This window comes from Bufo gargarizans, chromosome 5 (genome assembly GCF_014858855.1).
Source record: "Bufo gargarizans isolate SCDJY-AF-19 chromosome 5, ASM1485885v1, whole genome shotgun sequence".
NCBI lineage: Eukaryota > Metazoa > Chordata > Amphibia > Anura > Bufonidae > Bufo > Bufo gargarizans.
This window is the reverse complement of record NC_058084.1, coordinates 176,284,317-176,356,405: the sequence shown is the minus strand read 5'-3', so window position 1 is coordinate 176,356,405 and position 72,089 is coordinate 176,284,317.

The window sequence follows — 72,089 nt, the reverse complement described above, 5'->3', positions numbered from 1 at the left end:
GAAAAAGAAAAACATTTAGGTAAAAAAACTTAATTTTGCTGCCTTTGCTGCATATGTCATTGTGAGATACACCCTTTAGATACTGTGGTTCTATTCTGCTATTAATAAAACACACATTTTGGGCAAAAATCTTTAATTGCAGCCTAGTCTGCATCTGGTCGTGTGAGATACACCTTTTAGATACTGTGGTTCTATTCTGCTATTAGAAAAACACCAATTTTGGGCAAAAAACTTGATTTTGGAGTCTTTGCTGCATATGTCAGTGTGAGCTACACCCTTTAAATACTGTATGTAAAAGAGAGAATATTAATGACCAATATTTATGCAAATATCAATAATATATTCATAAATAGGAGGAACCGTCTACCGATGACACCGCCTATTTATACCTTTATTAAAGAATAATACTATTCCTTTGCTTTACGCTAATCGCTAAACTAGCTGCATGCGTCTTACTGAAATAACTACCGCTAGTAACCACACGTTACACAGTAGGTACAAATAACACACAGTATTTATTAACACCTACAGTACACAACGCACGCAATGCACTAACAATACAGTACCATAAATACAGCACTAAATACACTATTCAATCTCAAGTTCCACCCACCAAACTATCTATACAATACACTTACACACACACATTAGCAGCCCACCCAACCTGGCTTTAAACTATCCCTATGAATGAAGGATATAGGGGTAATAGGACAAGTAGGGGTGTGTTGGAGGGATAGGGGTATGGTTGATCGGTTAGGGCAAGTAGGGATAATGGTTGGTATAGGGAAGGTTAAATCGTTGGTGGTATATGGAGGTGGTGGTATATGGAGGTGGTGGTATATGGAGGTGGTGGTATAGGGAGGGTTAATGCAGAGGGGTCTGTTGGTGGGACAGGGTAGGTGAGGGTTAATATATATATGGCAATTAGGGATAAAGGTAGGTAAACCATTGGTGGTATAGGGAGGTGGTGGTATAGAAAGGGTTAATGATTGGGGGGGTCCGTCGGTGGGATAGGGTAGGCAGGGGTTATCGTTGGTGGGATAGCGGGGATGATACTCAGCCCTTCCAGGGATGCTCGTTTCCAGGGGGTCTTCTATGGGGGGGCAGCTCGGCTCCTCCGTCCAGTGCAGGGGCCGCCGGATATTTATGTCCGGCGGCCCGCACTGCTGCACCGCGCGGGCGTGCGCCACCATCAGGGACACGTGGGCTGGCGCAGTGAGATGACATCACTGTGCCAGCCCGCGCATCCCTGCACGAGCGAGTCGGGGCCACGCCACTTCCTGACAGGCGGGAGAAGCCTTTGATCTCCCGCCTGTAATACTTGGCATTCCGGACAGCTTGATAGTAATCGCACTGCCAGAATGCACAAAATAGAAGTATTCCTATTAGGCATAATTATCTCCAGTGGCGCTGGAGATAATTAATACAAAGGACTCCAATTCTATTGAATCGGAGTTCTTTGAAGCATACAGGATAACCGGACTCTTGTTCGGTCATTCTGATGCAATTAACCAGATGGCATCAGTGTGAATGCTTGGGGCACATTCACACTGATACCTCTGGTTTTGGAATACAGATATTATAAGTGGACACATATATAATATACATGTATATGGATGCTTGGGGCACATCCATACAAATGTATACACCACATATTTTGGGATATATATCTATGAGGGGACACATAGGGGGTTATATATACATATAAGGGGGCACATATATTCCCACCAGGGGCCAACAATGATCCTCCGTGGAATAGTAAGGATAGATGGGCGCAGATGTTTGGCACATCTGCGCACATCATCCTATAATGTTTATGCATATATATTATACATGCACACACGTTCGCATGTATATATGTACAGTACAGACCAAAAGTTTGGACACACCTTATCATTCAAAAAGTTTTCTTTATTATCATGACTATGAAAATTGTAGATTCACACTGAAGGCATCAAAACTATGAATTAACACATGTGGAATTATATACAGGTCCTTCTAAAAAAATTAGCATATTGTGATAAAGTTCATTATTTTCTGTAATGTACTGATAAACATTAGACTTTCATATATTTTAGATTCATTACACACCAACTGAAGTAGTTCAAGCCTTTTATTGTTTTAATATTGATGATTTTGGCATACAGCTCATGAAAACCCAAAATTCCTATCTCAAAAAATTTGCATATCATGAAAAGTTTCTCTAAACGAGCTATTAAACTAATCATCTGAATCAACTAATTAACTCTAAACACCTGCAAAAGATTCCTGAGGCTTTTAAAAACTCCCAGCCTGGTTCATTACTCAAAACCGCAATCATGGGTAAGACTGCCGACCTGACTGCTGTCCAGAAGGCCATCATTGACACCCTCAAGCAAGAGGGTAAGACACAGAAAGAAATTTCTGAACGAATAGGCTGTTCCCAGAGTGCTGTATCAAGGCACCTCAGTGGGAAGTCTGTGGGAAGGAAAAAGTGTGGCAGAAAACGCTGCACAACGAGAAGAGGTGACCGGACCCTGAGGAAGATTGTGGAGAAGGACCGATTCCAGACCTTGGGGGACCTGCGGAAGCAGTGGACTGAGTCTGGAGTAGAAACATCCACAGGCGTGTGCAGGAAATGGGCTACAGGTGCCGCATACCCCAGGTCAAGCCACTTTTGAACCAGAAACAGCGGCAGAAGCGCCTGACCTGGGCTACAGAGAAGCAGCACTGGACTGTTGCTCAGTGGTCCAAAGTACTTTTTTCGGATGAAAGCAAATTTTGCATGTCATTCGGAAATCAAGGTGCCAGAGTCTGGAGGAAGACTGGGGAGAGGGAAATGCCAAAATGCCTGAAGTCCAGTGTCAAGTAACCACAGTCAGTGATGGTCTGGGGTGCCATGTCAGCTGCTGGTGTCGGTCCACTGTGTTTTATCAAGGGCAGGGTCAATGCAGCTAGCTATCAGGAGATTTTGGAGCACTTCCTGCTGCCATCTGCTGAAAAGCTTTATGGAGATGAAGATTTCATTTTTCAGCACGACCTGGCACCTGCTCACAGTGCCAAAACCACTGGTAAATGGTTTACTGACCATGGTATCACTGTGCTCTATTGGCCTGCCAACTCTCCTGACCTGAACCCCATAGAGAATCTGTGGGATATTGGGAAGAGAAAGTTGAGAGACGCAAGACCCAACACTCTGGATGAGTTTAAGGCCGCTATCGAAGCATCCTGGGCCTCCATAACACCTCAGCAGTGCCACAGGCTGATTGCCTCCATGCCACGCCGCATTGAAGCAGTCATTTCTGCAAAAGGATTCCCGACCAAGTATTGAGTGCATAACTGAACATAATTATTTGAAGGTTGACTTTTTTTGTATTAAAAACACTTTTCTTTTATTGGTCAGATGAAATATGCTAATTTTTTTATATAGGAAATTTGGGTTTTCATGAGCTGTATGCCAAAATCATCAATATTAAAACAATAAAAGGCTTGAACTACTTCAGTTGGTGTGTAATGAATCTAAAATATATGAAAGTCTAATGTTTATCAGTACATTACAGAAAATAATGAACTTTATCACAATATGCTAATTATTTGAGAAGGACCTGTACATAACAAAAAAGTGTGAAACAACAGAAAATATGTCATATTCTAGGTTCTTCAAAGTAGCCACCTTTTGCTTTGATTACTGCTTTGCACACTCTTGGCATTCTCTTGATGAGCTTCAAGAGGTAGTCACCTGAAAAAGTTTTCACTTCACATGTGTGCCCTGTCAGGTTTAATAAGTGGGATTTCTTGCCTTATAAATGGGGTTGGGACCATCAGTTGCGTTGTGGAGAAGTTAAGTGGATACACAGCTGATAGTCCTACTGAATAGACTGTTAGAATTTGTATTATGGCAAGAAAAAAGTAGCTAAGTAAAGAAAAACGAGTGGCCATCATTACTTTAAGAAAAGAAGGTCAGTCAGTCCGAAAAAAATGGAGAAAACTTTGAAAGTGTCCCCAAGTGCAGTCACAAAAACCATCAAGCGCTACAAAGAAACTGGCTCACATGCGGACCGCCCCAGGGAAGGAAGACCAAGAGTCACCTCTGCTGCGGAGGATAAGTTCATCCGAGTCACCAGCCTCAGAAATCGCAGGTTAACAGCAGCTCAGATTAGAGACCAGGTCAATGCCACACAGAGTTCTAGCAGCAGACACATCTCTAGAACAACTGTTAAGAGGAGACTGTGTGAATCAGGCCTTCATGGTAGAATATCTGCTAGGAAACCACTGCTAAGGACAGGCAACAAGCAGAAGAGACTTATTTGGGCTAAAGAACACAAGGAATCGACATTAGACCAGTGGAAATCTGTGCTTTGGTCTGATGAGTCCAAATGTGAGATCTTTGGTTCCAACCACCGTGTCTTTGTGCGACGCAGAAAAGGTGAACGGATGGACTCTACATGCATGGTTCCCACCGTGAAGCATGGAGGAGGAGGTGTGATGGTGTGGAGGTGATTTGCTGGTGACACTGTTGGGGATTTATTCAAAATTGAAGGCATACTGAACCAGCATGGCTAACACAGCATCTTGCAGCGGCATGCTATTCCATCCGGTTTGCGTTTAGTTGCACCATCAATTTTTTTTCAACAGGACAATGACCCCAAACACACCTCCAGGCTGTGTAAGGGCTATTTGACCATGAAGGAGAGTGATGGGGTGCTGCGCCAGATGACCTGGCCTCCACAGTCACCAGGCCTGAACCCAATCGAGATGGTTTGGAGTGAGCTGGACCGCAGAATGAAGGCAAAAGGTCCAACATGTGCTAAGCATCTCTGGGAACTCCTTCAAGACTGTTGGAAGACCATTTCAGGTGACTACCTCTTGAAGCTCATCAAGAGAATGCCAAGAATGTGTAAAGCAGTAATCAAAGTAAAAGGTGGCTACTTTGAAGAACCTAGAATATGACATATTTTCAGTTGTTTCATACTTTTTTGATAAGTATATCATTTCACATGTGTTAATTCATAGTTTTGATGTCATCAGTGTGAATCTACAATTTTCATAGTCATGAAAATAAAGAAAACTCTTTGAATGAGAAGGTGTGTCCAAACTTTTGGTCTGTACTGCATATATATATATATATATATATATATAAATGAAGAAAAATGGCGGCACTGGCTCCCAAATGAGAAAACGGGTGCACGTCCCAAAGGGAATGGACTGACTTCCCCAATGAATATTCTAGGAAAAATGAGCGGCACTCCAGAAAGGAGTGCCGCTCATTTTTCCTAGTATATATATATATATATATATATATATATATATATATATTTCAACTCTTCCTCAACAATCCCCCTGTTGTCGGTAATACGACAATATTTTTGGGGAACTGGTTGAAATATATTTGCCCCCCCCAACCCCATCCTTGGTGATAGTTCAGGAAGAACTGTAGTGCAGACTGATCCTTACTCACCTAGACATAACCCATCCAGACCTACCTTCGGCGATCTGCCGTTCACCGAAACCTACTCCTCCATCCACAGGATACACCGTCTTCTTCTTTAGAACTTTCTTGACCTCTTTTGCTTTGATCGTTTCGGTATCAGCCCCTCCTACTATCATTTTTATTTATTTATTTGACTTCCGGAGCGGCTTGACCCTCGCAGTCTTCGACTGGACTTCGACTGGCCTTCCTTACAGGTAACCGTCTTCCTGTGTTAGCCACCCCTGTTGAGTTTGGGGTGACCACTATCTCTCTGTATTGCTGCCGATCTTCAGGTATTTTTTTATTTTTTTTATTTTTTTCAAAGATCCAAACTGCTAATCTAGGGATCCCTAAAAAGTTAGCCCCTGACAATTCTTGTCACCCACAATCATTGATCCAGTATGGGGGGGTATGGTGGGTTTCCTTTCAAATCACTTAAACAGTCAGGTATTTTTGTCAGAAGCCAGTATTGTATTCTCAAGTGATAACCTTCCTCTAAATAGCCTGGATATATCTCAGGCATTCAAAGAGATAAACAAGACATATAAAACATATGTAAGATCCTTATGGGAGATTACAAGTCTAGAGACGTATCTTCAACAGAAAATAGTGTATAGGGGGATGCGGATCCGCATTACCCTGAATGCACATCAAGAAGATACGGAGTTCATTAAGGGTTGGGAGGATCTAATCACAGAGAATTCTTTACGTATGCAGGCATAAATATGCGAATATGAAAAAAAGATACTTACCAAATTGGCTTCACAGCTTGAGAAAGAGATAGCTGGCATCCAGATTTTTTTTAACCCAAACATAGTAACGGAACAAAAAATAAGAATTGATATTACAGAGGGGCCTATCAACAGAGGCAATACTTGCAGAATCCAGTGGCCTCTAAAGGACAAAATCAAAGTTTGCAATGGCAGGGTCACCCACAGATGAATCAAATACCCAACACTCAGGGAATAAATGCACAATCTATTATACCCTCCACTTCTTCTATATCTGTGCAATCATTGGTCCATGGAACACAAGGAGTTACTTCCATAGAATGTGACACAAGGGATTTCCACAATGTCTCCATCCTTTTTAGTGCCAGGTGTTCAATTGAGAGACAGGGACAAATGGGGATACAACCAACAACAAAGAATATAGAGGAGATTACCAGCCTACAGATCATCAATTTAGCTGGAACAGATTTAGACCCTCAGTATGTATCCCTTTTAAGCAAAGGTCTCTCATTTACTCCTACACCGGGTTTTGACTGTTTTACCTGGGTCAAAGATGTCAACCTATTTGCCAGAAAACTGGTCCTACACAAAGAATTCAATTCAGCTCTAGCTGAATCATACAGGGGGAAACATCTTCCTATTAAAACAAGAATATTATATGGATATGGTGAAGAGACTCCTGAAGGATGGAAAAACATACAAAAAATTAGAGTCCAATCCCACACCCAAGTTCAAAAAAGAACTAGAAATCCTTCTAAAGAAGGCAAAAGATGAGAATCTGATCTCCAAGGATGAATATAAAATCCTATTCAATCCCTGTCCAACATTGGCTACCTTCTATGCTCTGCCTAAGGTGCACAAAAAGCGAGACCCCTTACCTGGTAGGCCCATCGTACCCGGAATGACAACTTGTGTGAAGGCATCAGCACATACGTGGATGTAGTTATTAGACCCTTCGTTGAAACCCTTCCATCCTATATAAAAGATACATTAGATATGGTGAAGAAACTCAAGGATATCCAAGTAGGTCCAAACACCCTCATAGCAAGCCTCGATGTAGAGGCCTTATACACTAGTATAGAACACGAAGCAGGAATACAAGCGGTAAAGCAATACCTATATACTAAGGAAACACAATTTCACAATCACAATTATTTCGTAATACTACTCTTACGTTTTCTTCTCACTCACAATTATTTTATTTTTGATGGCACTTTTTATTTGCAGACACATGGGACTGCAATGGGTACGGTTTGTGCACCAAGTTTTGCTAATTTGTGTTTAGGGTGGTGGGAAGATCAACACGTTTTCACAGAGGCCAATACACGATTCACAGATTTAATATTATTTTGGGGTAGGTTTATAGACGATATCCTAATTTTCTGGGATGGGACAAGAACAGAGTTCACCCAATTTACTGAGAGACTAAATATTAACAGTCTAGATCTCAAGTTCACCACTGAGATTCAACAACATAGCATCAGTTTTCTAGATCTAAAGATTATATTGTATGGAAGGGGGGGGGGGGTCCAAACTTAAATATATATAGAAAGCCAACATCCACCAATAGTTTTTTACATTGGCAGAGCTTTCATCCACAATCCCTAAAGAAAGGGATCCCTATAGGCCAGTACCTTAGGGCAAGATAAAATTGTACGGATGATGAGGCCTTTAATAGAGAAAGTAATATACTGTATTCGAGTTTCCGGATGAGGGACTACCCAAAAAAAGTATTGCACCGAGCATATAATAGGGCTAAGAATATGGATAGGAAAGACCTTCTAACAAAAACACAAACAGATGGAGAGAAAGTGATCAGATGCATAGGAACATTTGATGTCCAGAATAAACAGGTACATAACATCCTTAAGAAACACTGGCATGTCCTAAAGGCTGACAAAGATCTGGGACAGATCCTTCCAAAGAGTCCTATTGTCACATATAGGCGAGGAACGAATCTGAAGGAAATGATGGTGCGGAGCCATTTTCAAAGATCTTTTAGAAAAAAAGAAACATGGCTTAAAACAACAGGCTTGTATCCATGTGGAGCATGTAGCTTCTGCAAGTACATGATCCCCAAGAAAGAATTTGTTAATTCAGTAGATGGGAAAATTTACAAGATTAGGGAGTACATGAACTGTAGGAGCACTGGCCTTGTGTATGGATTACAATGCGAATGCAAAAAATTATACATAGGTAAGACGATCCAAGAATTAAGAAGAAGGATTTCCAAACATTTTAGCATCCTAAATACAAACGAGGAAACACCTCTGTCAAGACATCTGCAGAGGTATCACAATGGCCAAACCACAGGCCTGAAGATCTGGGGGATACAAAAAATACAGGCAAGCCCTAGACAAGGCCTTTGGACAAGGTTTTACCTTCGCTCCCTTTTTATAAATTTGGAGTAAATGGCAGTATACAAGCTTAGAAAAATGAAAAATAACGTGGAGAATTATGATATAAGGAAAAAGGGGAACTCTAAAGAGGTGTAAGGGAGGGCCTCCTAATAAGATGATAATATGTATTTTTAATAAATAACTCACCCAAAAATGTGGGCAATATCCAGTAGAGAGTCCATCTGTAAGATGAGGCACCTGTAAAGAAAAAAGAAAATAAGAAAAAGAAATAAAGGCTAAAGCCAAAGATAAAATAGCCAATAACAACAAAAGCTGGAAAAATAAAATAAAAAGAGAAATCTATAGGACATCCAATATCAAGTGCAAGTAAAATAACTAATAAAAACAGGATAATATCTAATAATAGATAAAAAAGAGAAGTACCAACAAAAGAGACATACTAAAGAATAAAAGAATAAAGAATAAAGAAATAGAAAAGAAAAGAAAGAAAGAAAACATAAAAATTGAATGATAATGATAAGAAGAAGTGAGGGACATAAAGACCAAAGAACAATGTATAGCACTCTATATGGAGTATGAAGATGAACTAAATAGAACAGCATGATGAGGCTATCATGGTTGAATTCAAATATGAATGCAAATACAGGGGCTCTATTAGGTGCTGCTAACCGAAAGGGAAAGTCTCGGTACCGGACAGTATTACAGAAGAAAAGAACAAAGTCCCCAAGTAAGAATTCATGCATTCTATCGATATACCCGGAATAAGCACAGGAAAAAAACAATCCTCTAAGTGGGGACGGATGTGCACCGAAAGGAATTCGGAGCCAGGTAAAAGAAAAGAATGGCGCAGGCGCAGTACCTGGAGAGGCGCCTTTAATGTTCTAAGTCCTAGCGCAGGCGCGGCATACCGACAAGGTGACATCATCAGTCTGAGTCGGAAGATGCAGGAGGGACGCTTCAGAGTAGTGAGACACTACGTCATCAGCGCGGGACAAGTGACGTCTCCAGAGGGTGCCGATACTCACAATTGATTGGTCGCTAAACTGTCCTTCAGGCTATGGCACTTGATGATTGGATGGAAGGATCCCGCCCACTAAAACAGAGGGTTTAAAGACCAGAGACCGCCCCCTCATCTCAAACCTGCACGCCATCCCCTGAAGACGCCAAATTAAACGGCGAAACATGTAGGGATGCAGGCATACATTTTTAGTTCAGGATAGAGAGGCAGGGACCCCAGAGTGGAAGAATTTATCTAGACAGAGACAGATAGAATAAATTAGTGAGGGTGAGAGACCTGAGAAAGAATCAGGCATCCCACCTAGGTATGGTTATATGAATACGTGATATAAACCAATACACAAATACATAAACTCCCTCCTGTCCTTCCTGAGGAATTTTAAATTAGTCCCCAAAGAGTTCTATGTGATTTTAAGGAGTACACAATAAAGAAATATGTTTTATAGTACACTAGTCAGAGAGGTATGCAAATGCTACGCTTAGGTCCTAGAGACCTTTGAACCCTATATGAACCTTCAGATATAGCCCACCCCCACGGAATCTGGAGCGGGTTCACCCTCACAACTTCAGTCTCTGACTGCGCCAACTTTCTTAAAGCACGACTTTTGTCCAACATCTCTTGTTCCATCTTGATGGGTGCGGTTCTCCCATGGACAGATTAATAGGTCTTTACAAGGCAGGTCAGATTTTTCATTGAGGGAGGTGATGTCATGGTACCTAAATTCTAACTGAAGGGACACCACCGCCACACTACATATCCAGCCCTTCCCTACTGAACTTCACCGTTCCAGGGTTCAAGGTGGCAAATGGCAAACAGAGGGGCCTGTCTTTATTTTGCCCTAATCTTATCCCCATTTACACAAAATACATCCAAGGACATTTATGACACAATACTATGAAGTCTCAGAAAGGCATAGGATGTACCTCCAAAAACCTCATATGAACCAGTTCAATATCCATTTCATGGGGTCTCAGGATAATTAGATTTTTCATCCTGAACCCCCACACGAACTGACATGTCCCTTGGATCTTAGGCTTCAGGAATTTGGTGAGATTAAGTCCTGAGCCTCCGGCGGTTGAGTTCGTAAGGTGCCGTCTGGTTCTGGTTCAGTTGGTCAACCAGTCTCTAGACCCTCCTATGCATAGTCCCATGTGGATAACGATGACCAGAACCAGGAGATGGATCCAGACAGGTTCTTCCACCCGAACATCTCTAAGTATTAAAATGTGGATCCGGACAGTTTCTTCCACCCGAACACCTCTACCTCAGGAACCTCACAAGTGTCGGGTCGGATGACTGTATCTACTGTGGCATCTGGGTTTTTCCTCTGCTCCATAGTAAATATATCTATGACAGAAGAAAATACCAGGCGCTCCTGGGGGATCTCTCCCCTCCGGTGCAGTTAGTTACACTACCCCAGCCCCTATACCTTTGACCCATGAAGAGAAAGGCATTGGGCTGACCTCCATCTCACAGGATCCCTTGTTATACCAACACTGGTGTGAGAACACACTACCGCGTCTCCCCATCCCTCTGCACCAACAGATCAGGATGGGTACCTTACTAAGTTAGGACATCCGAGGGGAGCTGCGGATGAAGCACCATCTAGTAATTGATGGCACTGTATCCCTGTCCACTCATGTGTACTCAAGCTGATTTCCCCCTGACATCCGGTTCTGTGGAGGCCGGCAGAATCCATGGCATAAGTCCTGCCTAGACTCTTCAGGACTCCACAACACAAGAACACAGTCCACACTCTGCTGCCAATCACCCTGCGCCCAATCAGAGCTGTGCCACCTGGTCGGAACAGAATTAAGTGTGCAGCGCAACATTACACCAATGTTGCCTGTCCGCCTTAGTCCCCAGTATAACACAGCCCCACCAACAACCTTGAGCACAACCGTGCTATCTGTATCGATCTGAGACCCTGGTTGCCCAGAATAATATCACACCATCCTTTGTGTGCTGCATGGAGAAGGTCCTTTAATCTGGAACGCCTTCTCCTGACCAGCAGGAATTCCCGTGTGAAATTATCTGCTCGCGAACCTATACTTTCCCGATCCACAGTATAACACTGTCCCACTCCAAGGGGACACAAGAATGAAACAAAACAGCAGTGACTGGACTCACAGCAGGGAATGTAAACTGCAATAATCAGCAGGGTGAGACATTCATAGGACCTCTGCCGTACACATAAAAAACATAGAAACAGGTGACAAACACACAACATGGACATACACGGGGAAGAGACAGTGTAACAAATTGTACAGGGGTTTCAAATGTTGCCCAGCCTAGATTGGCCATTCTGACCCCTCTATGCCTGGTGAGGCATGTGCCGCTGAAAGGTAACCCCTTTATGGCCAGTCTGACTAGACCCCACTGCACGATTTGTTACCTGACAAACACTATCGGACACATTGCAATTACTTGCACAAGGGCAATTCTTTGCAATGTGTCCCTTGTTCCCACACCTGAAGCACCTGACCTGGCTTCCTATCCTTCGTGTTTTTTTCTTACCTGTTTTGCAGTGCTTCGCTATTTGACCTAAGCCACCACATGCAAAGCATCTGATGTTTGCTCGGCATGGCTAAGGTCTGTCCACACTGCAACTGTGCTCCCTCAATTGTTCCATCCTCAGGGAGGCACTTTTCACGATATTTCTTTTTCCCAAAGTCAGGGAAAAATCTCTGTTAGTCTGGACAGGCTTGGTCTGGTGATTTGGCCTGTCACAGACTACTCTCCCCCCTTTTTGCCCTAGACAGGGCAAAGTTTTGGGAGATTCCAGCCCTGACTTTACAGAAAAAGAAAGGGCCGGCACCAAATTGGTGATGACCTGTTGCATGCCAGTCATTATCTGGGAGCTTACAGCAACCCGAGCCTTCAATTTGGCTGCCATCACATTAGTAGAGGCAGTCCGCTCCTTGAAGGCCTTGACCTCAGTATAAGACTGAGTCAACTTAGCCTCAATTTCCTCCTTCTGCCTCTGCAGCTCTACTAACTGTGACTCTAACCTAGCCACCTGCGCATCTCAGTCTACAGTAGACTGTACATTCTCTGCCAGCTATGCCTGCAATGCCGAAACCTGGTCCGAATTACTGGCACAGCACTGGCAGTGAATGGTTGGAGGAATTGTCTCCGTTGATCGAGACACCAGCGCAACTTCCTTTGGCTTGCAGATGCTAACCTCAAATGTATGCACAAGTTTGGCTAGCATCTGAAGCTGTTTGGTTGATTTATTTAACACTGTCCATTTGTTAACACATAGCTTGTCATAGCTACAAGCCTGCGCTAAAAAATCGGACCACAGCATTTCTGCTGACTTGTATGTGGTGGGGAGGTTGGGATTGAAAGTGCTGTGTCTGCTCAAATGTTGCAGTGTGGAGAAGCCCATACTCACTTTTTGCTGAGCGTCCATTTTCTCATTTGTGCCGTACCTCTTCGTCCTACGCAGCAGCTTGGAGGAGGTCGTTTGTTTCCTGGATCGCCTCTTTCTGACCAGCCGGACTTGTACGCAGCTCCAACGAAGATGGATCTCGTCCAGTGACGTGTCCTCTTCCCACTTGCAACACTCGAGCGATGCAGTGACCGTGTAAAGCAAACAGCAAAATATTAGTACACAGATTATAGATTCTCTGCTAGAGATTTTGATCTGCGTTTGGTACTATAAGAAAGAATCATGTTACCTGTCCAAATTATCAGGTACTAGACGCTCAGACCGCTGACCGCGTCTCTCTTGCCTGACAATTCACAGTATAAGCAATCTCTAGCCTCAAGACTAAATACAGATTTCAAAATCTAAGCAGTGGGCCTGGCTCGCCAATGTAAAGGGAGAATATTAATTACCAATATTTATGCAAATACCAATAATTAATATTCATAAATAGGAGGAGCCGTCTACCAACGACTCCGCCTATTTATACCTTTATTAAGGAAAAATACTATTCCTTTGCTTTACGCTAATCACTAAACAAGCTGCATGCGCCTTACTGAACTAACTACCGCTAGTAACCACACATTACACAGTAGGTACAAATAACACACAGTATTTATTAACACCTACAGTACACAACGCACGCAATGCACTAACAATACAGTACCATAAATACAGCACTAAATACACTATTCAATCCCAAGTTCCACCCACCAAACTATCTATACAATACACTTACACACACACACACATTAGTAGCCAACACAACCTGGCTCTAAACTATCCCTATGAATGAAGGGTTAACGGTGGTGCTGCAAGGGTAAATGCAGGCCACAGACACAGGGTTGCAGGGGTACCGCAGGGGTTAATAGGGAGCAGGGATGCTCCTACAGGGTTAGGGTAGGGTATTGGTGGTAATTGTTGGGGATAAATGGGATAGGGTATAGGGGTAATAGGACAAGTAGGGGTGTGTTGGAGGGATATGGGTATGGTTGATGGGCTAGGGTAAGTAGGGATAAGGGTTGTAATAGGGAGGGTTAAATCGTTATCGGTATATGGAGGTGGTGGTATAGGGAGGGTTAATGTAGAGGGGTCCGTTGGTGGGACAGGGTAGGTAAGGGTTAATATATATGGCAAGTAGGGATAAGGGTAGGTAAACCGTTGGTGGTATAGGGAGGTGGTGGTATAGAGAGGGTTAATGATCAGGGGGGTCCGTCGGTGGGATAGGTTAGGTAGGGGTTATCATTGGTGGGATAGCGGGGATGATAGCCCTTCCAGGGATGCTCGTTTCCAGGGGGTCTTCTATGGGGGGGTGGCTCGGCTCTTCCGTCCAGTGCAGGTGCCGCCGGATATTTATGTCTGGCGTCCCGCACTGCCGCACCGCCCACACTGTGGCGCGCTGGCACGCACCACATCAGGGACAAGTGGGCCGGCGCAGTAGGATGACATCACTGCGCCAGCCCGCGTGTCCCTGCACGAGCGAGTCAGGGCCGCACCACTTCCTGACAGGCGGGAGAAGCCTTCCCACCTGTAACACTTGGCATTCCGGACAGCGCAATAGTAATCGCGCTGCCGGAATGCACATAATAGAAGGAGGGGGGGTTTCTCCCCTCTTCCTATTATGCATAATTATCTCTAGCGGCGCTGGAGATAATTAATACAAAGGACTCCAATTCTATTGAATCGGAGTTCGTTGAAGCATACAGGATAACCGGAACATTCTGATGCAATTAACCAGATGGCATCAGTGTGAATGCTTGGGGCACATTCACACTGATACCTCTGGTTTTATAATACAGATATTATAAGGGGACACATATATATATATATATATATATATATATAATATACATGTATATGGATGCTTGGGGCACATCCATACACATGTATACACCACATATTTTGGGATATACTGTATATCTATGAGGGGACACATAGGGGGATATATATACATATTAGGGGGCACATATTCCCCACAGGGGCCAACAATGATCCCCCGTGGAATAGTAAGGATAGATGGGCGCAGATGTTGGGCACATCTGCACACATCATCCTATAATGTGTATGCATATATATTATACATGCACGCACGTTCGCATGTGTATATATATATATATATATATATATATACATATATATATTTCAACCCTTCCTCAACACTGTGTTTCTATTAATAAAACACCCGTTTTTGGCACACATTTTTAAGTGCAGCCTAGTCTACATCTGTACATGTGAGAAACACCCTTTAGATACTGTGGTTCTATTCTGCTATTAGAAACACACCAATTTAGGCCAAGATCTTAAATTTGAGAAATAGGAGAGCGTTGAATAAGGAATGTGGCCCCGGTTGTGGTGCTGCTGGTGGAGTTCCTATTGCAGGGAGAGGACGGGGTCGATCTGTGCCAGCTACACGCACAAGTGAAACACCCTCCTCAGGTGTGAGTAGGCGACAGAACCTGCAGCGGTATTTGGTCGGGCTTAATGCTGCTCTACGAATAGTGAGGCCAGAACAAGTACAGGCCATAGTAGATTGGGTTGCTGATAGTGCTTCCAGTTCCTTTACATTGTCTCCCACCCAGTCTACTGCTGAAAGATCAGAGTTGGCACTTGCAGCCAATGTCCATCAGTCTTTCACCTCACCCCCTTGCAAATCAGCCAAGCAGCCTGAGCCCCAAGTCATGCAGCAGTCTCTTCTGATTTTTGATTACTCTGTTAGCAGGGTTTCCCAGGGCCATCCACTTAGCCCTGCGACAAAAGTGGTAGAGATTGAGTGCACCGATGCCCAACCACTTGTTTCAAGATGAGTACTTGGGAGGACCATCGCAGCACATCTCAGATGATGATGAAACACAGGCGCCAACTGCTGGGGCTTTTGACAGTGTGCAGACCGACAAGGAGGGCAGAGGTGAAGACTAGGTTGAAGATGATGTGGAGACGATGAGGTCCTCGACCCCACATGGAATCAAGGTCATGCGAGTGACCTGTGTAGTTCAGAGGAAGAGGCGGTGGTCGCACAGAGGCACTAGCACAGCAAAAGTGGGAGCAGGGTGCAAAAGCATCTGTTACATTGTCAGATGACATTTTACCAATTTTGCCGTGAATAAACCCCTGCTCTGCATAGGTGACAGGGACCTAATTTTTGTAAAATCGTCTGTTCAATTGGTGGATGACATGAACACAGTTTTGGCGTGAATAAACCCCTGCTCTGCATAGTTGACAGGGCCCGAAAATTGTAAAAATCATCTGTGCCATTGATGGGTGACATTAACCCATTTTTGCCAATGATAAACCCCTGCTCTGCATAGGTGACAGGGACTTACATTTCTAAAATTCATCTTTAATTGACGCGCACTACCTCCTTTAATTTGATCCTTCCACTTGTCCCACATTTCCGCTCGATCACATTTCAGCCACTGCCCTCCCTTGGATGTGGTATCCCTTTCTCACGCTCCCTTTCCGGTTTGTAACCCTGATTCACCTCTAACAGTGATCAACATGGTAGGCGCAGAAAAGAACATTGAAAGTTGATAGAGCATTGGATCATGGACATCACGGGGACGTGCGACACGGTGGAGCAGTATGTGTGCACACGCCTACACTTACTGACTGATGGGTCTGCCCCCTTCAACTTCTGGGTCTCCAAATTCGGCACATGCCCTGAGCTTGCTTTTACGCCTTAGAGGTGTTGGCCTGCATTGCAGCCAGTGTATTGTCTGAACGTTTGCTTAGTACGGTTGGAGGGGGTTATTACAGGGTATATTTCCTAATGTTTTGGGGTGTACCCTAATTTAAACAAAAAAATTAAAATTAAAACAAATAACCAGTGTTAGCTACCTCCTCCTCCTCCACCGCCGCTGCCACCTACACCGCTACATCCACCGCCTCCTCAACCTCCTACTCCATATGGACCTCGTCCTCCTAAATCAAGATTATTATTTTTTATTTTTATGTATTTTATGTTATTTAAAGTCATTTACCTATCCACATTTGTTTTTCTGAGCACTTGTCATGCTCTTCACCACATGTTAATGCCATTTGCAGCTCTCTAGCCCTTTCCATGACTTTTTTAGAGCCATTTTAGAGCTGCAAAATTCGGGTCCCCATTGACTTCAAGTTCGGGTCCCGAACTCAAACTTTTTTGTGAAGTTCGGCCGAACCCGAACATCCAGGTGTCCGCTCAACTCTACCAATGACCATCTAATATACCTCCAGCCACATACTCACTTGATGTTTTCTGTCCGGTGAATGAATATTTTTTGGGGCCTGTACTCCACTGGTCTGCAATAAAATTGATATCCAATGACCGTCTACTATACCTCCAGCCACATAATGACTTGATCTTTTCTGTACGTTGAATGCATAATTTTTGGGGCCTTTAATGTAACTGGCAAACAGTAACATTGGTATACGGTGACCGCCTAATGTACCTCCAGTCACATAATCACTTGATGTTTTCTGTCTGGTGAATGTCTAATGTTTGGGGCCTGTACTCCCGTGGTCTAAAATAAAAATGTTCTAGGCTCCAGCAGGGCACATTTTTGAGAGTTTCCCTTTCAGATGCATTAAAATAGCCCCTGATTAAAATACACATTTTTTGTGGGAATTTTTGCCAAGGATCCCTCTCTGGTATGTCACTGTCCATGTTGTGAAACTATTTGTGCACTTTTGGTAAGTATTTGGTGGCTGCAAATATGACCTGGAGGTTTTTCATGTTCTCCTGCCATTAAAGTCAATGGTTCCCACCGCAAACGCGTGGTATTTTGTATTTTAGACCTGTGATTACACAACAATAACTACGATCTTTTGCTGAAGCGGTCAGTGCGGTATTTTGCTTCTTAAACCAGTACACTAGAGAATTTATTCCTATTGTGTTTGACAGAAAAAATTGTGTTATCTGGGAAACCTCCACATGTTATTGTATATCTATGTAACTGTAGTTTGTTTTGGCGGAGAGGTTAATAAATTATATCAGGGTTCCTGTGATCTAATATGAATGAAACAGCAGGTTGATGTGCTCCGCCTCTTCATTCATTCTCTATGGGGCTCTCAAAGATGATTCCTTAAAGTATCATATAAATTATGACATGCCAGGGTACTTTTGGACAGGACTTTCTCATTCTTTAGATCATACACTTAAGGCTACTCTCACACCCACGTTCATGGATGGATCCGTTCAGATAATACAAACGTCTGCATCCGTTCAGAACAGATCCGTTTGTATTATCTTTAACATAGCCAAGACGGATCCGTCTTGAACACCATTGAAAGTCAATGGAGGACGGATCCGTTTTCTATTGCGCCAGATTGTGTCAGTGAAAACGGATCCGTCCCCATTGACTTACATTGTGTGCCGTTTGGCTCAGTTTCATCAGACGGACACCAAAATGCTGTAAGCAGCGTTTTGGTGTCCGTCTCCAAAGCGGAATGGAGACTGAACTTATGCAAACTGATGCATTCTAAGAGGATCCTTTTCTATTCAGAATGTATTAAGGCAGGCATGCTCAACCTGCTGCCCTCCAGCTGTTGTAAAACTACAACTCCCACAGCTGTAGGCTGTTCAGGCATGCTGGGAGTTGTAGTTTTGCAACAGCTGGAGGGCCGCAGGTTGAGCATGCCTGCATTAGGGCAAAAACTGATCCGTTTTGGACCACCTGTGAGTAGTGATGGACGAACATCTGCCAGGACGGTTCACAAACACGATCCCATTCCCATTCATTTTAATGGCAGGCGAACCTGAAAAACCTTCAGCTCATATTTGCAGCAAAGAAATAATTACTAAAAGTGCACAAATAGTCCCACAACATGGACAGTGAGATACCAGATGTATTATTCGAATTTGCGATCTCCATTCATAATTTTTTTTAAATGCAAAATATCAGCAATTTTATTTTCGCGTACGCGCATGCACACACCAGTTTTAATTATTTTTTCTAATACCGTTTGTCACTGCGATTTTCCTGTGTTCCCTCTGCTACACACAAACAAATGCTGCTGTGCCCAAATGCACTATATAGAAAGTATATTATTGGTATATAACACCCCTGCTTCAATCAGTTTTTGGGGGGCGACTGGTATATCACACCAGTTATAATTATTTTTTCCAATACCGTTTGTCACTGTGTGTAGCAGAGGGAACGCAGCAAAAACTGCAAACAAATGCTGCAGTACCCAAATGCACTATAAAGAAAGTGTATTATTGGTATATAACACCCCACTTATATCAGTTTTTTTTTTTTGGGGGGGGGGGCGACTGGTATATCACACCAGTTATAATTATTTTTATTCTAATTGTGTTTGTCACTCTGTGTAGCTGCAGTATCGCCATTGCTGCACAATACAAATCCACTATAATATGCTTCCTATGTTAGAAAGTATATTATAAGTGTATTACACCCCTCTGTACAGCACACCTATCAATAGTACACCTATGCCAGTCTTTAAAAGGACTTTTGTGGACCTATTTTATAGCGTTTTTGTCCCTAACAGTCTGTCCCTGCTCCACACAGCAACCTTTCCCTACACTGACAAAAGACTGAATGTAAAATGGGGTGTTTCTGTAAACTACAGAATCAGGGCCATAAATATTGAGTTTTGTTTGGCTGTTAACCCTTGCTTTGTAACTGGATTCAAATAGAAAATTAAAAAAAGTGGAATTTTGAAACTGTATCTCTATTTTCCATTAATTATTGTGGAACACCTAACCTAAGGGTTAACAAAGTTTGTAAAATCAGTTTTGAATACCTTGAGGGGTGTAGTTTGTAAAATAGAATAATTTTTGGGTGGTATCTATTATGTAAGCCTCACAAATTGACTTCAGACCTGAACTGGTCCTGAAAAAGTGGGTTCTAGAAATTTTTTGATAAAAATTCAAGATTTGCTTCTAAATTTCCAAGCCTTGTAACGTTCCCCCCCCCCCAAAAAAAAAATGGCATTCACAAAATTATCAAAACATGAAGTAGACATATGGGGAATGTAAAGTAATAACTATTTTTGTAGGTATTACTATCTATTATAAAAGTAGAGAAATTGACATTTGGAAATTTGCACATTTTTCAAAATTTTAGGTAAATTTGGAATTTTTTGTGTGATTTTTATTTTTTTTACTCAATTTTACCACTGTCATAATGTACAATATGTGACGAGAAAACAATCTCAGAATGGCCTGAATAGGTAGAAGCGTTTTAAAGTTATCACCACATAAAGTGACACATGTCAGATTTGCAAAAAATTGCCTGGTCCTTAAAGTGAAAAATGGTCCGGTCCTTAAGGGGTTAAGGGTTTGATATACCTGCTTCCACCAAATATTTATTGAGGCTTACAATAAACTGCTTCCACAAATTACTGATTAACGGGAATTATATACCTGCTTCTACCAAATATTGATTGAGGCCTGCGATATACCTGCTTCCACAAAATTCTGATTAAGGGGTTTGATATACCTGTTTCCACCAAAATTTTATTGAGGGCTGCGATATATCTGCTTGCACAAAATATTGATTAAGGCCTCTTGCACACGACCGTATGACTTTTTCTGTATTTTGCGGTCCAGCCGGCCCCTGATAGAACAGTGCTATCCTTGTCCGTTATGCGGACAATATTAGGACATGTTCTATCTTTGAACGGAACGGAAAAACGGAAATAGAGAATAGAGATGTCGCGAACATAAAATTTTCCGTACGCGAACGGCGAATGCAAATTTCTGCAAATGTTCGTGAACGGGCGAACCGGGCGACCGCCATTGACTTCAATAGGCAGGCGAATTTTAAAACCCACAGGGACTCTTTCTAGCCACAGTAGTGATGGAAAAGTTGTTTCAAGGGGACTAACACCTGGACTGTGGCATGCCGGAGGGGGAGCCATGGCAAAACTCCCATGGAAAATTACATAATTGACGCAGAGTTGGATTTTAATCCATAAAGGGCATAAATCACCTAACAATCCTAAATTTTTTGGAACAACGTGGTTTAAAACATCCAGAATGTGTATACGATCAGGTATGATGTTGTATCGATCAGGTAGTGTAAGGGTTATGTCCGCTTCACAGACATTGACAGACCAAACTCCCCTTTTAATGCACCCCAAACAACCACAAACAGTCCATTTGCCCAACCGCAAACTTCCCCTTTGCACAAGGTTGGATACCAAGCTAGCCATGTCCCGTTGATGTAATTGAAGGTTTCTTCCTCCACCCAGCCACGTTCAACACAAAGGGTCCCCGAAAGGTGAATTGAATTGATTTTTCGAACGGGGAGATGGTTAAAAAAACGCTTGCTCCCTCCCCTTTGTTTGAATCCACGCCACGGTCACTGCGTCTGCGCCGTGCAATTTACTGTCACACCCGATATGAGTGGTATTTTCTGTAGTACTATTCTCATCAGTTTAATCCCTGTTACGTCCCCTATCTGGGGACGTGTGTCGAATTGATTAATCATTGTCGAATTAACGACATCCTGAAATAATTTTGTTCTGAGCTCTGTACTTGCTTTGTATTGGAATTGATGGAAATTTTTTTGTCTGCATTATTTCTAATAAAAAAAACATAATAAAGTCTCTTAATAGTTTATTTTATGTATTAAAGACCCATACAACTTAAAAAAATAAAAAATAAAAAAAAATCTTTTTTCTATGAAAAATTATCCAGCCGATCACTTTTAGTCTGATCATAATGAAGCAATGGCCTTATCTGGGGTGTGGCAACATTGCCAACACACTCATAGAGGTGATATTCGCTTCATTGTGCTACGCAAGCCCCTTCACTACAACAAGGTACCGATCACGAAGGGGAATTGACACATGTATGTGCCTTTTTTTTGTTTTGTTTTTGCAGCCACAGTGCAGCACTAGAGGCCAGAAAAATTAGGCATGTACACATGCCTGAAAAATTAGGTATTGTTGCAGCCGCTGCTGTAGCAGGGGCCGGAAAATTTGATTTTTTCCAGGCAGAAAGGTGACTAAAACATTGCGGCTTGAACCCTAGTTGGTGGCGGAGAATTCACGAAAGTCATCCAGTATGCAGACATTAAATACAGCAGCGTGGGGACCATTTTGAGGCTAAGGCATGTCATTAGGCCTTTTGTTAGTCAAACGTATCCCCCACTGTCAGTCCCTTCAGGATCCATGCATCATTCATCTTAATGAAGGTGAGGTAATCAACACTTTTTTGGCCGAGGCGACTTCTTTTGTCAGTGACAATACCTCCTGCTGCACTGAAGGTCCTTTCTGACAGGACACTTGAAGCGGGGCAGGCCAGAAGTTCTATCGCAAACTAGGATAGTTCTGGCCACAGGTCAAGCCTGCACACCCAGTAGTCAAGGGGTTCATGGCTCCTCAGAGTGTCGATTAGTGTTGATCACGAATATTCGAATTGCGAATTTTAATCGCGAATATCGTCACTTCGAGAATTCGCGAATATTTCGAATTTCGCAAAATATATTCGTAATTGTGAATATTCGATTTTTGTGAAAATACCAGTTCATGCGAATTTTATGCGAATTTTCGCAATCAAGAAAATAATGCCTGGAGATCATGAATTCGCGAATTCTCGAATATATGGCGAATATTCACCCAAATATTCACGAAATATCGCGAATTCGAATATTGCCCCTGCCGCTCATCACTAGTGTCGATATCTGCAGTTAAGGTGAGGTAGTCTGCTACCTGTCAGTCGAGTCGTTCTCTAAGGCTGTATCTAGGGCTTTTATCCAGTGACCGCCTAATGTACCTCCAGCAACATCATCAGAAGTTCTTTTCTGTCAGGTGAATGTCTAATTTTAGGGGCCTGTACTCCCGTGGCCTAAAATAAAAAAAAATTCTAGGCTCCAGCAGGACACATTTTTGAGAGTTTCCGTTTAAGATGCATAAAAATGGCCCTTGATTAAAATACATTTTTTGGGGTTAATTTATGCCAATGATCCCCCTCTGGTATGTAACTGTCAATGTTGTGGCACTATTTGTGCACTTCTAGTAAGTATTTGGTGGCTGCAAATACTACTGAAGAGGATGAAAGTCTCAGAGAGGAGAGCAAAGAACACCCCTCGGGAGGAATGGCTGCGAGACCAGCTATATTATTGGGGCCAGGGTGCCACCTCAGGTACCTGTGGATGAGAGCCATTCCATGAAGATCAAGTGAACCAGTACGGAGATGCTGATAAGGAGGGTCCAGGGGAGTGAGGGGATGAGAAAAGGGGGTCTTGTGCAGTAGGAGAGGAGGGCACATGGTGAGCAGGTAAATTGGCGGACCGCTGCTGGTGGTCCAGTGGCAACTTCTAAGGAGGGGGACCAGAGCCTTGCAGGGTGCTGATTGCAGAAAAGCCCAGGGCAGGTATCTGGGGGGTCGAGCACTGTAGGTGAGTGTCCTCTGGGCCAGAAAGGGTGGGCTAAGGGCCTTATGGCGAAGTCCACATGGCTGGCAAGGCCTTAGGGTACAGCCACACAGAGCAGTCATGCTGTAGGCAGGTTGGGGCCATGCTGCAGTGAAGAACCACACGCCCAATTAGCCCGCAGCTACCATTCATTTAATAATGAAGACAGCACTTTATAGTTGGTCTTCCTTGTTAATAGCCTTTAATGTATCTATAAACAGGGAATGTACCCACTTCTGCAATCACAGTGCTCTCTTGCCTACAGATGGGAGCCCTTCTTTTGCCATCTGCATTTCCTCCTTTTCCTAATGGTGATGAGAATATGTCATCATGAACATCCAGCTTCTGCTCTCTCTGCATTTTGTTGACTTTTCTAGGACATGGAGAGTTTGAAGGATGATTTGGAAGAAGTAAAGCCAGCAAAACATCAGAATGGTCATTATTAAGACCTGGTCCTCTAAGGGGTGCAGACTGGATGGTATTGGTTGGCACGCTGGCACTGGAATAATAAAGGCTTCCATCTTACTGGTATTGAATTACATTAAAATGGGTCCTTAAAAAGGGTATTCTGGTTTCGTGAACTTATCTCCTGTGGTGTTGGTCCTACTGCTGTGATCCCTACAGAGTACCTTTAGGCAACGTTTCGTGCCCTTCTGGTAGGTAGTCCTTTATCAAGCAGGTCTGACGGGCCTAGTAGGTCCAGGTCGGCTGACATGGGAACTATTCACCCCCTATAGGGGTTATCTAATATCATAAACAGCCCCCCCATATGCTTGGCCCCTCACAGGGAATATACTTACCTGCTCCCCGATCCCTGCACCGCTCCTAGCAGCGTCACCTGCGAAGCTAGGGAGGCTTGTCCCCGTACCCGCCTGCCATTGGCTGCTCACCCCGACACCGAATAAATAAAGCTGCTACACTCATGCCTGAACTGGCCACTCCAGTCATTTTGGAGGGCTCCACACAGTATAAGGTCCTTATTCTTGTCCCAGTGGTAGGATTTCAACCAATGTAATAGTTATCCCCTATCCTGTGGATTAGAGATAACTTCACTAGAATTCCTTTTTAAGTACTAACCTAGGTTGTGTACTTAATGGGTGGCCTTTTTTGGATACAGAATTCTGCAAAAGGCTCACTATACTATGGACATAGATCATCAGGACTGATTGGTGTATCTTTTCTCCTTGCTGCAAATAAGCATTTTGACAAGTAAAATATTTCTCCTAAACGTAGTATCATTACATAACATCCAGGTGTACAAGAGGAGCTATACATGAGGGACACTGACATTTTAAGGTTACACTGACAAAATGAAGACTTAATTTATGATGTGGTTTCTTGGAAATAATTACCCCTGCAAACTAGACAATCAGTATGTAGTTTCTTAAGACTTCCTCAGTGCGATGGAGAAAGCTTACCTGTCATACGGGAATAACATATCAAAAATTTGCCCGACAATGGCAGCTGGGGATGTATAAATATTGTTTTTCACCTTTTCTATCACACATGGAGCTAGTTAGTTTTGTGTGGGTCATAGGAAGTTTGAACTATCTAATCTCACTGGTCAAGTGCATCATCAGAGGATACAATGAACAAAAACATGGATGTACACAGATGTACAAACTTCCATGTCAGCAACAGAAAACTGGTATTACTAATTCTCTGTAAGCTTCATTTTTATAGCCTTGTCAGGTTTGAATAATTTGTGCTTAATACAATCTTGTTGCTTTTACAAACTGTGAAATTGTGGATGGTTGGTAATCCTAAATCACAGATTCCTAAACAGCTTCTCATCTTTGTGCCAGTGTTTACCTGGCCTAGTTAGAAGTGGTAGGCATGCATTGTATAAAACCATGCAAGTGTCAAATAGGCAAGGCTATCCACCACTAGCAGTTGTTTCTGGTGTCTCTAAAATTTCATGCTAGCAATTAGTCTCTTGTGATGTGGTGAGCTACGCCAGATGCACTCAATCATCTCACTCCACACCATTCCAAGCATATCCACCATCAATTGAAAACTTACATTGTGTCTGCTTGAGAAGTCAGTTCTGATGACAAAGCAGAAACATTTAAGCTTAGATTTATTTTAAACTGGTTGTAAAAAAGCACATGACTTTTCAAGTGCATTCAATCTAGTGAAATTATGTTTAAATGATTTTACCTTTTCCACTTCTGTGTTTTTGTTTTTTTTCACTCTTTTCCATGAGTCACACTGAAGGACCGTGATTTCTCAGGCTAAAAATCCCATACGTCAATGGTGTCTTGATCACCAAAATATATAACTTTGCATTTAGTCACTGTAAATCACGTATATAAAAAATAAAGCAATATCCTTCCTTACTCAATATGGATTTGATGACAGAACGTTTGGATACTTTAAACATATGTGTTTTTCCTTTTACTCTGTCAGCTTATCAAGACACAACTACTTCCAAGCTCATTTTATAAAATGAGTGATAAATATGGCTGGATGAGACTTGCATATTGATTTAATGGGAACAGTCCTTTCCGATATGCTTGGCTTAGGTAACAAGCAATGTTTTTGCACCTGGCTATCCCAGCTAATATATCTATCCTAAACAGGCCAGTGATGGCTAAGATTGTAATCATTATGACTGATCACAAATCATTGCTACGTCAACTTCAATTGTGATCAGCTCTAGAATTGTGAACTGCAAACCACCCACAAGTTTAATACATTTCAAAAACATAGATCTAACATTGGAAGGATTAAACAAAACCCTTTCACCACAGTACCAGATGTGTAAAAACAGAAAGTGTTCTTGCAGAGTATGTTAGGCTCCAGGACTATTAAAATAAAAATTGTGGCCAGGTCATTGTGGCAGTGCTATACATATGTGTAGAAAGAGTATGCATATGGAGAAAATTGTTGAGAAAGTAAATAAAAGATAAAAATAATGTAATACTAAATACTGTATGTTGTAGATTCTTCACACTATAGATAAGCCAGTTCTAACATTTTGTCTAGGGCTATGATTTGTCAAAAGGCAACTTATACTTTTTTCCATTATGTATCAACCTGTACTTAAATAGGACAAACATGTTTTCATCATGTTTCTACGGTGAGGTCCCAGATTTGAAAGGTTATCAGTAGGGATGAGCAATTTTAGAAAATTCACTTCAGGTCGAAAATCATCCAAATTGGGCATCTGATTTGATTTGGAGCCAAATCACTTGGGCTTCGATCTTCCTGAAAAACTAGTCTCTCACTTTTTCTGGCATAGAAGGGAAATGTACTCTCAGGACTAAAAACTAAAATCAAGACAAAAAATAATGGTGGTTAATAGAACATAAATAGAACTAATGTATAACTTCTACATATGAACTAATCAATTATAAATGAATCAAAGTCATTATAAATTAAAAGAAGTCTGGATTCCATCAAAACCAAAACTTTTGTGATTCCTTTTGAACAAATCTCTTAAATGACAGCCACCATTTTATAGATCAGAAGACAGGTAGGAAGACATTTCCCACCAAAATGGTATAATTTTTGAACCCTTTGGCCTATAAGTATGTTTTTAGAGGCCAAAGGTGGGGTGGCTATCTGCCAAGTCTGGCAAATGCCCAATGAGTCAGTGTCAGTGTGGGCCGGCTACTCCTATGGCATTGCTATGCCAGAACTTCTGGGGCTTGAGACCTGGATGTTTTGCCTAGGGCCCTGAAAGTAGTGTCTGCTACAAATGCAACTTTGTTTCTGTCCTTAGAATGGCAATACAGCTGAATAGTGTAGTGAGACATAGGAATAAGTGGTTCTGACTGTGTCATTCACTCTCATAGGCCACAGGTCCCTAGATCTGGAACCTATACAGCAGTGCTGGAAGCAGAAACACAGGCCACTGCAAGCTGCCTGCTTCCAAGACTGCTTCACAAATTTAAGCATGGGATGCCCCAAAGGGAATACAAACATGCACAATTTCCATCACTGCATGGCCCATGGGAGCACATTATATCTCTATTATTGCTACAATGACTCTTATTCTTTCCCTTTCTTTGGGCTCATTGCACTGTGGATGTGCATTATTATTATTGCTACAAGAAAATTTAGACTGGCACATTCTTATTCATAGTCATAGGTGCGTATCCATAAAGCAAACATGGTTGATAAAAAAAATAATGGCTGCACGCACATCTAAGCAATAAAGCTGAGAAATGGGGATAATTCTAAATTCAAGTGGTGTTATACCTACTATAAATGGATCAATGGAAGCTCTTAGCGCACATTTTGATCAAACTTGTGTCGGGCCCATCTACCGAATGTCAAGGTGGCTTCTACAGACGGGTCCCTATCACTAATATACCACCTCTCTTGGACCTTATCCAAGTTAAAATTTTCAGGGCAGTGTAGGAACTAGCTACATTTGTACTTTGCCCTAGAAGCCCCCAGCAGATGAGCGCTTGCTCAGTCTAAAAGAGGCCCTACCCTCAATAAATACTACAAGAAAATTTAGACTGGCACATTCTTATTCATAGTCATACTGTAGGTCCATATCCATAAAGCAAACATGGTTGATTAAAAAAAAATAATGACAGCACACACATATAAGCAGTAAAGCGGAGAAATTGGGATCATTCTAAATTCAAGTGGTGTTATACCTACTATAAATGGATCAATGCTTAGTAGATGGGCCCAACACAAGTTTGATCAAAATGTGCACTAAGAGCTTCCATTGATCCATTTATAGTAGGTATAACACCACTTGAATTTAGAATGATCCCCATTTCTCAGCTTTACTGCTTTTATGTGTGTGCAGCCATTATTTTTTTATTAACCATTATTATTATTGGGCAGAATATGGCTGGCACTATTACTAACAGAGGTATTCTCAGGGAACTGTAGGGAACACTATCATTAGGATGGGCACTCTGGGAGAGAATTATAATTGGGGAACATTTATTAAGACCGGCATTTTAGAAGCCGCCTTTAGTAAAGGCTCTGTGCTAGCACAGGATCCGTCAAAATTATGAAGAGGCGCCGGCCTCTCCATAACTTTGGCGCATCCAGTGCCAGTTCAAATTTAAGACAGCTTCCGAGCAGTCTTACATTTAGACCATTTTCTTCACCTAAAACAGGCGTCGTCCCCTTCCCCACCCATGCCACGCACGCAATTTTAGACCTGACGTGAGAAGGGCGAAGTCGCAAATAGCAGTATTACTAACAGCAGCGCTGCCATTTGTGCTTGAAATATGCAGAAGTTAGGCTTATTTCAGTATAGTAAATGACTCCCATAGTGTTGTACATTCCTGTATGTTTGGTAGTGTTTAATGTAATGCCCATCTAGCTCTGAGGCGGAAGGAAAGTTTGGATCTGGGGAGGGTTTAGCACACAAACATATTTCACCACACATCAAGTGTGTCTGTCTGTTTTAAGTTGCAAGGCCTGAATTTCAGTCCTAGTCCAACCCTGAAAGAATATGTTTGTTACTGCATCTGTTTACCCATAGCCATAAATATCATTGCCACTTTGACATTCTTATTGCTTTTTTTACGTTAAAGAGTCTGAATGGGATTGCATACAGTCATAGGAGACCTCAGAGTGTCATACATGAATTTTCAGGGCAATTGGGGCACTTTTAATTAGGATTGAATTTATTTGGAACCAAATCAAATCTGAGAATATGTAAAATAGACGGCTCTACCGCTCAGGATAATGATCGAGGTGCAGAGCTGCTAAAACTGACTCACCCAGTCAGGAGTAGATAATATAAAAAAAGAGAGTAAGCAGGCACACTCTGATTTGGGTCAATAAATTAATTAATTTATATATAATGGCTGTAAGGTATATTAAAAATATTCAATAAAATATGGAGATGGGTGGATTATCATTCAATGGTTGCCAGCTGGTAGGGAAGAAGGTGTGGGAATTTGTAGGTATGGATATGAAATATGCGCTATGAAGATGATGCGCTGGGAGATGTAATTATATGGATAAAATTATATGAATAAAATTGTGTGCGCTAGAAAAAATGATGTGCTAGGAAAACAAAATAATGATGGTAATAGCAATGTCCTTATGGGTAGATAAGACTATCCATAAAAAAATAAAAAATAAAATAAAGAAATAGTCCGTAGTTTTGGAATAGTCTGTATTGCTCCTTGATCTAAGGTAGTCTTACTGTTTTATAATATTATTCTCTAGATGAATAAAAGATTGGATAATACGCCTTAGGATCCGTGTTATTCCATAGAGGGTACGTGATGTGACTCAATTTTATAAGTCAATTGTGATTCATACAGCCGCAGACATGTGCATATGTATATTGTATCCTAGGATGCTATAATAGTTATCATGCGGGTACTGTGGGATTAAGGGGTGCTCTGTGCCTGGGTGCGGCGTCCTGCACTTTCTCTGGCTGCAGAGGTCACTTACCCTTCACCAGCGTAGTATTCGGTCCTCTAGCGGTGATTTGTTCTCCCTCGGCGGCTGTCCTGGATCGGCGGTGTAGCTCGTGTTGCAAATCAAATCTGACAATCAATTCATGCAAATCGGACTTGAAACAAATTTCAAGAAATTCGCTCATCTCTACTAACTTCAGAACATTTTCACCCATTGCTCAATGGTGGGGGCTAAAAATATTTAATAGATTGCATCCAAAATGTATTCATAATCCAAGTGATTAACTGTTTCATCTATCATTTGTGTTACTTTTCTATCACCTTTAGATCCCAGAATAATCAGGTCAGGAACAGCAATTTGTATCCTTGGAATGGGATAGAAACAATTCAAGATAATTATTGTCCCCTCCTTTTTATAAATTCATGACATTTCTCCTCATGGAAAATTTGATTACAATAAGCTGCGCTATACAGGAAATGCAGCTAAAATGACTTTGCTCTAGAACACATATCAACCAATGTTGGATTTCCATAATATGTTTCCCAGGAGTTTCTGAGGTTCTCAGCAAAATTATTCTTATGGAACAGGTTTGTACAATTTAAAATCTGTTCAGTGTTTTGAAACAACGTCAAGATGATTATATAATTGATGTACAAGAGTCCATGAAAATATCCTAGCCCTAATGTTTCAGGTGCGATTAAACATTAAACTGTATAATAAAAAACATTTCATTACACTACCACAAATCATTCAGAACTACAATGTCCAAGAATACAACAACTAATTACTTTGTATTGTAGCATATGTTGCAGTTCAAATACAAAATGAAATAAAATGTGTCTTTGTGTCTGGCAATGGGCAAAATGGTTTAATAAAGCCCCCATTCACAAAAGTGACATCATTATCTGATATATCATCATTATAGACGTGACACTATTGTGCATGGAGGGACAACGAGCGTGATGAGAAATTTATAAGACCATTAGAAGGGATGGAACATTGCAGGAAAAGCAAGGTAAGTATATTGCAGAGTTTATAGATTATTATAATTTTTTTAGGTTAACGTGATAAATTTTTAAACCTCTTTAGAGAGGTTGCACATGAAGACAACCTCTGTCCATATGATCTGCTAGGGTATAAGGATATTACAAAGGGTAGCCCACCTCTTGGAACCTACTTCTATAAGCCAGAATATAAAATCATTGACTGTAGCTCCCAGTATGGTGGACTTGAGACAACCTTGTATTACATGAATGGCCCATACATCTGAATAGCCTCTACATAATACATTTCCCCTAACTAGCTGAATGCAACTTCGACCCACAAAATTAGCAGTCTTCCATGGATGCTTGGAGTGGGACACGTGGTGATCAGCTGATCACTATGATGGCAGCATACTAAAAAGGGCTATCTTTGACAATTATAATATAGTGTACATACACACTTCTGCACTGTTAAGGTAGGTGCGTTATAGTACAGTACTTCTGTCCTTTTATGTGCCAGGGTGTTTTGATCTCTAAGGAATCAGAGATCGTGAGTAAAAGCAAACTCTCCATTCCATATATTTTTACACCTGCTGGCATAAAGTGCTGTGCAAAAGTTTTTGGCAGATATGGAAAAATGCTGCAAAGTTACAATTGATGTGTTACTAGTTTATTTGTAACAATTAAAATACAAAGAGAATGAATAAAAGAGAAGTCTAAATTAAATCAATATATGGTGTGACCACCCTTTGTCTTCAAAACAGTGTTTCTCAGAATTGGAGACACTATTAATCCTGACCAAATCCCCAACTCCATTTGGTGAAATGCAGCCCTAAACTTGCAAGAAACCTCTACCATGCTTCACTGTTGCCTGCAGACACTCATTATTGTACTGTTCTCCAGCCCTTCAGCAAACAAACTGCCTTCTGCTACAGCCACATATTTCAAATTTTGAGTCCTCAGTCCACAGCACTTGCTGCCATTTTCCTGAATCACATTTTCAGTTTTTGCACATAGTTGAGCTACTTGGCCTTGCTCACCCATCAATTGTATGACTTCTGGCTACAATTCTTCCATGAAGACCATTTCTGGCCAGCCTTTTGGGTCCATCTGGTTTCTGCCATTTCTGAACTGATGGAATTGCTGGATAACTTCTTATTTTAAAGTGAATTAAACAGGATTTTTTTTATCTGCTGCACTGTTTTCTTAGTCTACCACTGCTTCTATGGTCCTCAATATAGACAGGATAATTCATGTCCTCAACACTGAGAAATATAAGCTTACTCATCATGCAATACCATCAGGGACGTGTCAGATTGGCCCCAAATTATTCCTGCAGCAGAACAACCCCAAATATACAGTGAATGGCACTAAGAATTAACCTCAGCATCAAGAAGAACAAAGTGTCCTAGAAGTGTTATGGCCCCAAAATAGACTTGATTTCAACATCATCGAGTCTGTCTCATATTACATGAAAAGACAGAAGGCTTTGAGAAAACCTAAATCTTTAGAAGATCTGCAGTTAGTTTCCTCAAAATTTGTGTGCAGGTATACCTAGAACTGAGCTGTTTTGAAGGCAAAGGGTGGTCACAGCAGATAATAATTTGATTTAGATTTCTCTTTTGTTCACTAACTTTGCAGTTTGCTAATTGATAAAAATAAACAATTGAATGGGGTTGTCTAGGTATTTATTATTGGTGACCTATCCTAAAGATAAGCCATCAATATCTACAGATGCAGCCGAGCTACTTGACTCTGATAACACAGGTAACAAAAAATCTGGTCAAACAGGTGAATGAAATCAGAGCCTCCCTGATGTACTGCTCAATAAATTGCAAAGGAAAAAACTAAAAGGGGCAGTAGACTAAGTAAAATTACGATTTATTAATATACAGGAGATAAAATAAGACCCCTACTGACATACAACGAGTAAGACGTGCCCTCTCAAACGGTAAAGGTGAGAGGGCCTGCACAGTGACAATACAAACAAAAAATACAAAAAATACCGCTGGGTAGATGGACAAGTAATACACGGAAAGTACGGCGGGGGGGAAGTATGGTGTATACTACCCAATAGCCCTAATGCCTCCCTACTTGTCCTATTACGCCCTAAAGTGTGTATCCAAAGGACGGGGTCCAAAAACCCCCGCAAGGGGTGGCCCAGACAGGAACACTGATCCTGGCAAAGAAGCCCTAGTAAGGCCCTAGCCGATTTGATATGGCCCAGGAAACAAATATTCGCACTTTGGAGCAATATACTGGTAGGTCAAAAAATACAAAAAATAGAGACACTCCCCCACAGAAACCCACAAGGAAAAAATGGGGAAATACTCAAGTGACCCGACGCGTTTCATCCATTGAAGCCCCAGCATTCTTCAGGGGACACGGGGCTACACGGTGGTTGACCTTGGTGAATAGATAGTCCAGTGGGCAGGGTATGGCCTATATGTTTTTTGGAGTCAGTTTGTGACTAAGCCTACAGAAAACGATAGAATACATACATATTAAATAGCTATAACGTAGTCAAAGGCATGAACCTCCCCATCAATTACCCAGTATAGGGCCATGGAGAGGTTTACTTACTCAGTGATGGCTGCGGTCAGGAAGTGGCTGTTGGCACACTATACGGCAAGACCCAGGATGGTGGTGTCTGTAGTGAAGGTGACCGGCAGCTGGTGGGGCCAGAAATGCCGCTTTATAAAGGCTGAGGTACCTGGTGGAACTCATCCTCCCAGGTTTGTATACTTCCGGTCAGGCGCCTCCGGGTGACGTAATCCTCAGGCGTCTGATTCCGCGGTCACGTGATCGGAAGCTCAGAAAATCACGTGACCGTGCCTGCGCCTCCAACCCCTGCCCCATGCGTTCCATGAGGCTAGGGGTGGAAGGCACGGCCGGCGCAGGGCCCCGAAATCACTTGACCACGCCACGTAGGACGCGCATGCGCCATGGCCGCGGTTCTAGGATCGAGGCCCGGCCCCAGCCGCAATAGTACAGAGTCGTCCCGGGCAGCAGAGATAACACTATGTGAAAATCTATCAATTAACCATCCGGACCCGGGACACCAATAACATCCTGCCATGGCCTCTCCTGTGGCCTGCAGGATATTAAACATTTATATTAAAGGTGAAATGCTCATCATTTATGCAATCAATGGGAGACTCACATTCATCCTAGGAATGGGGTGGAGGGAGGGAACACTCAGAGGGAGAGGCATACTCATCGCAGGTCCATCGGGATCCCTAACCCCACTGTGTCCCCCCCCCCCCCCTCCACGAGGACATGATAATGTGTGCCCAGTATCCCGCGTCATAGACCAAAATAAAAGGGGTTGGAGGCGCAGGCGCGGAATCAGACGCCTGAGGATTAGGTCACCCGGAGGCGCCTGACCGGAAGTATACAAACCTGGGAGGATGCGTTCCACCAGGTACCTCAGCCTTTATAAAGCGGCATTTCTGGCCCCACCAGCTGCCGGTCACCTTCACTACAGACACCACCATCCTGGGTCTTGCCGTATAGTGTGCCAACAGCTACTTCCTGACCGCAGCCATCACTGAGTGAGTAAACCTCTCCATGGCCCTATACTGGGTAATTGATGGGAAGGTTCATGCCTTTGACTACGTTATAGCTATCTAATATGTATGTATGTATTCTATTGTTTTCTGTAGGCTTAGTCACACACTGACTCCAAAAAACATATAGGCCATACCCTGCCCACTGGACTATCTAGTCACCAGGGTCAACCACCGTGTAGCCCCGTGTCCCCTGAAGAATCCTGGGGCTTCAATGGATGAAATGCGTTGGGACACTTGAGTATTTCCCCATTTTTTCTTTGTGGGTTTCTGTGGGGGAGTGTCTCTATTTTTTGTATTTTTTGACCTACCAGTATATTGCTCCAAAGTGTGAATATTTGTTTCCTGGGCCATATCAAATCGGCTAGGGCCTTACTAGGGCTTCTTTGCCAGGATCAGTGTTCCTGTCTGGGCCACCCCTTGCAGGGTTTTTTGGACCCCGTCCTTTGGATACACGCTTTATGGCGTAATAGGACAAGTAGGGAGGCATTAGGGCTATTGGGTAGTATACACCATACTTCCCCCCCGCCGTACCTTCCGCGTATTACTTGTCCATCTACCCAGCGGTATTTTTTGTTTATATTGTCACTGTGCAGGCCCTCTCACCTTTACCGTTTGAGAGGGCACGTCTTACTCGTTGTATGTCAGTAGGGGTCTTATTTTATCTCCTGTATATTAATAAATCGTAATTTTACTTAGTCTACTGCCCCTTTTAGTTTTTTCCTCTTATAACACAGGCCATTGAAAAAGTCAATTAACATTTTCTTGCCTATGTTTACTTAATGCAATAACCATCAAGTTTAGCTCGGCTACATCTGTGATTTGCAGTGGTCGGACTGCTGGCATCAGCACTGTTCAGCTGTTTGAAGAGGCTGCAAAGCTTCTCAGCACCACAACTTCTTCAAACAGCTGATCAGCAGGGGTGCCAGGTGTTGTACCCTCACCAATCAAGTATTGATGACACCCTGAGGAAAGCTCATCAATAGTAAACACTCTGAAAGCACCTTTATTTAGGAAAGCATTCTTACTTTGCAGCATTTTTACACACCTACCTTAAATTTCCGCACTATACCGTGTAAGCATAAAATGCCCTTTACCATTGTAACAAAATATTTGTCAAAATAAAACATACTGATGCATGTGCTGATGGCTTTATATAGACATGCACAGTTTATTTTCTTTAGACTTTGTTCTTTAGCTGAGTCCTCTCAGCTCATATTAGTTTCATTGTCTGCCAGAAATACTGTACACATTTTGTTTTAGTTAATAATGTGAACAGACCATAAGATAAGTAAAACTAATCCATAAACTGTTAACTGTCTATAAAGATAAGTAATGCATGTTAGAATTAAAAGCAAAAGTTAATTCATATACAGTATAAACAGGCATGGATAAGTCCATGTGTCATTTACTAGCAGCAATGCATGCTTGTCAATTAGATTCAGTGATGACAACTAGTATTGATCAAGCACCAAAGTACTCTGGTGCTCGAGTAGAACACTTTGGGATGCTCGGGTGCTTGGCAGAGCACCCGAGCACAATGGAACTCAATGGGAGAACCCAAGCATTAAATCAGGCACCCCCTGCTCTGAAGAGGGGAGGGTGTCTGGTTCATAGGAAAATGTCAGAAATTGATGGAAACACCACTGAAATGGTAAAAAAACTGCATGGGGAGGTCGCTGCTGGGAACGATGTTGTCCGAGTAGTACGCCACTTTTACAGACTGACAATATTACACACCAAACCAAAAATAAAATCTATTTCAGAGAAGAAAATTGTTAGAAACATTCTGTCCTGTATATTTACTTAAATATAAAGTGTAAGTGCTACCAAAAAGTACAAGGAAGAGGCACTCCGATGCAACATATATATCACATAAAGGAGGGCCTCATTCACATTGTGGTACAATTGTTCAGGGAGTTGGACTCCTATACTCATAGAGCCTATGCACTAAATGAAAGGACTGCCAAAAATTACAAGAAACCGGCACTCCAATAAACCTTTTATTACACATAAAGAAGGGCATCATACACTACTTTAAAAAAAATTATGATTCATGGCCTGCTGGTGACCCTCTAAAACATTAGGGGTGAGGGTCTGCTACTGATCTGACCATCTAAAAAATTTGGGGTGAGTGTCTGCTAATGAGCTGACCCACTAAAACAATAGGGGCAAGGGCCTGCTGCTGATCTGACCATATAAAAAAATAGGGGTAAGGGTCTGCTGTTAAGCTGACCATCTAACAAATTAGGGGTGAGGGTCTGCTGCTGATCCGACCATCTAAAAAATTAGGGGTGAGGGTCTGCTTCTGATCTGTTCTTCTAAAACATTAGGGATGAGGGTCTGCTGCTGATCTGACCTTCTAAAACATTAGAAGTGAGGGTCTGCTGCTAAGCTGTCCATCTAAAACATTATGGGTGAGGGCCTGTTGCTGATTTAACCATCTAAAAAATAGGGGTGAGGGCCTGCTGCTGATTTCACAGCTAAAAAATTAGGGGTGAGGGCCTGCTGCTGATTTCACAGCTAAAAAATTAGGGGTGAAGGTCTGCTGCTGATCTAACCTTCTAAAATATTATGGGTGAGGGTCTGCTGCTGATCTGACATTCTAAAACATTAGGGGTGAGGGTCTGCTGCTGAGCTGACCATCTAAAAAATTAGGGGTGAGGGTCTGCTGCTGATCTGACATTCTAAAACATTAGAGGTTAGGGTCTGCTTCTGATCTGACCTTCTAAAAACTTAAAGGGTGAGGGTCTGCTGCTAATCTGACCTTCTAAAACATTAAGGGTGAGGGTCTGCTGCTGATCTGACTATCTAACAAATTAGAGGTGAGGGTCTGCTGGTGATTTTACCTAATAAAACATAAAGGGTGGGGGTCTGCGGCTGATCTGAGCTTCTAAAACATTAGGAGTGAGGTTCTGCTGCTAATCTGAACTTCTAAAACATTAGTGGTAAGTGTCTGCTGCTGATCATACCCTCTAAACAATTAGGGGCGATAGCCTCCTTCTTATCTGACCATCTAAAAAAAATAGGGGTGAGGCTCTGCTACTGAGCTGACCATCTAAACAATTAGGGGAGAGGGTTTGCTGCTGATCTGACCATCTAAAAAAATTAGGGGTGAGAATCTGCTGCAGAGGTGACCATCTAAAAAACTTGAGGTGAGGGTCTGCTTCTGATCTGACCTTCTAAAACATTAGGAGTGAGGGTCTGTTGCTGATTTGACCTAATAAAATATAAAGGGTGAGGGTCTGCTGCTGATCTGACCATCTAAAAAATTAGGGATTAGGCTCTGCTGCTGAGCTGACCATCGAAAAAATTAGGTCTGAGGGTCTGCTTCTGATCTGACCATCTTTAATATTAGGGGTGAGGGTCTGCTGCTGATCTGACCTTCTAAAACATTAGGGATGAGGGCCTGCTTCTGATCTGACCATCTAAAACACTAGGGGTGAGGGTCTGCTGCTGAGCTGACCATCTAAAACATTATGGGCAAGGGCCTGCTGGTGACCCTCTAAAACATTAGGGGTGACGGTCTGCTGCTGATCTGACCATCTAACAAATTAGAGGTGAGGGTCTGCTGGTGATTTGACCTAATAAAACATAAAGGGTGGGGGTCTGTGGCTGATCTGACCTTCTAAAACATTAGGAGTGAGGGTCTGCTGCTAATCTGAACTTCTAAAACATTAGTGGTAAGTGTCTGCTGCTGATCATACCCTCTAAACAATTAGGGGCGATAGCCTCCTTCTTATCTGACCATCTAAAAAAAATAGGGGTGAGGCTCTGCTACTGAGCTGACCATCTAAACAATTAGGGGAGAGGGTTTGCTGCTGATCTGACCATCTAAAAAAATTAGGGGTGAGAATCTGCTGCAGAGGTGACCATCTAAAAAACTTGAGGTGAGGGTCTGCTTCTGATCTGACCTTCTAAAACATTAGGAGTGAGGGTCTGTTGCTGATTTGACCTAATAAAATATAAAGGGTGAGGGTCTGCTGCTGATCTGACCATCTAAAAAATTAGGGATTAGGCTCTGCTGCTGAGCTGACCATCGAAAAAATTAGGTCTGAGGGTCTGCTTCTGATCTGACCATCTTTAATATTAGGGGTGAGGGTCTGCTGCTGATCTGACCTTCTAAAACATTAGGGATGAGGGCCTGCTTCTGATCTGACCATCTAAAACACTAGGGGTGAGGGTCTGCTGCTGAGCTGACCATCTAAAACATTATGGGCAAGGGCCTGCTGGTGACCCTCTAAAACATTAGGGGTGACGGTCTGCTGCTGATCTGACCATCTAACAAATTAGAGGTGAGGGTCTGCTGGTGATTTGACCTAATAAAACATAAAGGGTGGGGGTCTGTGGCTGATCTGACCTTCTAAAACATTAGGAGTGAGGGTCTGCTGCTAATCTGAACTTCTGAAACATTAGTGGTAAGTGTCTGCTGCTGATCATACCCTCTAAACAATTAGGGGCGAGGGTTTGCTACTGATCTGACCATCTAAAAAATTAGGGGTGAGAATCTGCTGCTGAGCTGACCATCTAAAAAAATTTAGATGAGGGTCTGCTTCTGATCTGACCTTCTAAAACATTAGGAGTGAGGGTATGTTGCTGATTTGACCTAATAAAATATAAAGGGTGAGGGTCTGCTGCTGATCTGACCATCTAAAAAATTAGGGATGAGGCTCTGCTGCTGAGCTGACCATCTAAAAAATTAGATCTGAGTGTCTGCTTCTAATCTGACCATCTTTAATATTAGGGGTAAGGGTCTGCTGCTGATCTGACCTTCTAAAACATTAGGGGTGAGGGTCTGCTTCTGATCTGACCTATTAAAACATTAGAGGTAAGGGCCTGCTGCTGAGCTAACCATCTAAAACATTATGGGCAAGGGCCTGCTGGTGACCCTCTAAAACATTAGGGGTGACGGTCTGCTGCTGATCTGCACTGCTAAAACAATAGGGGTGAGGGTCTGCTGATCTGACCATCTAAAACATTATAGGTAAGGGCCCATGCTGATCTAACCATCTAAAACATTAGGGGTAAAGGGCTGCTGCTGATTTGACCTTCTTAAACATTTGGGTGAGGGTCTGCTGATGATCTGACTTCTAAAACATTATGGGTGAGGGTCTGCTGCTGAGCTGACCATCTAAAAAACTTAGGTTTGAGGGACTGCTGCTGATCTGACCGTCTAAAACATTAGAGGTCAGGGTCTGCTGCTAATCTGACAATCTAAAAAATTAGGGGTGAGGGTCTGCTGTTGAGCTGACCATCTAAACAATTAGGGGTGAGGGTGTGCTACTGAGCTGACTATCTAAAATATTATAGTCAAGTGCCTGCTGCTGATCTGGCCAACAAAAAAATTAGGGGTGAGGGCCTGCTGCTGATCTGACAATCTAAACAATTAGGGGTGGGAGTATACAGCTAAGCTGACCATCTAAACAATTAGGGGCTAGCGTCCGCTGCTGATCTGACCTTCTAAAACATTAGGGATGAGCGTCTGCTGCTCAGCTGACCATCTAAAAAACTAGAGGTGAGGGTCTGCTGCTGATCTGACCTAAACCATTAGGGGTGATGGTCTGCTGCTTATCTGACCTTCTAAAACATTAAGGGTGAGTGTCTGCTTCTAAACTGACCATCTAAAACATTAGGAGTGAGGGTTTGCTGCTGATCTGACCATCTAGAAAATTACAGGCGAGGGCATGCTGTTAATCTGAGCAACTAAAAAAATTCAAGGTAAAGGTCTGCTGCTAATAAATCAGAGGTGAGCGTCTGCTGTTGATCTGACCTTCTAAAACATTGGGGGCGAGGACCTGCTGCTGATCTAACCATCTAAAAAATTATGGGTAAGGGCATGCTGCTGAGCTGACCTTCTAAATCATTATGGGCGAGGGCCTGCTGGTGACCCTCTAAAACATTAGGGGTGAGGGTATGCTGCTGATCTGACCTTCTAAAACAGTGGGGTGGAGGGTCTGCTGCTAATCTGACAATCTAAACTATTAGGGGTGAGTGTCTGCTGCTGAGATGACCATCTAACAAATTAGGTGTAAGGGTCTGCTGCTGATCTGACCTTCTTAAACATTAGGGGTGAGGGTCTGCTGATGATCTAACTTCTAAAACATTGGGGGGAGGGTCTGCTGCTAAGCTGACCATCTAAAAAAAATTGGTTTGAGGGTCTGCTGCTGATCTGACCATCTAACAAATTAGAGGTGATGGTCTGCTGCTGATTTGACCTAATAAAACATAAACGGTGAGGGTCTGCTGCTGATCTGACCTTATAAAACATTAGGAGTGAGGGTCTGCTGCTAATCTGACCTAAAACAATAGGGATGAGGGTCTGCTGCTGATCTGACCCTCTAAAATATTAGGAAAGAGGGCCTGCTGCTGATCTGACCATCTAAAAAATTAGGGGTGAGGCTCTGCTGCTGAGCTGACCATCTAAAAAATTAGGTCTGAGGGTCTGCTGCTGATCTGACCATCTAAAAAATTAGGGGTGAGGGTCTGCTGCTGAGCTGACCTTCTAAAACATTATGGGCAAGGGTCTGCTGGTGACCCTCTAAAACATTAGGGCTGATGGTCTGCTTCTGAGCTGACCATCTAAAAAATTAGGTTTGAGGGTCTGCTTTTGATCTGACCTTCTAAAACATTAGGGGTGAGGGTCTGCTGCTGATCTGACCTTCTAAAACATTAGGGGTCAGGGTCTACTGCTAATCTGACCATATAAAAAATTAGGTTTGAGGGTCTGCTGCTTAGCTGACCATCTAAAAAATTAGGGGTGAGGGTCTGCTGCGGATCTGACAATCTAAAACATTAGGGGTGAGTGTCTGCTGCTGAGCTGACCATCTAAAACATTATAGGTGAGGGCCTGCTTTTGACCATCTAAAACATTAGGGGTGAGGGTCTGCTGCTGATCTGACCTTATAAAACAATAGGGGTAAGGGTCTGCTACGCTGACTATCTAAAATATTATAGTTGAGTGCCTGCTGCTGATCTGACCAACTAAAAAATTAGGGGTGAGGGCCTGCTGCTGATCTGACCATCTAAACAATTAGGTGTGAGGGTCTGCTGCTGATCTGACCTTCTAAAACGTTAGGGGTGAGCGCCTGCTGCTGATCTGTCGATCTAACAAATTAGGTGTTAGGGTCTGCTGCTGATCTGACCTTTTTAAACATTAGGGGTGAGGGTCTGCTGATGATCTGACTTCTAAAACTTTAGGGGTAAGGGTCTGCTGCTGAGCTGACCATCTAAAAACTTAGGTTTGAGTTTCTGCTTCTGATCTGACCTTCTAAAACATTATGGGTGAGGGTCTCATGCCAACATGGCTACGGCATTACAGTGAGTGCCAGTACCACTGTGCATGTTTATTGACTGCGAAGCAGCCAACAAGCATGTGGGGAGGAGACTCGAGCATCGTACTCGAGCACATGCGCTGTTCAACTGAACATCGCGATGTGCTGAGCATCACGATGCTCGAGTAAAAAAGCATGCTCGCCCAACACTAATGACAACTTCAAGAGAGGAAGTTACTTCATGCATGTGTAATACCCCAAAGTGGGGATATTACTATTGTGCTCTTTACTTCATTTTGTATGGTTTGTATACAGTTCTGTGTAATGGTATATATGTCTCTTGAATTTTGTCATCTTATCCAGTAGGGGGTCATTGTGCGTCAATGGCTGACTGTAACAGGGCTTAACCACCCTGCTCCACTCCTCCTGGGAGAGTGAACTAATCGGACTTCCTGCCAGGAGAGGGAAGTTTAGTGTTATTTAGCTTTCCATAGTCAGAGTTAGGTGGAGAGAGGAAGAGAGAGGTCCTGTTCTGATAATAGAGTAGAGTAGGGAAGCAGCTACTAGAGCACTGACTCTGAGAGACCACTTCTGAGAGTCAAGATTCAGATGCCCTCTCCTGCCAGAGAATGATGAAGCAGTTCTCTGCATAAAAATGGCATCAAAACAGGATAGGCCTCCGTGCCTTAATGCAACAGGCCCCTAATTTTTGTTTAAACCACTGAAAAATGACTATATTACTGCTGAGACTTGGGAAACTGTGCCAAAAGTTGCATTGCAGCATAATAGGGGTTAACCAGCCATCTTTTAAATGTGCTTCATTTACTGCCTCTCTGCTTCTAGAGCAGAAAAAGAAGGCTCTACTCAGCCCAAGAGCAGGAAAGGAAGGAACTGCCTCCAGAGAGCTACCTATGTCACTGCTTAAAGCAACCTCCTACAATATGGCGAGGAAATCCCACACCCTAGGCTGGGAGCCAACAAACTTGAAGTATTTCTCATGGTGAGAGAAATAAACACTGTCAGGAAGAATCCACAGCGTCCAGCGACTTAATCACACCCCACATTGGCAGGTATTACAGATTCAGCTGGATCTCCTGCCCATCCACCCAGAGCAGTGCATATAGTGATAGGCCAGGATCTGAGAATCCCTGTATATGTCTTAGTCCATGTTGATGACCTCCTGGCGCTACAAGACCTTTCTGCCATCATCTCTGGAGCCAGAGATACTCCATCTTCAAGCTTCAGCAGAATCATCAGGGCTATGTGGGCCCTCTTCATTAGCTCAAGCATAAATTAACCCTTCAGTTCCAATTTCACTGCCATGTATTGTGTCATCTTATCCAGCAGGGTGGTATTCTGTGGCAATGCCCGACTGTAACAGGGCTTAACCATCCTGTTCCACCCCTCCTAGGAGAGTGGACTTGTCCGACTTCCTGCCAGTAGGGGAAGGTCTAGTGTGATTGAGCATTCCATAGTCAGAGTTAGGCATAGCAGGGAAGAGAAAGGTTCTGTCCTCATAGTAGAGGAGAGTAGGTAAGCAGCTCCCAGAGCACCATTTGTGAGAGTCAGGATCCAGATGCCCTCTCCTGCCTGAGAATGAGGAAGCAGCTCGTAGAGCACTAAATCCCCAGAACTATATAAGTGCTCATGTAAAGTCTTGGGATCAGAGACAGGAGAGTCAACTGCGACATCACTTCTACAGACACTGTTGTGAGGTAAGGTAAAATAGCCAAAGACAGTCTTATAGCCAAACAACTAATAGGCCAGTCACATCTGCAAAATTGCAGCCACTCCATCTGCCACAGTACCTTCTCCATTGATGCCAGAGAAGAATTGCAATAAAGCTTGCTAGTACTGTTTGTATTTTGAAGTTCTATGTTGCACTTAGTAAAAAAGAACTTTTGTTACAATCAACTCTGGCTTCATTCCTCAGTGCTAGAACTTTCACTGCAACTAACCCCAGGGAGCGACGGTCTGAGATAGGACACTGTGACACAACCATACTACATCAGGGTCACTACAGCTCCCATCTCCTCTACATCGGCTCCCATGAGGGCTCCCTGCACAAGGGATTTAAATTTCTCCATTCATAAAAGTAAATTAAGTGTGAAGTGTATGCTCAGCCATGAGCATTTGAAAAAAAACTATATAAAATTACCCAATGCAGACCTTACAACACAACCAGAATATTGTTTTGAACAGATTATTGAAAAAAAAAAGAGTTAAAGTAGTGGATGTCCAGCATTGAACACAATTTCTGTGGACCTGGATTGTCTTTATTACTTTTCCTGCAGCTATGACGTGACCTACATCTATATATGTGACAGCTGCAGCTAATGACCAGCCTCAGTAGTCTCATGCTGTACATTCTAGCATTTACTAAAGTTAGTGTGATTTGTAAAATGTTTGCACCACCTTTATAATAATGATACAGCTCCTAAAGTGGTGTAACTTAAAGTAATGGTATATTGCTATGATATATCATCCTTTTATGATAAGTAGAGGTCTGACCGCTGGGTCTCCCACCAATTCTAGAAGTGGGGTTCCTACTTTTACCTGCATAATGATTTGTAACAAATATACCTCGCCTAATTGACTTTAGGCGTTCCTGAGTTAATACTCATTTATTCTCACAATTTATGAGGGTCATAGATGAAGGGTTGCCCACCATTCATACAGTGATGGCATATACTATTGATAATCTATATTTTATGACATGGAAATACCAGTCGAGCGCTCACTGGTGGTTGTAGGCAAGATCTAAAGCTCTGCTTCAGAATATATGCAGCACAGCATGCTGTATAAATATAATGTACTGTATTTTAAAAATATTCAGCACAGAATTTTGGATTTTAAAACCATTATGGTGTTAAAAAGGGGCTATTCACGTTAAGGTAAGCTGTACCAGTCACTTGCCATTGAGTAAAGAAAGCATACATTCTTGAATGCTGCCATTTAAAGACCAACCACAATCCTCAAGTCTTTAAGACTGAAATGTTTAACAGTTTGTGTTGAGGTTGCTTTTTTTTATTTTTTTATTGTGTGTTTGGTTTCATTTTACAAAAATATAATCATTCACACACAAGTGTAGTTTAGTTTAATCTATATTCAGACTCTGACATACAGAGACATCAGATTTTTTTTTTTATTGCTCAACAGGTTGTCACACATCCCTAAACACTTTCAACAGCATTCCTACTGCTTGGATCTTTCTACCAGGTTTTAACATATTTAAAAAGTAAACTGTCTGAGTTAGTCAGACAGCAGTTAAACAGTATTTGAACAAAAGTCAAAATGGAAAAAGATACCTGTACAAATCTTCGCTCTGGAAAGATCAAAATAATAAATTCAGCTTTTCTGCTCTCCGGCTGCTCTGCAAACCTCTTCCATCCTACAAAGTTGTTTCATTTCCCTAAATGTCTTACTTAGTAGAAATGTATGTGCATTTTATTTTTGAAATTGCCGTGTCTGTAACTCAATGAACAGGGCACATTTTTACATGCTGGTTTTAGGGGTCTGTAATATATACAGTAATACACTGCCTGTCCAAAAAATAGTTGTCAGCAAAAGCCTTTAGCTTTGATTACGACATTCATTCGCTGTGGCATTGTTTCGATAAGCTTCTGCAATGTTACAAGATTTATTTCCATCCAGTGTTATTGATTTTTCACCAAGATCTTGCATTGATGATGGTAGAGTCTGACTTCTGTGCAAAGCCTTCTCCAGCATATCCCAAATATTCTCAATGGGGTTAAGGTCTTGACTCTGTGGTGGCCAATCCATGTGTGAAAATTATGTCTCATGCTAACTGAACCACTCTTTCACAATTTGAGCCCGATTAATCCTGGCATTGTCATCTTGGAATATGCCCGTGCCATCAGGTAAGAAAAAATCCATTGATGGAATAAACTGGTCAATAAGTATGTTTAGGTAGTCAGCTGACCGCATTCTTGGAGCACATACTGTTGCTGAACCAACTGCAGCAACCCCAGATCATAGCACTGCCCCCACAGGCTTGTACAGTAGGCACTAGGCATGATGGGTGCATCACTTTATCTGCCTCTCTTCTTACCCTGATGCGCCTATCACTCTGGAACAGAGTAAATCTGGACTCATCAGACCACATGACCTTCCTCCATTGCTCCAGAGTCCAATCTTTATGCTCCCTAGCAAATTGAAGCCTTTTTTTTCTGGTTTGCCTCACTGATTAGTGGTTTTCTTACAGCTATACAGCTGTTCAGTCCCAATCCCTTGAGTTCCCTTTGCATTGTGCTTGCGGAAATGCTCTTACTTTCCCTATTAAACATAGCCCTGAGTTCTACTGTTGTTTTTTTCTTTGATTTGATTTCACCATCTGTTTAAGTGATCGCCGATCACGATCATTCAGGATTTTTTCCCCGCACATTTCCTTCTCGAATTCGATGGGTCCCCACTATCCTTCCAGTTTTTAATAATGCATTGGACAGTTTTTAACCCAATTTTAGTACTTTCTGCAATCTCCTTAGATGTTTTCTCTGCTTGATGCATGCCAATGATTTGACCCTTCTGTCACGGCGGACGTACACTTAGTATCAAAGATAACACACCAACCAGGCTCTGGACGAGAGACAGGGGAAGGGTCACCTCCTAGCTTATCCCTGACCTCTTCCCCTGCACTGCTTAGCCCACAGTAGACCTTGAAGGTAGGTGTACTAGTGTCCTCCAGCCTGGGCTAACAAAAACCCTGAACTCCCTAAGATGGTGAAATGGGGAGATAGGAGCAGTCTGCTCGCACAGAACCTGGATGGACAAGAAGACACAAACAACCAAACAAGCAATGACACTTATCTCTGAGAGCAGGAACAGACAGCCAACCTTCTCTCCAAACTTCCCAGACAGAATGAACAGTATAATCCGCTCAGAGCACTGGGCAGTGTGCTATCTAACCTAAAGACCCCACCCAGTGCACCTGAGAGAGGCGGATCCAGCACGGCTCCAAAGCAATCACTAAACTCGTGCTGCTATCCTGGCTGACCTTCGCACATGGTCAGAGTGGGGCATGACACCTTCTCAAACAGACTAACATTGGTGATGAGCGAGCACCTGAGTATTCGGGTGTTCAGTCCAAACACATTGCTATATTTGTGTGCTCGGATGAGCATCCTAGTATCATGGAAGTCAATGGGAGACAACCAGGCACCCCCTGCTTGGAAGAGAAGAGAGAGAAGAGGGTATCTGGTTCATTAAAAAAAAAAAGTTTGAAATTGATAGAAACCCCATCAAAATGGTTTGGAAACAGCATTAAGGGGATGTCAGGATGAGTCTTAGACTCCTATTATGTACGACACACAATAGACAACCACACAAAGGCTGTATGCCAAGCCAGGTATGTGCAAGCCATCAATCTATCCATGAGACAGATGACAGGCTTAGTCTGCATACCTTACAATGCAATCCGTGTGCACTATGAGATATTCCAAACCAGCTCTCATCTGAATTGAGAACCAGTAAACCTCAAAGTTATTTTGCATCTGTTGGATGGCTTGGGTGGACCTGCACACCCAGATCAACATCATTAGGGTGACAAAAAGTTTTCTGATTGTCCTAACACAATATAGAACTCATTTGCATAAACATAGGCATATGGGAAAGACATGCAAATGAGCAGAATCTGCCTTGTTTTTCAGCTGTCATAAGACTATGAAAACCAATAGATGGCACTATTGAGTTATGAACAACACCCTCTATTGGTTTCACAGTCTTATGACAAGACAAATATTCTTGTCAGAAGACTATAAAACCAATAGAGGGCGCTGTTCATAACTCAATAGCGCCATCTATTGGTTTCATAGTCTTCTGACAAGAATATTAGACTGAGTCTTATGACAAGCTTATTAGTGTAGCCTTTTGCATGGAAAATTTGCATTAAAAATTAGCGATTAGAATATTCGCGATCTAGACTAGGATGATATTTGACACTGGGAAAGCTTGGTAAAAACTCACGATCTACACTGACTTACTAGATAATTATTGGATAATATTCACTATATTGCTATGTATTAGTTTTTTAGAATATTACAAATATTCTAAAAAATTAATATAGAGCAATATAGCAAATATGATCTCAGCCAATAGTCTTGTCATAACACTATGCAACTAATAGAGGGCGCTGTTCATGTGTCATGAATCACACAAAGGGGTCACGCCGCTTAAAGGGCGTCCGATTGTATCGGTAGTAGGTAGCATTGGACAAAATGTTGGGATGTATGTGGACCACATTATTAGACCGTTTGTGGAGACACTTCCCTCCTATATACAGGATACATCAGACCTCCTACTGAGACTGGAAGGGTATGCCTGGATGAGGATACTATTTTAGCATCTAATGATGTAGAAGCCCTATATAGCTCTATCCATAACGAGTCTGGATTGAGAGCAGTAGCAGTAGCTTTCTATCCACAAGAGATGTAGCATTATCCATACACAATCAATTTGTCTTGGACCTCCTGGAGTTCATCCTGACGCGCAACTTTTTCATCTTTAATGACCGACATTACCACCAGCTCAGGGGTACCGCAATAGGGAGCCCATGTGCTCTGGCGTATGCAAATTTACTCCTGGGCTGGTGGGAAGCAAATTATGTCTGGTCAGATAATCTCAGCCATTGGCATGATAATATCGGCCTTTGGCTGAGATTTATTGATGATATTTTTGTGCTATGGAGGGGAACCAAAAATTATTTCAATAACTTTGTTGAGACCTTCAATGATAACGAATTAGGCCTGAGATTTACTTCCAACATTATCCAATTTCTTGATGTACAAATAGAAAGTGGACGGAATAATTAAATTAGCACTACTATATTCCGCAAAACAACAGCAACAAATAGTCTGTTAAAAGGGGAGAGTGCACACCCCTACCCGCTACGCAAAGGGATTCCGAGGGGACAATATATGAGAATACGACACAATTGTTCAAATATGACTAATTTAATAAAACAAGCAAACGACTTGAGGACAAGGTTCAGAGAAAGGGGATACCCAGATGGGATTCTCAGAACTGCCTTCGAATTGGCATGTGCGTCCAAAAGAGAAACACTATTAGTCCCCAAAAAAAAACTAACATACAAAGACAAGCGATAAGAATTATCGGAATGTTTGACAATGCACATGAACGTGTTAGACAGATAATAACAAAACACTGGGACATATTATATGACGACCTGGATCTTTGGGATGTGATTGGACCCCTTCCACAGATTACGTATAGACGGGGGCTCAGTCTGAGAGACAGACTGGTTCATAGCCATTACCAGGCCCCAGTAAAAGAAGGAGGCTGGCTCACACAGTCGGAAAATGCTTAGCATGTAGCCAAGTAAGGGGCTACAAAAGAATTCACATGTTCAAAAACAAGCATGGTATATTAAAAAAAGGAATGTATTAATTGTCAGACAACAGATGTGATCTATCTAGCACAATGTAGTTGTCCATTAGGCTAAATTGGAAAAACGAAAAGGGAACTGAGACGGTGTATTCGGGATCACTACAATGACATCATAAATGAAAAAGATACTCTGAAAGTCTATAATGCTGTGACTGATAATAGTAATGTCTCCTTACATCCACTGATTACAATGCTTTGCTGATCTATACAATAGCGATTAGAAATACCTCTCCCTATACTTCCTTAAATGATAGTGATAAATGAAATGCCCCTCTGTGCTCAGTAAGTGTAAGATCGCGCTGCTGATCAATGCAGCAGCGAATCTGACAGGGAGAGGGGGAGTGTCGACCGGGGACGCGTTGGAAGATCCCCGTAGTAACAGAACCGCCCCCCGTGCGTCACATCCTATATACACCCTCACACCCCCACGCAGGACATTATTTACAATACTTGTATTGGGATTATATGCTTGCATCTTTATCCTGCAGCGCATGTTGGAGAGGGGCTATGATCGGACCCGGGTCCACACTGAGAAAACAGGCCATTGTGAGAGAGATCCATTCCGAGCTCAAGAGGAAGTTTAAGGGCAATCCACCTAGGATGGCCATATTAAAAAAATGGTTGAAATTGAAAAGTAGGAATTCGGAGCAGATCAGAGAGATTTGTGACAGTAAATGCTCAGGTACAATGCTTACATTACTTTTTTTATCTCTCGCTAACACTCTGTAATGTATATATACAGTTATGAAAATAAGTATTTCATCCCTTTACAAATGATTACTTATTAACTGGTGTAACATGTAGCAAATCATCATACATCTCTACCTCGCCATGAGTATATGTTGTAGGAAGGAACAAGGGGCAATCATTGATGGTCAGTACGCGTCACCGAGGTTTCTGGCCTCGGTGAGGTAAGAGACGTTTTTTTTCCTGAAGTGTTATTATTTGCTTTGCAGTCTGACACTTCAGCTGTTTAGTATAGCTGTAAAGTCGATCCTGGACGGCTCTTACTTGGAGTAGCCAAAGTGCTGGGTGGGTGGCTACTCCACACGTTCCAGGCCCGGTCTTGGAAGGCTTCTAAAAAGCAGTCAGATTTATCAGGTGGTGTGGATTATCCTCCATCTGACAGAGAAGCTGTGAAGTACTCTGTGCTGAGGACTACAAACAGACGTGCAGGCCGCCTGGAAGCCTGCCAGTGAACTTGTCTGTGGCTGTGCATATAGCCGGGTGTCAACTGACACCAAGAATTCCAGGCGACCATTGCTATATTTTGCTGTGTGTGAACAAGCACCAAGACTGTGATGTTTTTGCTGAGTGTGAATAAAACATTGAAGGTGATTTACAACATAGTTCCTTACCTCTATACTGCTTCCGCTAACCTGTCTACCAGAGCAAATCCCCACAATGTATAAATTTATACACACAGCGAGGTACAGATATATGATGCAACCGGCTCATTTCGTGCGTTTTACACACACAGAAATATATTTACGGTATATACATAAACTGCAATCATCATTCTGTATTCCAGTGAAAAGCCCCATACATCTTTACATTAGACGCATCCCCCACTTAACTCCTTAACGCCTGATGATGTACATGCACGTCAGATCTGGAGGTGACTTAAAGCGAACCTTTCACCTGCATTTCACTTAATAAACTATCAAAAGTACCTTATAGATCATCCTCATTGTGTTATCATACAGTCTTGTCCCGCTTTTCTGCCATGTATATGCATGAAAAAATCGCCTATAAAGTACTCTTCTCCAGCTCCACAAGTCACGATAGAAGTCAAGGGGGTAGCCCTTCCCTCACTCCAAGCTGTAACTCCCCTGCCCTAACCCCGCCTCTATGCAGTCTAATTGACACCCGGCTCAGTCGCCGGTACCGCGCTTGTACAGGCGGCGCATGCGCCGTCGGCCTCAGTAGCAGCGCGATCCCGTCTATTGCGCGGACTCAAGCGCGATCCTGTAATTCAGTTTTCATGCATATACATGGCAGAAAAGCGGGACAAGACTGTATGATAACACAATGAGGATGATCTATAAGATACTTTTGATAGTTTATTAAGTGAAATTCAGGTGAAAGGTTTGCTTTAAAGCCCAGTGACGTAAATGTACTGCATGGTAATCGGGCGGGTGCAGGAGCTGCGCCCAACCGATCGGGGGAGGGGGTCTGGCAGTCACTGATAGCCGGACCCCTACTGTATGCGCCGGCATCGGTGAAATCACCAATGCTTGCACATTAACCCTTGCACGGCCGCGGTCAGCGCTGATCGTGGCATGTGCAAGCTTTAGACATTTGTGGGGTGTCCATCGGGTCCCCACACTGCTGTGACAGGGACCTGATAGCAGGGAAGGTAGCACTATGCCTTACTTAGGCATCATGGCTGCCTTTCAGGAGGGCCTGTGAGATCCAGCCCTCTGTATTATACTGGTAATACACTTACAGCCAATGCATTACAATACAGAAGTACTGTAATGCATTGTAAAGGGGATCAGACCCCTAAAAGTTGAAGTCCCAGAAGGGGACCAAAAAAACTCCTGGAAAAAAAAGTTAAAAAATATTGTTTAAAAAAAAAATTAAAGAAAAAAAAGGCCTTTTACAAAATAAAGTTAAATAAAAATACATATTAGACATATTATCTATCGCCACATCCGTAACGATCAGCTCTATAAAAATGGCCTAATCCCTCAGGTGAACACAAAAAAAAATACAAAAAAAATTGTGCTATATAAATCATAATTTTTTCCACATTACATCACTTAACCACTTCAGCCCCGCTAGGTGAAACCCCCTTCATGACCAGGCCACTTTTTACACTTCGGCACTACACTACTTTCACCGTTTATCGCTCGGTCATGCAACTTACCACCCAAATGAATTTTACCTCCTTTTCTTCTCACTAATGGAGCTTTCATTTGGTGGTATTTTATTGCTGCTGACATTTTTACTTTTTTTGTTATTAATCAAAATGTAACGATTTTTTTGCAAAAAAATGACATTTTTCACTTTCAGCTGTGAAATTTTGCAAAAAAAACGACATCCATATATAAATTTTTCGCTAAATTTATAGTTCTACATGTCTTTGATAAAAAAAAAATGTTTGGGCAAAAAAAAAATGGTTTGGGTAAAAGTTATAGCATTTACAAACTATGGTACAAAAATGTGAATTTCCGCTTTTTGAAACGGCTCTGATTTTCTGAGCACCTGTCATGTTTCCTGAGGTTCTACAATGCCCAAACAGTAGAAAAACCCCACAAATGACCCCATTTCGGAAAGTAGACACCCTAAGGTATTCGCTGATGGGCATAGTGAGTTCATAGAACTTTTTATTTTTTGTCACAAGTTAGCGCAAAATGAAGATGATTTTTTTTTTTTCTTACAAAGTCTCATATTCCACTAACTTGCGACAAAAAATAAAAAATTCTAGGAACTCACCATGCCCCTCACAGAATACCTTGGGGTGTCTTCTTTCCAAAATGGGGTCACTTGTGGGGTAGTTATACTGCCCTGGCAATTTAGGGGCCCAAATGTGTGAGAAGAACTTTGCAATCAAAATGTGTAAGAGAAATATCTTGGCAAAAGACAACTTTTCCCATTTTTTTATACAAAGTTGGCATTTGACCAAGATATTTTTCTCACCCAGCATGGGTATATGTAAAATTACACCCCAAAACACATTCCCCAACTTCTCCTGAGTACGGCGATACCAGATGTGTCACACTTTTTTGCTGCCAAGGTGGGCAAAGGGGCACATATTCCAAAGTGCACCTTTCAGATTTTGCAGGGCATTTTTTACACATTTTGATTGCAAAGTTCTTCTCACACATTTGGGCCCCTAAATTGCCAGGGCAGTATAACTACGCCACAAGTGACCCCATTTTGGAAAGAAGACACCCTAAGGTATTCCGTGAGGGGCACTGCGAGTTCCTAGAATTTTTTATTTTTTGTCACAAGTTAGCGGAAAATGATGATTTTTTTTTTTCTCTTTTTTCCTTACAAAGTCTCATATTCCACTAACTTGCGACAAAAAATAAAAAATTCTAGGAACTCGCCATGCCCCTCACGGAATACCTTGGGGTGTCTTCTTTCCAAAATGGGGTCACTTGTGGCGTAGTTATACTGCCCTGGCAATTTAGGGGCCCAAATGTGTGAGAAGTACCTTGCAATCAAAATCTGTAAAAAATGACCGGTGAAATCCGAAAGGTGCACTTTGGAATATGTGCCCCTTTGCCCACCTTGGCATCAAAAAAGTGTCACACATCTGGTATCGCCGTACTCAGGAGAAGTTGGGGAATGTGTTTTGGGCTGTCATTTTACATATACCCATGCTGGGTGAGAGAAATATCTTGGCAAAAGACAACTTTTCCAATTTTTTTATACAAAGTTGGCATTTGACCAAGATATTTTTCTCACCCAGCATGGGTATATGTAAAATGACACCCCAAAACACATTGCCCAACTTCTCCTGAGTACGGCGATACCAGATGTGTCACACTTTTTTGCTGCCAAGGTGGGCAAAGGGGCACATATTCCAAAGTGCACCTTTCGGATTTTGCAGGGCATTTTTTACACATTTTGATTGCAAAGTTCTTCTCACACATTTGGGCCCCTAAATTGCCAGGGCAGTATAACTACCCCACAAGTGACCCCATTTTGGAAAGAAGACACCCCAAGGTATTCCGTGAGGGGCATGGCGAGTTCCTAGAATTTTTTATTTTTTGTCGCAAGTTAGTGGAATATGAGACTTTGTAAGGAAAAAAGAAAAAAAAAGAAAAATCATCATTTTCCGCTAAATTGTGACAAAAAAAAAAAAATTCTAGGAACTCGCCGTGCCCCCCACGGAATACCTTGGGGTGTCTTCTTTCCAAAATGGGGTCACTTGTGGCGTAGTTATACTGCCCTGGCAATTTAGGGGCCCAAATGTGTAAGAAGTACCTTGAAATCAAAATGTGTAAAAAATGGCCTGCGAAATCCGAAAGGTGCCCCTTTGCCCACCTTGGCTGCAAAAAAGTGTCACACATCTGGTATCGCCGTACTCAGGAGAAGTTGGGCAATGTGTTTTGGGGGGTCATTTTACATATTCCCATGCTGGGTGAGAGAAATATCTTGGCAAAAGACAACTTTTCCCATTTTTTTATACAAAGTTGGCATTTGACCAAGATATTTCTCTCACCCAGCATGGGTATATGTAAAATGACACCCCAAAACACATTCCCCAACTTCTCCTGAGTACGGCGATACCACATGTGTGACACTTTTTTGCAGCCTAGATGCGCAAAGGGGCCCAGATTCCTTTTAGGAGGGCATTTTTAGACATTTGGATCCCAGACTTCTTCTCACACTTTCGGGCCCCTAAAAAGCCAGGGCAGTATAAATACCCCACATGTGACCCCACTTTGGAAAGAAGACACCCCGAGGTATTCAATGAGGGGCATGGCGAGTTCCTAGAATTTTTTATTTTTTTTGCATAAGTTAGCGGATATTGATTTTTTTTGTTTTTTTTCTCACAAAGTCTCACTTTCCGCTAACTTAGGACAAAAATTTCAATCTTTCATGGACTCAATATGCCCCTCACGGAATACCTTGGGGTGTCTTCTTTCCGAAATGGGGTCACATGTGGGGTATTTATACTGCCCTGGCTTTTTAGGGGCCCTAAAGCGTGAGAAGTCTGGAATATAAATGTCTAAAAATGTTTACGCATTTGGATTCCGTGAGGGGTATGGTGCGTCCATGTGAGATTTTATTTTTTGACACAAGTTAGTGGAATATGAGACTTTGTAAGAAAAAACAAAAACAAACAAAAAATGTCCGCTAACTTGTGCCAAAAAAAATGGCTGAATGGAGCCTTACCAGGGGGGGAGTGATCAATGACAGGGGGGTGATCAATGACAGGGGGGTGATCAATGACAGGGGGGTGATCACCCATATAGACTCCCTGATAACCCCCCTGTCATTGATCACCCCCCCTGTAAGGCTCCATTCAGACGTCCGCATGATTTTTACGGATCCATGGATACATGGATCGGATCCACAGAACGCATGCGGACGTCTGAATGGAGCCTTACAGGGGGGTTATCAATGACAGGGGGTGATCAGGGTAATCAGGGTGATCACCCCCCTGTCACTGATCACCCCCCCTGTAAGGCTCCATTCAGACATCCGCATGATTTTTTACGGATCCATGGATACATGGATCTGATCCACAAAACGCATGCGGACGTCTGAATGGAGCCTTACAGGGGGGTTATCAATGACAGGGGGTGATCAGGGTAATCAGGGTGATCACCCCCCTTTCACTGATCACCCCCCCTGTAAGGCTCCATTCAGACATCCGCATGATTTTTTACGGATCCATGGATACATGGATCGGATCCACAGAACGCATGCGGACGTCTGAATGGAGCCTTACAGGGGGGTTATCAATGACAGGGGGTGATCAGGGTGATCACCCCCCTGTCACTGATCACCCCCCCTGTAAGGCTCCATTCAGACATCCGCATGATTTTTTACGGATCCATGGATACATGGATCGGATCCACAGAACGCATGCGGACGTCTGAATGGAGCCTTACAGGGGGGTTATCAATGACAGGGGGTGATCAGGGTAATCAGGGTGATCACCCCCCTGTCACTGATCACCCCCCTGTAAGGCTCCATTCAGACGTCCGCATGATTTTTACGGATCCATGGATACATGGATCGGATCCGTAAAAATCATGCGGACGTCTGAATGGAGCCTTACAGGGGGGTGATCAATGACAGGGGGTGATCAGGGAGTGTATATGGGTGATCACCCGCCTGTCATTGATCACCCCCCTGTAAGGCTCCATTCAGACGTCCGCATGATTTTTACGGATCCATGGATACATGGATCGGATCCGTAAAAATCATGCGGACGTCTGAATGGAGCCTGACAGGGCGGTGATCAATGACAGGGGGTGATCAGGGAGTGTATATGGGTGATCACCCGCCTGTCATTGATCACCCTCCTGTAAGGCTCCATTCAGACGTCCGCATGATTTTTACGGATCCATGGATACATGGATCGGATCCGTAAAAATCATGCGGACGTCTGAATGGAGCCTGACAGGGCGGTGATCAATGACAGGGGGTGATCAGGGAGTGTATATGGGTGATCACCCGCCTGTCATTGATCACCCCCCTGTAAGGCTCCATTCAGACGTCCGCATGATTTTTACGGATCCATGGATACATGGATCGGATCCGTAAAAATCATGCGGACATCTGAACGGAGCCTGACAGGGGGGTGATCAATGACAGGGCGGTGATCAATGACAGGGGGGTGATCAGGGAGTTTATATGGGGTGATCAGGGGTTTATAAGGGGTTAATAAGTGACGGGGGGGGGTGTAGTGTAGTGTAGTGTGGTGTTTGGTGGGACTGTACTGACCTACCTGAGTCCTCTGGTGGTCGATCCTAACAAAAGGGACCACCAGAGGACCAGGTAGGAGGTATATTAGACGCTGTTATGAAAACAGCGTCTAATATACCTGTTAGGGGTTAAAAAATTCGGATCTCCAGCCTGCCAGCGAGCGATCGCCGCTGGCAGGCTGGAGATCCACTCGCTTACCTTCTGTTCCTGTGAGCGCGCGCGCGCCTGTGCGCGCGCGTTCACAGGAAATCTCGCGTCTCGCGAGAAGACGCGTATATGCGTCCAGGAGGAATAAAGCAACCACCTCCCGGACGCATATACGCGTACGGCGGTCGGGAGGTGGTTAAAGTGCAACACGAAGCAATCAAAACTGTGTATGACCCCCAAAATAGTACTAATTTAACAGTCATCTCATCCCGCAAAAAATAATCCCCTACCTAAGACAATAGCCCGAAAATAAAGCAAATATGGCTCTCTGAATATGGAGACATTAAAACATGATTTAATTTGGTTCAAAAATGCTATTATTGTGCAATAAAAAAATGATATATATATATATATATATATATATCTATCTATATATAAATATATATATAGATATATATATACATATTAGGTATCGACAAGTTCGTAATAACCAGCAGTATAAAAATATCACATGATCTAACCCCTCAGGTAAACAGTGTAAAAAAAAAAGAAAAGAAAAACTGTCAAAAAGCAATTTTTTTGACACCTTACATCACAAAAAGCATAATACCAAGTGATCTCATTTTTGGTACATTTTTAATTTTTTTTAAAATACAAATGAAATTTTGTGAATTTTTCCACTGTCATGAAATACAATATGTGACGAGAAAACAATCTCATAATGGCCTGGACAAGTAAAAGCGTTTTAAAGTTACTACCACATAAAGTGACACATGTCAGATTTGCTCAAAATGGCCTGGGCAGAAAGGAGAAAAATGATCAGGTCATAAAGGGGTGAATTTGTATTTGTTATGAGTTTTGAGTCTAAATACGGATCATTGTGTGATTAAAGAGATTCCAGTTCCCTCTGTACAGTGCAGGCCTTCTACAGAGGATATGGTGGTGGTTGTAGTCATTTGAGGAGGAGAAGGAGGAGGGAGAGCATGTTGGACCCTCCCAGCATGCAGATGCTGCACCACCACCAAATGCTGACGAAATGGTGGAGGTGGAGGCTGAAGACGCTGGTCCCTCTCTGCAGCTGCATTCCCCCCCAGCTTCTGATGAGGAAGAAGAGGAGGAGGAGGTTGTCACTAGTCCCCGCCAGGAGGGTAAACATGTGCACACAGCAATATAATTCTTTATCCATAACATGTACAGAAACAAAGGGCCAAAAATGAGGGGACAACACACACTACAGTAATAGAAAACAACAACAACACTGGACACTAACTATGTAAAAAACCATTAACTAAACAACTAAATAACATTATACTCTACATAACTATCACAAACTAACCGACTAAATACAATTATATTATTATTAAGTGCTAAGCACGAGCTGCAGTGGAGTAGACACCTCAAAAATCAAGAAAGGTCTCTGGCTCCTTCTGCTGCAGTCTTGGCCTCTTCATCTACCTCTGGAGTGACAGTCCCACCTGCCACCCCGAAAACAGAGGCTCTTTCAGCAACACCACCACCTGAGTCACCAAGCATCTCCACAATGTCCCACGGAAGCGTTCAGCTCTCCATCTCCCAAACACTGGAGAGGAAGAGGAAGTACCCCCCTACCCACCCGCGATCCCTAGCCAGAAATGCCAGCATTTTTAAATTACTAGCCTTTAAAATGCTGTCATTCGGTCTGGTGGAGACGAATAGTTTTAAAGGTCTTATGGCGGTGGATGTCCCACAGTATACTTTTCCAGGCGAGCCATCCCTTACCTGCACAACCAAGTAGGGGACAAAATCAGGTGTGCACTGTACAACGCCATCTGTGGCAAGGTACACCTCACTACGGATACGTGGACCAGTAAGCATGGTCAGGGACGTTACAGACGTGGACAAAATTGTTGGTACCCTTTGGTCAATGAAAGAAAAAGTCACAATGGTCACAGAAATAACTTTAATCTGACAAAAGTAATAATAAATTAAAATTCTATAAATGTTAACCAATGAAAGTCAGACATTGTTTTTCAACCATGCTTCAACAGAATTATGTAAAAAAATAAACTCATGAAACAGGCATGGACAAAAATGATGGTACCCCTAGAAAACACAGAACATAATGTGACCAAAGGGACATGTTAATTCAAGGTGTGTCCACTAATTAGCATCACAGGTGTCTACAACCTTGTAATCAGCCATTGGGCCTATATATATGGCTCCAGGTAATCACTGTGTTGTTTGGTGATATGGTGTGTACCACACTCGACATGGACCAGAGGAAGCAAAGGAAAGAGCTGTCTCAAGAGATCAGAAAGAAAATTATAGACAAGCATGTTAAAGGTAAAGGCTATAAGACCATCTCCAAGCAACTAGATGTTCCTGTGAGTACAGTTGCACATATTATTCATAAGTTTAAGATCCATGGGACTGTAGCCAACCTCCCTGGACGTGGCCGCAGGAGGAAAATTGATGACAAATCTAAGAGACGGATAATCCGAATGGTAACAAAAGAGCCTAGAAAGACTTCTAAAGAGATTCAAGGTGAACTTCATGCTCAAGGAACATCAGTGTCAGATCGCACCATCCGTCGTTGTTTGAGCCAAAGTGGACTACATGGGAGACGACCAAGGAGGACACCATTGTTGAAAACGAATCATAAAAAAGCAAGACTGGAATATGCCAAACTACATGTTGACAAGCCACAAAGCTTCTGGGAGAATGTCCTGTGGACAGATGAGACAAAAATCGAAGTTTTTGCCAAGGCACATCAGCTGTATGTTCACAGACGAAAAAATGAAGCATATCAAGAAAAGAACACTGTCCCTACTGTGAAACATGGAGGAGGCTCTGTTATGTTCTGGGGCTGCTTTGCTGCGTCTGGCACAGGGTGTCTTGAATCTGTGCAGGGTACAATGAAATCTCAAGACTATCAAGGAATTCTAGAGAGAAATGTACTAGCCAGTGTCAGAAAGCTTGGTCTCAGTCGCAGGTCATGGGTCTTGCAACAGGACAATGACCCAAAACACACCGCTAAAAACACCCAAGAATGGCTAAGAGGAAAAAATTGGACTATTCTAAAGTGGCCTTCTATGAGCCCTGACCTCAATCCTATTGAGCATCTTTGGAAGGAGCTGAAACATGCAGTCTGGAAAAGGCACCCTTCAAACCGGACACAACTGGAGCAGTTTGCTCATGAGGAGTGGGCCAAAATACCTGCTGAGAGGTGCAGATGTCTCATTGACAGTTACAGGAAGCGTTTGATTGCAGTGATTGCCTCAAAAGGTTGCGCAACAAAATATTAAGTTAGGGGTACCATCATTTTTGTCCATGCCTGTTTCATGAGTTTATTTTTTTACATAATTCTGTTGAAGCATGGTTGAAAAACAATGTCTGACTTTCATTGGTTAACATTTATAGAATTTTAATTTATTATTACTTTTGTCAGATTAAAGTTATTTCTGTGACCATTGTGACTTTTTCTTTCATTGACCAAAGGGTACCAACAATTTTGTCCACGTCTGTATATCTCAATAACATCACACTGGGTAAATGCAGTGGCGGCTGGGGCTAAAGCGTAAAGCGGATAGCAGTTTGGGGCATGTCCTTCCACCACCGAGGAATGCAGGGTGCTTTAGTTTGTCTCCTGTTGCTTCCTCCTCCTACTCCGCTTCCTCATCCTCTACCAGCTCCTTATCCGGTCAGCGTAACACCTTCACCACCAACTTCAGCACAGCCAGGGGTAAATGACAGCAGGCAGTTTTAAAACTTATCTGTTTGGGCGACAAAACCCACACCGCGCAGGAGCTGCGGACAGGCCTTGAACAACAGACCGATGAGTTGTTTGTGCCAGTCAGCCTCAAGCCCGGCCTGGTGGTGTGCGATAATGGGCGAAATCTCGTAGCAGCTCTGGGACTAGCCATTTTGACGCACATCCCTTGCCTGGTGCATGTGCTGAATTTGGTGGTGCAGAGATTCCATATGTCAGAGCTGCTGCATAAAGTGCGGGCCGTCTGTGCGCGCTTTCGGCGTTCTCACCCTGCTCGCCTGTCAGCGCTGCAGCGTAACTTCAGCCTTCCCGCTCACCGCCTCATATGCAAAGTGCCCACAAGGTGGAACTCCACCTTGCACATGCTGGCCATACTGTGCGAGCAGCAGCAGGTGATAGTGGAGTTTCAGCTGCAGCACTCAAGGGTGAGTCGCTCGGCAGAACAGCACCACTTCACCACAAATTACTGGGCCTCCTGCTGTGTTCCTTGTTGCTCTGTTTCGAGTACTCCACCAACATGGCCAGTGCCGATAACGCCGTTCTCAGCGTAACTATCCCACTTCTATGCCTCCTTGAAAAAACGCTGCTGGCGATGATGGAAGAGGATGTGGCACAGGAGGATGAGGAGGAAGAGGGATCTTTCATAGGGCCTCCGGCCAGTCATTCACAAGTGGCTCCGAGGGTGGATTCCTGCACCCACAAACGCCAGGTACAGAATTGTCTAGCCAGGGCACAATTCTGGAGGATGAGAAGGTGGAGGATGAGGAGGAGGAGATGGAGGAGGAGGAAACTTGTTCACAGCAGGGTGGCACCCAGACCAGCTCATGGCCATCACTGGTGCATGGCTGGGGGGATACAGAGGAGACAGACAATACACCTCCCACAGAGGACAGCTTTTCGCTGCCTCTGGGCAGCCTGGCACACATGAGCGATTACATGCTGCAGTGTCTCAGCAACGACGACCAAGTTGCCCATATTCTAACTTGTGCTGATTACTGAGTGGCCACGCTGCTGGATTCCCGTTACAAGGACAACGTACCATCCTTAATTCCCTCACTGGAGCATGATCGTAAGATGGGCAAGTACAAGCGCATGCTGGTAGACGCGTTGCTGGTGGCATTCCCACTTGACAGCGGGGGCACAGTTGAAGCAAAAGGCCAAGGCAGAGGCGGAAGAAGAGGTCGCCAATGCAGCTGGGGCATCGCCAGCACCTCATAAGGCAGGGTTAGCATGGCCGAAATATGAAAAAGCTTTGTCAGCACGCCACAACAACCAGCACCACCAGCTGATATGGAACATCTTAGCAGAAGGCAGCATTTCACCAACATGGTGGAGCAGTATGTGTGCACATGCCTACACGTACTGAATGACGGGTCTGCCCCCTTCAACTTCTGGGTCTCCAAATTGAGCACATGGCCTGAGCTTGCCCTTTACACCTTGGAGGTGCTGGCCTGCCCTGCAGCCAGTGTTATATCTGAACGTGTGTTTAGCACTGCTGGGGGCGTCATTACAGACAAGCGCAGCTGCTTGTCCATAGCCAAGGTGGACAAGCTCACATTTATTAAAATGAACCAGGCATGGATCCCACAGGACTTGTCTGTACCTTGTGCAGAATAGACATGTATACCGGCCTTACCCAGCCATTGCTATACTACAGCACAATTGCTCATTGTTGTATTTTGGATATTTCACACTCTTTTGAAGTGTACCCTAATTTAAAGTATAACTGTCATACTTAGACCCTAATTTCAATTTTCATATATGTAGTTACTAATAACATGATATTCCAGAATCAGTAACTTTTAGACTGACTTACCCCATATTTAATAAGGTTCAGCCTTTAGCAACCAGTCTGCATAAAACTGCAATTTCACTATTCAGTTAAGATGGCCGCCACTGCCCTCACCCTGAGGCTAATCCCGCCTGCCCTCACTAGCCAGTAACAATAGCCCCCCAAAAGTGTCAGTAACCAGAGCCCTCCCCCCTAAAGGGTTAATCTCCTGCAGCACAAAGGGGTCCTTTTACCACATGTTGCTTTAATTTATACACAGATCTCCCTTCCCTGCTCTGCACTGCTTCGACTCTGCATTGTCCCAGTCTGCTGAGTGAGGGAGTGTCTGCCAAGCACAGGGACAGGAAGAAGTGCACACAGCCCAGGCACTGTTATCAGCTGCTGGGGAGGACCTGGCTTTAATCATTTATCTACATTCCCTGGCTGTCAGTAATCTGACCTTGCCTGCTGCGTGCTCCTGCGTCCTCCGTCCTTCAACACATAGACGGACCCTGCATAGCAACCTGATTTTAAGCACAGGTAAAAGTAGGCAGTACAGGGAACAAAACTGTGGAATTAAGGGGTAATTGAGTACACAGTGAAAAGTTGAAATAGGGCCACCAAGGAGATATTAATCACCACAATCCAATACTCCCCAAAAATAAAAATATGACAGTTTTTATTAAAACCAAAAACCAGTGTTGGCTACCTCATCCTCCTCCACCGCTGCTTCCACCTCCACCGCTACGTCCACGGTCTCCTCATCCTCAAACTCCTACTCCATATGGACCTCCACCTCATAAATCAATTTATTTATTTTTTGGACGCATTTTATTTTATGTAATTTCAACACTTTGTCAGTTACACTTTCTAGTGAAATTCACCAATTTTTAGGTGTGATGTATCAGTGCTATACCTAGTAGACAGGTTAAAAAAATTTAAAAATTTGTCAGTTACATTTTCTGGTGAAATTCACCAATTTTTGGGTGTAATATACCCCTCCTCTACCTAGTTGACAGCTTAATAAATTTCAATAATTTTTCTTTTACATTTTCGGGTGACAATAAACATTATTTTTTCTGTCATAGACCCCTGCTTTACCAAGTAGACAGGTTAATACATTTCTGTAATTTTTCTGTTAAATTCTTGGGTTGACATTTTACAATTTTAGACGTGAATAAACCCCTGCTCTGCATAGGTGACAGGGAATAAAATTTCTGAAATTCTTCTTTAATTGATGCGCGCCACTTCCTTTAATTCAATGCTTAAACTTTAACAAGTTGTACCACATTTGCGCTTCAATAATACGTCCCATATTTCCACTTTACTCTTCTGGCCCACATTTGCTCTTCAATAATGTGTCCACATTTCCGCTTTACTCTTTTGGCCCACATTTGCGCTTCAATAATGTGTCCCACATTTACGCTTTACTCTTTTGGCCCACATTTGTGCTTCAAAAATGTGTCCCACATTTCCCCTTTACTCTTTTGGCCCACATTTGCGCTTCTGTAATTTGTCCCACATTTGCGCCTCATTAACTTTTCCCCTTTTCCCATATTTCCGCTCGATCCCAAGTTTTTTAATTTTATTTATCTCCCTTAAATTTGGTCTCTTTTTCTCACGCTCCCTCTCCGGCTTGGAACCCTGATTCGCCGATAACCATGATCACCATGGTAGGCTCAGAAAAGAACATCGAAAGTTGATAGAGATGATATCCAAATGGATGGTGGATGTCACTGGGGCACCTCTACATAGGTGACAGGAACATAAATTAAAAAAAAATCGTCAATTACATTGTCAGGTGACATTTTTCTAATTTAGCCGGACAGAAACCCCTGCTCTGCATAGTTGACAGGGAATAAAATTTAAGAAATTATTAATTAATTGATGCGCGACACATACTTTCATTCAATGCTTAAAGGGCTTCTGTCATCCCACTAAAGTCATATTTTTTTTTTTTGGGCTACTTAAATTCCTTATACTGCGATATATCAATATATAATACTCTTACTCGTTTTCGTTCAGCAGTTTCTTAAAAAAACGGACTTTTATAATATGTAAATTACCTCTCTACTAGCAAGTAGGGCGGCTACTTGCTGGTAGCAGCCGCATCCTCCTTTCAAAAAGACGCCCCCTCCTCAGGTTGATTGACAGGGCCAGCGAACGCGCTCGTCCTCTGGCTGGCCCTGTCTGCGTTCAAAATCTGGCACTGAGAGGAGGACGCTCACTCGGCCGCTCCATCCTCAATGCGCCTACGCCGATGACTTCACATCTATACCCGGCGCAGGCGCCAGATTTTGAACGCAGACAGTGGCTAGCCAGAGGACGAGCGCGTTCGCTGTCCCTGTCAATCAACATGAGGAGGAGGCATCTTTATGAAAGGAGGATGCGGCTGCTATCACCAAGTAGCCACCCTACTTGCTGATAGAGAGGTAGTTTACATATGATAAAAGTCCGTTTTTTTAAGAAACTGCTGAACGAAAATGAGTAAGAGCATTATATATTGATATATCGCAGTATAAAGGAATTTAAGTAGCCAAAAAAAAAAAAAGACTTTAGTGGGGTGACAGAAGCCCTTTAAACTTTAAAAAGTTGTCCCTTTTCTACGCTTTAATACTTTGTCCCATATTTCCGCTCTGTAATTTTAAATTTGAAAAAATGAATCCTCCCTTGGATGTGGTCTCTCTTTCTCACGCTCCCTCTCCAGCCTGCAACCCTGATTCCCCACCACCCGTGATCACCATGGTAGGCGCATAAAAGAACATTGAAAGTTGATAGAGCAGATATCAAATTGGATCGTAAACATCACGGGGACCTACGTAAACTGACTGACAGGGGTCAGCCCCTGCAACTTCTGGGTCTCCAAATTGGGCACAAGGCCTGAGCTTGCCCGTTACCCCTTGGAGGCGCTGGCACTGCAGCCAGTGTATTGTCTGAATGTGTGTTTAGCATGACTGGAGGGGGTTATCACAGGTTATATTTCCCAATTTTTTGGGGTGTACCCTAAATTAAAAAAAATAAAAAATTAAAACCAAAAAGCAGTGTAGGCTACCGGCTAGCTCCTCCTCCTCCACCGCCGCTTCCACCTACACCGCCACATCCACCGCCTCCTCAACCTCCTACTCCATATGGACCTCGTCCTCCTAGATCAAGATTATTATTTTTTATTTGTATGTATTTTATGTTATTTAAAGTCATTTCCCTATCCACATTTGTTTGCAGAGCACTTGCCATGCTCTGAACCACATTTTGATGCCATTTGCAGCCCTCTAGCCCCTTCCATGACATTTTTACAGCCATTTTAGTGCTCAAAAGTTCGGGTCCCCATTGACTTCAATGGGGTTCGTGTTCCGGGTTAAGTTCGGGTCCCGAACTCGAACCTTGTTGTGAAGTTTGTCCGAACCCGTCGAAATCGAACATCCATGTGTCCGCTCAACTCTAAACACTACTCCTAAAGTCAAATATATTGCAGCCTTCTCATTGGTCCCCAACAAGAAGCAGTGAGGGATCATAAGTACTGATGCAAAAAATTTTGAATATTCGCGATTACAAAGAAGCACTATATTCTCGAAATTCACAAATTCTCGAAGTGCCAATATTCGCGATTAGAATATTCTCGATCATCACTACTCAGCAATGGTGGAGACAGTTGCTTGAGGGAGAGCAGCAGTTCTCCCCCAGACACCCCGGGGCGGCACCACAAACTGAGATGCCGCCACATCTGATGATCCCTCCCTGGCGCCTCGGAGGGACACCCAATGGGCTGTAAAACTGATTTATCATCCCTGCCCATGTCTGCTGGTCCAGGCATCCATTGTCAGATGCACTTTGTTGCTGACAGTGTAATCCAGTGACAGGGAGACATTCTGCACAATGTGCTGTTGTAGGGCTAGAACGCCAGTCCTGGCAAATAAATGGCAGCTGGGGACACGTCATCTGTGTTGGGCCTGCTCCAATAACCATTGCCAGGAGCCCATTGAGTAAATGCATGCTTCAGTCCCCGAGGGTGAAGGGTGAGGTGCATTCAAATGCGTCGACAACCAACGGCTGGCGCCGGACAGCAGTAGAGGCGATAGAGGAGGGTGCAGAAGAGGCAGAGGTCTGGCTGCCGGTACCAGTACCTCTAGGAGAGGGAGTAGGGGAGTGGGAGTGCATTGTTGGAAGGGGGTGGGGTGGCTGCAGGACAGTGGCAGGAGCTGCTGTCCCCTGTGCACTGCTGCTGTCGCTGCTGCAACCACCTTGCATCTGTTCACACTCCCGCCAGTGGTTGACTCTGAGGTGCTGGGTAAGGGCAGTGGTACCCATCTGAGCAACAGACATCCCTATCTTCACCCTGGCATGGCACATCTGACAGATGGCAATTGTCATATCATCTGCTGCCAGGGTGAAGTAAGCCCAAACAGGCAACTTATGCACTGACCTCCCTTCAGATGGGGTGGTGCTAGCTTGCACCTGTTCAGGCTCGGTGCACAAAGGTGGAGGCGGAACCTGCTGCTGCCGCCTCCTGCTGCCATTACCAGTGGAGTTCCTGCCACTGGGCTCCCTGGTGACCTGGCGCACTGTTTGCCTCGAGTGCCTACCTTCCTTATCAGTGCTGCTGTCACCTGGCAAGGGAGGTGGCACCCATTCTAAGTCACTCTTCTCTTTATCGCCTGTTATGTCAGACCCAAGGTCGACCAGTGGTTGACTGAGGGGAACAGCAGACGTGGAGCCCCTGACCTGGCTCTGTTGTCCCCTCGCTGACGCATGGGTCTGACTAGGTGCGGGGGTTATGTGGCTGAAAACACCAGTTGGAAGGGATGTCACTGGGGTACTGACGGGCGGTACCCCCTCCTCTTCCTCCTCCTCCTCCATTCCTTCCAAAAGGTCCTGAGCATCCAGACCAAGCTCTAGCTCACTCTCTTGCATTACCACCCCCAAGATGTCCTTCCTACTGCCACTGTCAAACAGCATCAGGGTCGATTCTTGGAGGCTGGTCCTGCAGGAGGTGGAGAGCTGCTGCTGCTCAGAGCTGGGTCAGAGGACTCCTTGCCACTAGCTTATGTCATGAATGACACCACTGCTTGGGCTTATTGAGATGAAATAAGGCGGCTGCCACACCCAAAAAATCATGGATGAGAAGGACGCCCCTGCCACCTGCGCCAGCCCCTCTGTGGGTAGAGAAACGGCCCTGTGCTGGAAGAGGTTTGCACTCGAACCAACTCCCCTACCACGACCACGGCTGCCAGCAAGCCCACCTGCTCTTCATGTGCTTTTATATTAAAAAAAAAATTGGGCAAACTTTATTGAGTTGGGGACAATGGGGCAAAAAAGGTAAAATAAAATATACATGAAAACCTAAAACACAGAAAAAAACTTATTTTTTTGTTAGTTTTTTCATAGGCAAAGTACGCTGACACTAATCACTACCCATACGAAGCCCTAAAACACTAAAACACAGAAACAAACTTTTTTTTTTCACAGACGAAAAAGACAGCAAAAGCCTACACTATACTATATCTCTATCTGACCTACACTACACCCTGCACTGGACCCTATCAACTACACTATTCACTCACAAACCTACACACACTGACTATCTAACACTAACTGTCTGGATTGTATATATGAGCTACCTAACTAATGTACCTAACACCCTACACTGGACCCTATCAGCTACACAATTCACTCACTAACCTACACTGACTATATAACACTAACTATCTGGATTGTATATATGAGATACCTAACTAATGTACCTAATACCCTGCACTGGACCCTATCAGCTACACTATTCACTCACTAACCTACACTGACTATATAAAACTAACTATCTGGATTATATATATGAGCTACTTAACTAATGTACCTAACACCCTACACTGGACCCTATCAGCTACACAATTCACTCACTAACCTACACTGACTATATAACACTAACTATCTGGATTATATATATGAGCTACCTAACTAATGTACCTAACACCCTACACTGGACCCTATCAGCTACACAATTCACTCACTAACCTACACTTATATAACACTAACTATCTGGATTATATATATGAGCTACCTAACTAATGTACCTAACACCCTACACTAGACCCTATCAGCTACACAATTCACTCACTAACCTACACTTATCTAACACTAACTGTCTGGATTATATATATACAGACGTGGACAAAATTGTTGGTACCCTTTGGTCAATGAAAGAAAAAGTCACAATGGTCACAGAAATAACTTTAATCTGACAAAAGTAATAATAAATTAAAATTCTATAAATGTTAACCAATGAAAGTCAGACATTGTTTTTCAACCATGCTTCAACAGAATTATGTAAAAAAATAAACTCATGAAACAGGCATGGACAAAAATGATGGTACCCCTAGAAAACACAGAACATAATGTGACCAAAGGGACATGTTAATTCAAGGTGTGTCCACTAATTAGCATCACAGGTGTCTACAACCTTGTAATCAGCCATTGGGCCTATATATATGGCTCCAGGTAATCACTGTGTTGTTTGGTGATATGGTGTGTACCACACTCGACATGGACCAGAGGAAGCAAAGGAAAGAGCTGTCTCAAGAGATCAGAAAGAAAATTATAGACAAGCATGTTAAAGGTAAAGGCTATAAGACCATCTCCAAGCAACTAGATGTTCCTGTGAGTACAGTTGCACATATTATTCATAAGTTTAAGATCCATGGGACTGTAGCCAACCTCCCTGGACGTGGCCGCAGGAGGAAAATTGATGACAAATCTAAGAGACGGATAATCCGAATGGTAACAAAAGAGCCTAGAAAGACTTCTAAAGAGATTCAAGGTGAACTTCATGCTCAAGGAACATCAGTGTCAGATCGCACCATCCGTCGTTGTTTGAGCCAAAGTGGACTACATGGGAGACGACCAAGGAGGACACCATTGTTGAAAACGAATCATAAAAAAGCAAGACTGGAATATGCCAAACTACATGTTGACAAGCCACAAAGCTTCTGGGAGAATGTCCTGTGGACAGATGAGACAAAAATCGAAGTTTTTGCCAAGGCACATCAGCTGTATGTTCACAGACGAAAAAATGAAGCATATCAAGAAAAGAACACTGTCCCTACTGTGAAACATGGAGGAGGCTCTGTTATGTTCTGGGGCTGCTTTGCTGCGTCTGGCACAGGGTGTCTTGAATCTGTGCAGGGTACAATGAAATCTCAAGACTATCAAGGAATTCTAGAGAGAAATGTACTAGCCAGTGTCAGAAAGCTTGGTCTCAGTCGCAGGTCATGGGTCTTGCAACAGGACAATGACCCAAAACACACCGCTAAAAACACCCAAGAATGGCTAAGAGGAAAAAATTGGACTATTCTAAAGTGGCCTTCTATGAGCCCTGACCTCAATCCTATTGAGCATCTTTGGAAGGAGCTGAAACATGCAGTCTGGAAAAGGCACCCTTCAAACCGGACACAACTGGAGCAGTTTGCTCATGAGGAGTGGGCCAAAATACCTGCTGAGAGGTGCAGATGTCTCATTGACAGTTACAGGAAGCGTTTGATTGCAGTGATTGCCTCAAAAGGTTGCGCAACAAAATATTAAGTTAGGGGTACCATCATTTTTGTCCATGCCTGTTTCATGAGTTTATTTTTTTACATAATTCTGTTGAAGCATGGTTGAAAAACAATGTCTGACTTTCATTGGTTAACATTTATAGAATTTTAATTTATTATTACTTTTGTCAGATTAAAGTTATTTCTGTGACCATTGTGACTTTTTCTTTCATTGACCAAAGGGTACCAACAATTTTGTCCACGTCTGTATGAGGTATCAGAAGTCACAGGAATTCAGCACAACACAAAGATCACACTCCTCTTTCTCTCACAACTGCATGAAACAGCACAAAATGGCTGTGGGGAGGTTCTTATATAGTAAGGGGTAGGCAACTTTCCTATTGGTTGCTAGGGAAGTTGCTAAGCTCTTGTCTTCTCATTGGCCCACAAGCTAGAAGCAGGGAGTGATCATGCGTACCGTGAAAAAAAAAATATATATATTTGATTTTACGAATATTTAGCGCTATATTCTAAATATTCACAAATTCTCGAAGTGCCGATATTTGCGATTAAAATTTGCTATTCGAATATTCACGCTCAACACTACTGTTCTTATTCTGTATATATGAGCACTGCACAGTACCACTTCTCATGTATACTGGGAGTAATTATCAGTATCTGCTCTTATTCTGTGTATATGGACACTGCACAGTACGACTTCTCCTGTTCTGTATACTGGGTATAACCCTTGATATCTGCTCTTATTCTGTATATATAGACATTGCACAGTACCACTTCTTGTATCCTGTATACTGGTTGTAATTCTCACTATCTGTACTTATTCTGTGTATATTGACACTGCACAGTACCACGTCTCCTGTTCTGTATACTGGATGTAATTCTCAGTATCTGATCTTATTTTGTATGTATGGACACTGGACAGTACCACTTCTCTTGTTCTGTATACTGGGTGTAATTCTCAGTATCTGCTCTTATTCTGTATATATGAACACTGCACAGTACCACTTCCCTTGTTCTGTATACTGGGAGTTATTCTCAGTATCTGCTCTTATTCTGTATATAAGAACACTGCACAGTACCACTTCCCTTGTTCTGTATACTGGGAGTTATTCTCAGTATCTGCTCTTATTCTGTATATATGAACACTGCACAGTACCACTTCTCTTGTTCTGTATACTGGGTGTAATTCTCAGTATCTGCTCTTATTCTGTATATATGAAAACTGGACAGTACCACTTCTCGTGTTCTGTATACTGGGTGTAATTCTCAGTATCTGCTCTTATTCTGTATATATGAACACTGCACAGTACCACTTTTCTTGTTCTGTATACTGGGAGTAATTCTCAGTATCTGCTCTTATTCTGTATATATGAACACTGCACAGTACCACTTCTCTTGCTCTGTATACTTGGAGTAATTCTCAGTATCTGCTCTTATTCTGTATATATGAACACTGCACAGTACCACTTCCCTTGTTCTGTATACTGGGAGTTATTCTCAGTATCGGCTCTTATTCTGTATATATGAACACTGCACAGTACCACTTTTCTTGTTCTGTATACTGGGTGTAATTCTCAGTATCTGCTCTTATTCTGTATATATGAACACTGGACAGTACCACTTCTCGTGTTCTGTATACTGGGTGTAATTCTCAGTATCTGCTCTTATTCTGTATATATGAACACTGGACAGTACCACTTCTCGTGTTCTGTATACTGGGTGTAATTCTCAGTATCTGCTCTTATTCTGTATATATGAACACTGCACAGTACCACTTTTCTTGTTCTGTATACTGGGAGTAATTCTCAGTATCTGCTCTTATTCTGTATATATGAACACTGCACAGTACCACTTCTCTTGCTCTGTATACTGGGAGTAATTCTCAGTATCTGCTCTTATTCTGCATATATGAACACTGCACAGTACCACTTCCCTTGTTCTGTATACTGGGAGTTATTCTCAGTTTCGGCTCTTATTCTGTATATATGAACACTGCACAGCACCACTTCTCTTGCTCTGTATACTGGGAGTAATTCTCAGTATCTGCTCTTATTCTGTATATATAAACACTGCACAGTACCACTTCCCTTGTTCTGTATATTGGGAGTTATTCTCAGTATCGGCTCTTATTCTGTATATATGAACACTGCACAGTACCACTTTTCTTGTTCTGTATACTGGGTGTAATTCTCAGTATCTGCTCTTATTCTGTATATATGAACACTGCACAGTACCACTTCTCTTGCTCTGTATACTGGGAGTAATTCTCAGTATCTGCTCTTATTCTGTATATATGAACACTGCACAGTACCACTTTTCTTGTTCTGTATACTGGGAGTAATTCTCAGTATCTGCTCTTATTCTGTATATATGAACACTGCACAGTACCACTTCTCTTGCTCTGTATACTGGGAGTAATTCTCAGTATCTGCTCTTATTCTGTATATATGAACACTGCACAGTACCACTTCTCTTGTTCTGTATACTGGGAGTAATTCTCAGTATCTGCTCTTATTCTGTATATATGAACACT